At 48.0% G+C, this 72089-nt stretch overlaps 1 protein-coding gene across 1 annotated transcript; it reads right to left on the bottom strand.

Moving 5' to 3' along the window:
• Positions 1-15839: 15839 nt before the first annotated feature.
• Positions 15840-54530, bottom strand: rbm28 (RNA binding motif protein 28). The gene is made up of 19 exons (XM_078235735.1): positions 54348-54530; positions 50275-50418; positions 47466-47560; positions 44714-44789; positions 42746-42838; positions 42503-42574; positions 40237-40381; positions 38651-38787; positions 38421-38502; positions 37488-37597; positions 36694-36767; positions 34750-34885; positions 33616-33680; positions 28026-28181; positions 26443-26592; positions 24441-24515; positions 21394-21614; positions 17945-18062; positions 15840-17339 (listed from the first exon to the last, which is right to left on the bottom strand). The coding sequence occupies exons 1-19, from the start codon at positions 54502-54504 to the stop codon at positions 17208-17210; spliced, it is 2238 nt and encodes a 745-aa protein (XP_078091861.1). The 5' UTR covers positions 54505-54530; the 3' UTR covers positions 15840-17207.
• Between the last annotated feature and the right edge of the window lie 17559 nt (positions 54531-72089).

Raw genomic sequence — 72089 nt, 5'->3', positions numbered from 1 at the left:
AAACTTAATCAAAGTGGTGGGTATTGCTAAGAACCTAAAGAGAAGAGCTTAGGAGGGGAGTTCTAGAGTTCAGGGGAACTTTCCCTCTAAACTCCATGATTATTCGGTTTCGCAGCAATCTGGGATTTACCATGCAGGAGACAAATAGGTCACAAGCAAGGAATGGTCCCTTTAAGATGTGAGGCCATGGAGCAATCATAATGGACCGCACAGCAAAGGGAAATCAGAGGGAAAATTGATGTTGGCCCTTGGCAACTGAAGGCACAGCTTCCAATGGTTAAACTATTAAAATTGGATTGCGCCGAATTGGCAAAGCAGTTTTGGGGCTAGAGGAGGTTACAGAGTTTGGTCAGGGGTTTGGGGATGGGTATTCTAGGTAAATGCATATGCAAGATTGCTTTTACTGACAAACAGTTCAGGTTTGTGAGGAGTGCATGCAGTGAACTAAAACTTTTGCCTCAGGTTTCAGAGAGTAATCGGTTAAAACTCCCAGCAATTTAATTCTTCCTGTGTTTGCTGGCTTGCTGCCATTGAGTTGGTTTCAGTCAATCTGGTCAGAAACTATCAGCTGCCAGAGACAAGCATAACTGTAAAAATATTTGCCTGCGGGAGGAATATCCTACACGATTGGCCCTGCGTCACTTCTGTTTGATCTTCTGGATCATGGACTGGAGATTTCAGTCTATGAGTGGGGAGTATTAATCATCAATAAACCGTGAGCAGTGTCACAATACAAGTTACAGACCTGCTGCTGTACATTTTAGTCACTGCTTTTAAGCGTCTGCGCTACAAAACTGGCATCCCTTAACTGCACAACTTGATGTCAATGCGCAGTGACTTAGTGATGAGTTTCTAAAACATTGTAGTCTCCCTGCTAGCAGGGTGGGGGTTGGTGCTTACCATGGTATCCAAGGATACTGAAAAATATAGATTTGGAATGTGTTCAAGATGAGGGTTGTTATCCTTGAGCAAATGGAAATATTTTTGTGTTATTTGCATCTAACAATATCAAACACTCCCAGAACAGTTACAACACAGGTTAGACGCAGGGTAAAACTCGCTCTACACAGCCCCATCAACCCCTCCCGAGTGGTATAGCACAAACTAGATATAAAGCTCCCATTATACTGGCCCTTCAAACACTCCCAAAGAGCTACAGCATGGGTTAAGAACAGAGTAATGTTCGGCATGGGTTAGAGAGTGAGTGTTACTCCTTCAATGACACTCAAACCCAAGTTTATAACTCACCTTGTGCCTATTTGAAACTATCAATTTAACACTAATTTGTGGTGAATTGCAAGCATGTGATCAGTAACAAGTGACTCCATGATGGAATGCTCACGTGCAGATGCCAAGTTAGGACAGAATAAAACTCCATTATAACACCCACCAGCCTCAAATATTCAGCCCAAATTTGATGTCAAGCTTTACATTTAAAGTATAGACTCACTATAATACCAAAGACTGCTGGTGCTTGAAAGAGCAGGACAGTACAGTTCTCGGGGTCGAACTTGTGTGTAAGAGCCTGCAGGTTGTATGAACAAGGTGTAACAGAAATGTGAAAAGTTCTACAGTTCGAGCTACAGGGAAAGAAACTGAAAGCCAGAAGCTGCTGTGAGGGGTTGAACATGATAGGTCTAATAAGAAACTTGCATCTCAAGAGTCTTTAAAGGCTTGTTTTTTTTCTCAACATATTATTCATCAAATCACATAGGTGGTAGGATGTTGTGTCCCCAACTTGTCGATTTGACATTCCTCACTCTGTGGTGAGTTGGCATGCTGCACAAATGAGGTTGTGCGTGTTGCTCCTGGTGTTATAGTTGTGCTTGATATGGCGGCACGGTGGCACAGTGGTTAGCACTGCTGCCTCAAAGCGCTAGGTTCAATTCCTGCCTTGGATGACTGTCTGGAATTTTCACGTTCTTCCCATGTGTGCGTGAGTTTCCTTCAGGTGCTCCGGTTTCCTCCCACACTCCAAAAATGTGCAGGTTATCTAGATTGGCTATGCTAAATTGCCTCTTAATGTCCAAGATGTGTAGGTTAAGGGGATCAGCAGGTAAATATGTGGGGTTATAGGGATAGGGCCGGGGTGGGGGGGGTGGGGGTGGGGTGGGGGGGGGGTGGGGGGGTGGGGGGGGGTGGGGGGGTGGGGTGGGGGGGGGGTGGGGGTGGGGGGGGGGGGGGTGGGGGGGGGGGGGGGGGTGGGGGGGGTGGTGGGGGGGGGTGGGGGGGGGTGGTAGGGGGGGTGGGGGGGTGGGGGGGGTGGTGGGGGGGGGGTGGGGGGGGGTGGGGGGGGGTGGTGGGGGGGGGGGTGGGGGGGGGGGTGGGGGGGGGGGTGGGGTGGGGGGGGGGGGGTGGGGGGGGTGGGGGGGGGGGGTGGGGGGGGGGTGGGGTGGGGGGGGGGGTGGGGTGGGTGGGGGTGGGTGGGGGTGGGGGTGGGGGGGTGGGGGTGGGGGGGGGGGTGGGGGGGGGTGGGGGGGGGGGTGGGGGGGGGGGGGGGTGGGGGGGTGGGGGGGGTGGGGGGGGGGGGGGTGGGGGGGGGGGGGTGGGGGGGGGGTGGGGTGGGGGGGGGGTGGGGGGGGTGGGGGGGGGGTGGGGGGGGGGTGGGGTGGGGGGGGGGGTGGGGTGGGTGGGGGGGGGGTGGGGTGGGGGGGTGGGGGTGGGGGGGGGTGGTGGGGGGGGGTGGGGGGTGGGGGGGGTGGGGGGGGGGGGGGGGGGGGGGGTGGGGGGGGGGGTGGGGGGGGGGGGTGGGGGGGGTGGGGGGGGGGGGTGGGGGGGGGGGGGTGGGGGTGGGGGGGTGGGGGTGGGGGTGGGGGTGGGGGTGGGGGGGGGGGGGGGGGGGGGGGGGGGGGCCTAGGTAAGATCCTCTGTCAGAGAGTTGGTGCAGACTCGATGGACCAAATGGCCTCTTATGCACTGTAGTGATTCTATGATTCTCTATGCTTATGCTAATAACATTATTGAAGTTGTAACACTGGTGAGTTAGTGACGCTGTTGATGTTTCTCGCTAGTTAGTGATGTTGCTGGTATTGTCAGTGATCTTTTCTGCTTTCCCAATTCAGGTGTAGCTCGAATATGGACCGTGCTCCTCCTCAGATGCTCACTGGTTTCGGCCTCAATAATTTATGACCACGGAATCTCTACTTTTCTGTATTACAGGTTTTCATGATTGGATCTTGTTCATGTACAGTTAGCCCTTTCAATAGCTCAGGCAGGGATTTAGTATGCTTGTTGAAATGCTGATTTCCTTCTACCTGTGCATCAGTGAATTGTTGTCTTACTTCCTCCTGGTCACTTGTAGGGAATATTTTGATGCATCAAGTTGTCTTGTACTTCCTTCCATTCAACATATCTGCAGATGATTCCATGTTAATCTCGAGGGGTGTAGATGGGAATCATAACAAGGCAAGGTTTGTATTGTCCCTTGTCTCTCAGCATTTTGTGACGGCTCGCTTGACCATCTGAGAGTGTTTTTCGATAAGCCCATGTTCACTTGGCTAATGTGATAAGAACCAATATTGCTCAATGAATCCTTCTGAATTAGGTTCCATTGTTGCATATTATTCATTCCGGGAGTCCTTGTTCAGCAAACAAAGCACAAACTGCTCAGCTGACTGTTGTAGTTCTCAAATCTTTCATCTTTTGGATTAAATAAGACTTTTTTTGTTTAGTAGTCTAAAAATATGAGACACCATTCTTGATGGTGTATAAATAAATTGGCTCCCACACCCGTTTCTCTGTTTATTTAATTCATTCATAGGCCAGCATTTATTGCCCATCCCTAAGTACCCTTCAACTGCCTGGCCATTTCTGAGGACTTTTTAAAAAAAATTGCAGTGGGTCTGGAGTCACGTGTAGGCCAGATTTCCCTCCCTAAAATACATTAGTTAACCAGACAAGTTTTTATTACAATCAACAATGGTTTCATGGTCATCATTCAGACTTTTTCAATCCAGATTTTTATTGAGTTCAAATTTCACCATCTACCACGGTGGGATTTGAACACAGGTCCCCAGAGCATTGCCCAGGGTCTCTAGATTACTACTCCACTGATGATACCACTATGCCATTGCCTCCTCTTTCCTCTTCTGGCAGACATTGCACGTAGACATCATTCATTCGATGTCTAAATAGGGGGAGGAAATGATGTGGAGATGCTGGCGTTGGACTGGGGTGGGCACAGTAAGAAGTCTCACAACACCAGGTTAAAGTCCAACAGGTTTATTTGGTATCATGAGTTTTCAGAGCGCTGCTCCTTCAGGACTCACCTGATGAAGGAGTAGCGCTCTAAAAGCTCGTGCTACCGAATAAGCCTGTTGGACTTTAACCTGGTGTTGTGAGACTTCTTATTAGGGGGAGGGAAGAGATCATATGCAGTGAGATATGGGAAATGACAAGGATAGCAATTTGGGTAACTATTATCCGAGAACAGGGAGGCGATAGCCTAGTGGTACTATCGTTAGATTATTAATCCAGAAACTCAGCTAATATTCTGGGGGCCTGGGTTCAAATCCCGCCATGACAGATGGTGGAATTTGAATTCAATAAAAAATATCTGGAATTAAGAATCTACTGATGACCATGAAACCATTACTGATTGTCAGAAAACCCCATCTGGTTCACTAATGTCCTTTAGGGAAGGAAATCTGCCATCCTTACCTGGTCTGGTCTACATGTGACTCCAGAGCCACAGCAATATAGTTGACTCTCAACTGCCCTCGGGCTACTAGGAATGGGCAATAAATACTGGCCAGCCAGCAACACCCATGTCCCACAAATAAATTAAAAAGACAGGAAGGGACAGAGCATACACACTGTACATCAAATAAGGCCATAGAGTGGCAAAAAGACAGAGTTAAAGACTCTGTATTTGAATTTGTGCAACATTCGTAGCAAAATTGCTGAATTGATAGAAATAAGTGTGACATGATAGCCATTACAGAAATATGACCACAGCTGGGACCTGAATATTGAATATTTGGTTATGACAGGAAACTGGGAAAAAGTGGTGGGGTAGCTCTGTTAATTAAGGATGGTAATAAGCCCTTTGAGTGAGTGATGGTCTTAGCTTGAAAGTGCAAGAAGTAGAATCAGTTCAGGTAGAGGTAAGAATCAGGAAAGGTAAAAGGTAATTTCTTGGAATAGTTTTCATGCCTCCTAATAGTAATCACACTCTGGGACAGACTATACAGGAAGAAATAACTGGGGTAAGAAAGGTACTATAATAATTATGGATAACTTCGATCTTCATGTAGATTGAATGAATGAGATTGGTGAAGGTAGCCTGGAAAAGGAGTTGATAAGAGCATATTCAGGATAATTACTTTGTTCCAGAACCAAAAGTGAGCAGCTATTTTAGACTTGGTAATGTGTAATGAGACAGGATCATCAATAACCCATTGTAAAGGAGTCTCTATGTGACAATGACCATAACCTGATAGAATTTCATGTTCAGTTTAAAGGTGAGAAGTGTGGGTCAAAGATTCATGTTTTCAGCCTGAAGAAAGTAAATAACAAAGATATGAAATTGAGTTGGCTAAAGCAAACTGGGAAACTAGATTAAAAGGTAGGACAGTAGAGATGCAAGGCAGGCTTTTAAGGAGACATTTATTAATTATCAGCAAAGATTTATTCCAGTGAAAAAGAAAGGATATTTGAGAAGATGCAACATCTGTGGTTAATTAAGTTAAGGATTGTAATACATTGAAAGAAACACCGTACAATTTTGCGAAGGTTAGTGGTAGGTCAAGAAAATATGGAATTTTTTAAAAACCAAAGACTAGAAAAATAGTGAGAGAGAAAGATTAGAGTATGAGAGAAAGATAGCTAAAATATAGAAAGATGTTAAGAGTTTCTGCAAGTATTTAAAAAAGAAATGAGTAACTAAAATGAGTGTTGGTCCTCTGGTTGGTCCATTAATAATGGAAAACAAGGAAATGGCAGGGTTGTTGAACAAGCATTTTATGTCTGTCTTCACTGTCAAAGACTTAGGAAACTTCCCAAAGGTATTTGAAAATCAAAACGTGACAGGGAAGGAGGAATTTAAAGCAATCACCACCACCAAGGAAAAAGATGCTAGGAAAACTAATAGACCTAAAGGCTGACAAGTACACAGGGCCTGATGACCTCCATCCTAGGGTCTTAAAAGACATCCCTCGGAGATAGTAGAGGTTATAATCTCATAAACCTCCTTTGATTCCGGGAGGGTCCCAGCAGATTAGAAACTAGCAAATGTAACATCTTTGTTCAAGAAAGGAGGGAGACAGAAAGCAGGAAACCAAAGGCTTAGTTAGCCCAACATCTCTAAAAGGGAAATTTCTAGAATCCATTATTAACGAGGCTGCAGTAGGATACCTAGAAAATCATAATGGGATCAGCCAGAGTCAACATGGTTTTGTGAAAGAAAATCATGCTTAACTAATTAATCAGAGTTCTTTGAGGAAGTAACAAATGAGGAAGAGTAGAAAACCCGTATACTATTTAAATGGAGAGTGATTGCAGAATGCATGGTACCGAGGGATTAGAGTATCCTGGTACATGAATTACAAACGTTAGTATGCAGATACGGCAATGATTAGGGAGGCAAATGGAACATGAGCATTTATTGCAAAGGGATTGGAATATAAACGCAGGGAAATTTTACTGAAGCTGTACAGGACATTGCTGAGACCACACCTGGAGTACTGTGTAGTGTTGATTTCTATATTGGAAAAGGATATAAACGTCAATGCAGTTCAGAGAAGGTTCATTCAATTCATTCCTGTAATGAAGGGCTTATGAAGGAAGGTTAAACAGGTCGGGCCTGTACCCATTGAAGTTTAGAAGAATGAGGGGTGATCTTATTGAAACATAGACGATCCTGATGGGGCTTTATAGTGTGGATACATGGAGCATGTTTCCTCGTGGAAGAGACTAGAACTAGGGGGCACAGTTTAAAAAAAAGAGGATCCCTTTTAAGTTAGACATGAGGGCCGGAATTTTACCATCCCGCCTGCCACAGGAATCGGAGCGGGCGAGGGGCAGACAATGGGAAGGTCCATTGATCTTGGGTGGGATTTTATGGTTTCAGGACAATATATCTGTAAAATCCCGCGCGAGATGTGTTTTTCACTCTGGGGTCATTAGTCTGTGGAATTCTCGTCCCGTGAAGGCATTGGAGGCTGGGTCATTGAATTTATTCTAGGCCAAGTTGGAGGATTTTTGATAGACAAGGGTATCAAATGTTCTAGGCGGCAGACAAGAAAGTGTAGTTGAAAGCAGAATCTGGTCAGCTTGATCTTATCGAATGGCAGAACAGGCTTGAAGAGCCTGCTCCTATATTCCTTGTAGATGCCTATCCAATACACAAGTTGATCTCGCTCTGAGCTTACACTTCTCTATTCCAATGTGACCTTCATGTATTTTCTGGAGAAGTTCTCTCTGCATCATTTTGAGCATGATGATTCAGGATCCAGCTAGCAGAATACCATCTTCCAGTGAGACATCATCACAGATAGACCAATGTTACCATATTGATGGCTGTTTTCTATATCTTATCGGGCTATCCCTCGATCACTTGCTGTAGAGCATCTGTAACTCATGTTCTTTGCTGGTTACATATCTAATTTGATTCAGGTTCAGTGGTCTTACATTCACTAGGTGATAGACGTTGTACCCAAATCCTTTACCTCATGGCTTACTAAGATAAGTTGCAACTCGATTGTAGGACCACTTACATGAAACATAGTTAACATCTTTTGTGTGTCTGTCTGATTTGGGCTGTTCCTGGCTGTCAAATCTTAGTATCCCCCACATGCCAGTGGCATAATGTTAATGAGTTTCATAGAACATAGAAAGCCACAGCACAAACAGGCCCTTCGGCCCACAAGTTGCGCCGATCATATCCCTACCTCTAGGCCATAGAACATAGAAAGCCACTGCCGGCTTTCCTTGGGTACCCCTTTCCTTCAAATTTTCAGGCAAGAGTTTCTGGTATAGACTGAGTAGGATGATGTTACTGTGTGCTCCAGTATCAAGCCTCTGCTTCAGATTTACGATTGTGGGCTTGTTTCTCATCCTCTTCCTGATCTGAATGGTTGTATGAATTACGTTTGTCTGGGAACTGTTGCATCCAGCCATTGCCTGCAGTTGTATGGTTCCTATGCCTGTTATGTATTAACTTTCAGGATATTTTGATTTATTTTACTTCTCATTTGCCCTGTTGCTCTGTCTCTGATAACTTGTTTACCATTTTCTTTGTTCTGCACATCTTTTGTAATGATTTGCCTTTCCACAAGCTCAGCAGTTTGATCCATACGTGGAACATTTTCTTCTGTGAACACACGATCATTAACATCTCTTGCACATTTTTCTGCTTGCTGTGAATTCTATTGTTGCTGTTTCACTACAGTAGCCCTGCTGCCTTTCTCATTACTTAACTGAAAGCCAACCATTTGGGTAGGCAGCATCTCCATCTACTTGTGGCATCATCTGTTCCGGCACTTCTACAGACTGCGCTATTGAGCTTTCCCTTTCCAATCGATTCTTTTTGTACTTCAGGGTGCATAAAACCCCAAATGAGCTTCAACATCATCATCCCTACAAAAGTCATCTCCAAACTCCGTGCCTAGGGCTCGACTCCTCCCTCTGCAGCTGGATCCTAGACTTCCTAACCCACAGACCACAACGGTGAGAATGGTCGAGAGCTTCAAGTTTCTAGGTCTCCAGATCACTAACAACCTATCCTGGTCCCTCCATGCTGACGCTATAGTTAAGAAAGCCCACCAATGACTACTTTCTCAGGAGGCTAAGGAAATTTGCTACGACTCTCAACAACCTTTACAGATGCATCATTGAAAGCATCCTTTCTGGATGTATCACAGCTTGGTATGGCTCCTGCTCTGACCAAGACTGCAATAAACTACAAAGGGTTGCATATGAATGGTATGCTTTGTCTGTTTAGCGTGCAAGAAACAGTACCACTGTACCCAATTATTGTCCCATGCGACAATAATAATAAATCAAATCAAATCTAGCAGACTGTGTTCGTAGATTTACATTTTCTGACTGCAATTTTCCATGTTAAGAAATTGTCAACAGGCTCACCCAATTCCTGCCTCAGGTCTTGAAATTCATATCCACAGATCTGATCATTTGACTTTGGTTTCAAATTTTTCAAAAAATTTAGTCTGGGTTTCTGTTGTCTTCACTCAATTCAGGTCAAATCCCAATCTAATTCACCATTAAATTTGTTTTAATTTTTTTTTATACAGACACCCGCTTCCACACTGTTATGTCTCCTAGTTCCCATCAGTGCTAAATAATCACACTGTCGACTGAAAATACAAGAGCTTAAAAAATCTCTTCTGAAAATTCAAATATACCACGATGTACTGTTTCTCCTTTATCCACCTGGCTAGTTGTATCCTCAAAACAAAACAAAAGCACAAATTTGTGATACCCAATTTCCCTAATTAAAAACCACATTGACTTTATTTAATCTAAGTGCCCTGTTACCACTTCTTGAACAAATTAATTGCAGCATTTTATTCTCTATTGATGTAGGCTAACTGGCCTGTAGTTCCATTTTCTGTCCTCTCACGGCATGGTGGCACAGTGGTTGGCACTGCTGCCTCACAGTGCCAGGGACCTGGGTTCAATTCCTGGTTTGGGTCCCTGTTTGTGTGGAGTTTGCTCATTCTCCCCGTGTCTGCATGGGTTTCCTCCGGGTGCTCTGATTTCCTCACACAATCCAAAGATGTGCAGATTAGATGCATTGGCCATGCTAAATTCTCCCTCAGTGTGTCCAAACAGGCGCCGGACTGTGGCAACTAGGGGATTTTCACAGTAATTTCATTACAGTGTGAACGCAAGCCTACTTGTGACTAATAAATAAACTTTAGAACACACTTTTCCTAGGTAGCAGTGATACATTTGCTGCATTTCAATCCACCGGGACCAGTCTAGAATCTAGGGAATTTGGAAAGATCACAATCAGTGCATCCACTATCTCTGCAATCACCTTATTCCAGAACCCTAGAACGAAAATCCCTTCAATTCCAGAGGACTTGTCCATTTTTAGTCCAATTAATTCCTCCATCACTTTTATTAATGATCGATTACTATAACTTTCTTTGTCATTAGATTTCTTGTTTTCCCATTATTTTTGTTCCGTTTTGTGTCTTATATTGTGAAGACTGGCACAAAATATCAACCATTATTCCGGATTATAACTTATCCTTTCTCAGCCTCTAATGGATCCACACTTATTTTTGCAACTCACCCTTTCTACACTGAAAAAAGATTCATGGGATGTAGGCATTGCTGGCTGGGCCAGAGGGCATTTATGAGTCAACCACATTACTGTGGATCTGGAGCCACATGTAGGGCAGACAAGGCAAGGATGACAAATTTCCTTCAGATAAGTTTTATGACAATGGTCATCACTAGACTTTTAATTCCAATTTTTTTTACTGAATCGAGTCCTCGGAGCATTACCCTGGGTCTCTGGGTTACTAGTCCAGTGACAAAACCAATACACCATCATCTCCCTCCATACATACTGTAGAAGCGCTTACAATGTGTTTTTATATTTCTTGCTTGTTTACTCATGTTATTTTCTCCCTCAATGTTTTGGTCATCATTTGCTGGCTGCCTTTCAAAGTGGTGTTGACGTTAGCATAGTCACAGGGCAGCGAGAATGAGTGTCTCAAAATTCAGGCCAAAAAGTGACAACAAATAGGCTGGGTCCTCAAATTTTGAAGAAACTTTAGAAGAACACATTCAGTGGGAACACTCATTTCACAGGGTGTGGTTCCATTTGAGTTATGATTTAATAACAAAACAAATGTTATTGCAATTAATTAAAACTTAGTGGCTGTGTGGGAGCCCACAGTGGTGTAGGTAAGATTTAAAAGGCCACATCATTTATCTAATGTATTTGGAATGTATGAATAAAAGCGAAAGGAGGTGTCTCTTCCTGCGGTTAATGAATGGGGTGCACCACAAGATCCAGCTGCAGAGGGAGTGGCTCCAACTCACTGCCCCGTAGGGAATTGAGGCAACTTTCCACATCTTACTTTAATTACCTGTATTATTTTTACACGCAAACTCTCAGTACTATTCTCCTTAACCTGGGTCAGGCCTAGGCAAATGTTGTCCTGGTGTCTCAAGAAGCATGGTGCAACACAACCATTCTACTCATCAATTCCACCATCCAACCCACACAATCACATCGTCATTCAGAGGGTGGTGAGTGCCTGGATCAAGCTACCAGAGGTAGTAGTAGAGGCAGGTACAATTTTGTCTCTTAAAAAGCATTTAGACAGTTTCATGGGTAAGATGGGTATAGAGGGATATGGGCCAAATGTGGGCAATTGGGATTAGCTTAGTGGTAAAAACTGGGCGGCATGGACAAGTTGGGCCGAAGGCCTGTTTCCATGCTGTAAACCTCTGACTCTACAGCCCAGCCCAGTGCACACTCATGAACAAAAGTCCAATGCTCCTTCTTCCTCTAAAGGCAAATCCAGAATTGTGGTGCTTTCATGCAGCACATTATAGTGATATCCCAAAGCACGTTACAGCTGATAACTAAATCCGGGAAATGAGGCCACCAATTTCATGACCAAATCAGGTCCTTTTTTTCAAGGCAATGATTTAAGGCAGGTCCACCAGACCCACTCAGTTCCAGACATCATGACCACATTGGTCCAAAGAAGGGCAAAATAGACATGAAAGTGACTGCCCTTGACAAGACAGCATCTGAGTGCAGTGTTAAGGAATTGGAGAAAAATTGAAAGGAGTGGGAATGGGTAGGAAACTCTCCACTGGAATCATACCAAGCACAAAGGAAGATATTTGTTGGAGCCCAATCATCTCAGCACCAAGACATTGATGCAGGAGTTCCTCAGGGTAATGTCCTAGGCCCAATCCACTTCAGGTGCTTCACCATTGACCTTTCCTCAATCATAAGATCAGAAATGGGGATGTCCGCTGATGGTTGCTGTGTTCAGCTCCATTCATAGCACATTAGATTTAATGTGCTCGCATTAAGACAACCTACCTCACATTCAGGCATGAGTGGCAAGTGATATTTACACTCACAATAGCAGGCAATGACCATCTCAAACAAGAGAGAAGGTCTCTAATTTCCCCTTGACATTCAACAGCATTACCACTGTGGATTCGCCCAACCTCAATACCCTGGAGTCCGCTCTGATCAGAAACCTAACTGGACCAGCCACATAAATACTGTGGCCACAAGAGTTAGTCAGAGGTTTGAAATTCTGGGACTAGTAATGCATCTTCTGACCTTTCCACACAACTCAAAGCAAAATTTGGAGTATGGTGGAAAACTTTGTATTTTCTTGATTGAGTGCAACTTCAACATCTAAGAAGCATGACATAATCCAGAACAAAGCAAGCTGCTTGGCTGGCACCCAATCCACACCTTAAATATTCAGTCCCTCCACAACCTACATAGTCTTGCTGCAATGTGCACCACCTAACAAGATGCCTTGTAGCAACTCGCCAAGACTTTCTTCAACAGCACCTTCAAAACCTGTAACCTCTACCACCTAGGAGGGCAGCAGACACAATGGAACACCATCACCTGCAAGTTCCCCTCCAAATCATACACAATCCTGACTTGAACAATATCGCTGTTCCTCCATTGCTGCTGGGTCAAAATCCTGCGACGTAACAACACTAATTGTAACTACACCGGATCATAGAATTTGTGGGCGGCACGGTGGCACAGTGGTTAGCACTGCTACCTCACAGCTCCAGAGACCTGGGTTCGATTCCCGGCTTGGTCACCGTCTGTGTGGAGTTTGCGCGTTTTCCCCGTGTCTGCGTGGGTTTCCTCCGGGTGCTTCGGTTTCCTCCCACAGTCCAAAGATATGTGGGTTAGATTTGCGATGCTAAATTGCCCCTTAGTGTCAGGGGGACCAGCAGGGTAAATGCATGGAGTTATGGGGATAGGGACTGGGTGGGATCACAATCCCACTACGATGCAGACTCAATGGGCTGAATTAGGCCCATCGAGTCTGCACCGACCACAATGGACTGCAAATTTCAGGAAGGCAACTCACCCCATCTTCGCAAAAGTGAATAATGGATGAACAATAAATTGCGGCCTTGTCAGCAATGCCCACATCCCATGAACAAATAAATAACATCTGACCAAAAGACCAGGGAAACCTCCCTACTCTTCTTCATAATAGTGCCATGGGTTCTTTGACATTCACCCTAGTGGATAGACCAGACTTCAGTTTTAGCGTCTCACCCAAAAGACTGCACGTTTGGCAGTGCCGCACCCCTTCGGTACTGCATGTTAAGCATCAATTTAGATTTTATGTTCAAGTTTCGGAAGTGGGACTTAAACCCATAACCTTCTGACTCAGAAGTGAGGCTGACACCTATCCAAGATCATTTATGCTGATCCAATTTCCTACTCAGGGAATCCAAAGCAGATATTTAGCCAATGTTTTTGGCGCACCTTTAATTTATTGGCTTGGAGTCTGTTCTGGTAACTAACCTGCCATGCCAGAGGAAATCTTACGATCCTGCTTGAACTTTTTCAATTACAGATTCATGCCCTCATTCAGGTTAAATAGTTCTTACATGATCCATTAACTGCTGCATTTTAAGAGCCTGGGAGCACTTAGCTGGAGTTGAATAAGTATCCTGTAAGGTTTGGGAAGGACAGACCGAGGGACGAACCTTATCCGGAATCAGAAATGTTTCCAAGTGCTTCAAGTGGATATGTTTATTTTGAAGGTTCGATGGAGATAAAGCACCAGCTATTTCACTGCAGCAAACATCACAAAGTGAATGACCACCCAGTTGTTTCCTGTAGTGGTGCTTCAGAGGGGAATGTTGGCCAGGCCGCTGGGACAACTCTTAAAATATGGCATCGTGGATCTACCTGCATCATCTGTTGGGTCAGTTAGGGAACAGGATGACTGCCGTGAGGCAGGGAACTGGTGAATTATGTGGGTGGTATCAGTAACCTGCAGTTACCTCGAGATGGGGGAATACTTGCAGAATATTCCCTGATGTGAAACAGGATAGAGTAAGAATCCAGGTTAGAGCAGATTACTCAGTGTGTACAGATTAAAGGGATAGGGTGCACAAGGGGGAAGATTATATACAGCGCGTGCCATGAATAGGATGGAATACACAAGAACACACATTGTACACAGTATGTGCAGTTATTGGCGTAGATAGGATGTTTCCCCATCTGTGCTTTGTTCTCACAAAGAACAAAGAAAGTTACAGCACAGGAACAGGCCCTTTGGCCCTCCAAGCCTGCCCGACTTAACTAAAACCCCCGACCCTTCCAGGGACCAGATCCCTCCATTCCCATCCTATTCATATATTTGTTAAGACACTAAGTCACTAAAAGTCACTATTGTATCTGTTTCCGCTACCTTCCCCAGCAGTGAGTTCCAGACACCCACCACCCTCTGTGTAAAAAACTTGCCTCATACATCTCCTTTAAACCTTGCCCCTCACACCTTAAACCTGTGCCCCCTAGTAATTGACTCTTCCACCCTGGGAAAAAGTTCTGACTATCCACTCTGTCCATGCCTCTCAAAATCTTGTAGACTTCTATCAGGTCGCCCCTCAACCTCCGTCATTCCAGGAGAACAAACCAAGTTTTTCCAACCTCTCCTCATAGCTTATGCCCTCCAAACCAGGCAACATCATGGTAAATCTTTTCTAAACCCTCTCCAAAGCCTCCACGCGACTTCACCTTCTGCACCAATCTGCCATGAGGGACCTTGTCAAAGGCCTTACTGAAGTCCATGTAGACAACATCCACTGCCCTACCCTCATCAATCATCTTCATCACTTCCTCTCAAAACTCAATCAAGTTAGTGAGACACGACCTCCCCTTCACAAAACCATGTTGCCTCTCGCTAATGCGTCCACTTATTTCCAAGTGGGAATAAATCCTGTCTCGAAGAATCCTCTCCAATAATTTCCCTACCACTGATGTAAGGCTCACCGGCCTGTAATTATTCTTGCTACCCTTCTGAAACAAAGGAACAACATTGGCTATTCTCCAATCCTCTGGGACCTCCTCTGTAGCTAGTGAAAATACAAAGATTTCTCTCAAGGCCCCAGCAATTTCCTCCCTTGCTTCTCTCAGTATTCTGGGGTATATCCCATCAGGCCCTGGGGACTTGTCTACTTTAACGAACCTTAAAGGGTTCGACGTGTTGGGTATAAACTGTCAAGAGTCACATCAGCACAATCCGAATGTGTGCCTGTGACTAAGCGGTTTAAGATCAGGCCTATTCCACTTTAAACTGTTTATTTATTCGGAAGTCTAGTGAGGGAAGGGGAAAAATCTGAGTAACATCATTACACAGTGACAATTTGAGCCACTCAGCACCAGGGAAGCAAGAAAAATAAATAAAGGCACTTTCTGCCATAACCCAAGGAGTCATAGCCAGCGTCAAGCTTTACAATAACAAGGACTTGTTCATTTTACAGACTGGGACATGGTTTGAGAATTTATCTATTACACTGAGTGTTTCCAAAGGTCAGCTCTCAGAAAAATGAGATGGGAAAACCAGAAGGGATATGTCAAAGAGAAAAACGTAACAGTCAACGGGAGAGGGAAAGAGAGAGAGAGAAAATCAACATATGGAAGAAGAAAGGACACTGGACAAGCAGAGGGAGACTGGTATAATTGGTGCACAGCCACTTCCAGAAAGACAGCGGGGTAAAGAGTGCATTGAGCTTGGTGCAGAGAAAGGAAAATCTTCTTATATTCTGATAGCAACCCCTTCTCACTGTTGTGACAAATCTTATCTCTAGAATGAAGCAACGACAGACCAATCAAAATGTAGAAATGTACTAATAATTTGTATTGTAGAAAGAATGAAACTGTACATTTAAACCAGACTCACACTGCAACTTAGTGTAGCTGTAACGCACTCTCAGATTCACACACAACTGAGCTGGTGCAAAGTAGCTCTGGAGTTGGGATCTGATCTAACTCCAGGGAGTCTCACCACTTCATCCTGCGTTAGGCTGGTGCCTGACAGATTCACTCCAGGGGTGGTGCGAGGTGCAAGCCAGCACTAAAGGATAGTGCAAATGCTGCCCTAGACACAGCCTGGTAATGACGCTTTTGCGAGAAAGGCATTCACTCTTTACAAATCCACCCTCACACAGACAGGTACAGGTCACCAGTTGGTTGGGTTCAAGAACGTTCACCTCTGTTTGAATGGAAGTTAACTGCAATTCCACGGACTCTTTCACAATGAAATTAACTTCTTTACCTCCTTCTCTTCCTCCTCTCCGTCCCATCTCACTTTGCTCCTCTCATAGCCCTGTTACTGTTAGGAGGGGAAGTTAAATCAGAGCACCAGCATTCACAAATTGGGCCTTACAGGAGTGAAGGGGAACATGGATTTAAATTTCATATTGGGTTCCGGGATTCCTCAATCTGCATCTGAACAGCTGTAGGGAACAATAACAAACGCTGGGGAGCCAGAAATGACAGATCGTTACTGGAAGGGGGCTGTGGCTGTGCATTTAAAACTATCCCCTCCCCACATTGTGTTCACTTCAAAACAAACAACGTTGAAGGCAGCTATTTGTTACGGCGTTGAAGGGTTTACAGAGCTCGAACACCGAACCTCAACCCCCAGCAACTTCTGACTCGACAGTGGACGGGACAGGGGGTCAAGGATGCAAGAGCAGACAGCAGAAATACCAGCAACAAATACATGCACTCTACTTCCATCTATCCCCCCCCCCCACCCCTCAAACCTCCAGGTTGGGCTGTATTCTTCAGTAAAAACCCCCTCAAGCAGTGACAGCTCCCCTCGCACTGAGCTGAACCCTCTCTGTGAACTGTGAGGACGTCAAGCACAATGTTGCAGACCACCTCCTGACCTCTGCAGAATTCCACTAACACAGGGCTCCTAATGTTGGGGCAATGAAAGATCTCTTGTGCAGGACCTGCAATTCAAGCCATGGTCCAAGCTGGTCCTCCTGTCAGTCCGAGGTGGGGCCCAGGTTGGATCCACGGTCAGGCCAAGGCAGAGTCCAAGTCCGGCCCACGGTTGGTCTGAGCCGGTGCCCAGGTTGGTTCCGCAGTCAGTCCGAGGTGAGGCCGAGATTGGGCCCGCGGTTAGTTTAAAACGGGGCTCATGTTGGTTCTGCTGTCAGTCCGAGGTGGGGCCCCCAGGCCGCTCGCCCCCACTCTAATCCTGAAACCATTTGCTTTTCTTCATGGGGCAGGAGGCAGGAGCTGTGCCCAGAAGTTTCTTCTTGTACTGTTCGACCAGGGAGTTAAACCTCTTCTCTTCCTTGTTCCGTTTGTCAGCCTTTGGGCCCTTAGGGTTTGAAAGGAGAATTTTTATTTTATTTATAAAGGGTTGAAAATATTTGAAGGTCCTTAGAAATATTTTGTAAACAAGAAAGTTAACCTCCTGGTCAAGCCTATAATAGGCCTCAGCACCCCTGGGGTAGAGTGAGGAACCCAGCCAGAGACCATTCCCCATTCTCACCGAAAACGTATTCCTCTACCCTCCGAGTGCCTCTCCCCCACATCGACTGAAAGCCTGCACTCAGGCCAAGATATGGCAGCACGACCCAGGGAGGCTCCCCAACCCGGAACCCTCACCAATACCTGCCTCCTTTGCTGATGAGCGCAGAGAGAGCGAGTGCTGTAGGACATTTGATAGCGGAGGTTGTAATAGACAAGCCAGATTGTGGAAGTACCCAACATCCTCAAATGGAGAATGGTTCCACGTGGAGAGCAGAGAACTCCAGCTGATTTAAATCCCCTTCCTTTGCCCAGAGGCACTGAGAGCCGTACACAGCACGACATCAAAGATCACCTTATACAACACAGGCCATCAACCAACCCTGGGCTCTTCCCCCAGCACACACAACCTCCATTCCCTGCACCCCTCCCCAATCCCTTATGGTCCCTCACCTTTTTCTTGGGAAGTGCCTGCTTCACCGTGATGGCATTCTTCACTCTCTCTGCCCGGCTTGGCTGCCGCTTCACCTTCTTGGGCTGTGTTTGCGGCTGCTTCCCTTTATCCCGCTTTCTGGAACAAGAAACGATTCAGACATTTTAGGTTAATACCAATGAGTGCTGTGGGTTAATGATGCTGGACAGGATTCTTTAAATTAATTTTTACGGGACATGAGCGTCGCCGGCTGGGTCAGCATTAACGCCCACCCACGCCCACCCATACCCCACGCCCACCCACCCCCCACGCCCACCCACCCCCCACGCCCACCCACCCCCCACGCCCACCCACCCCCCACGCCCACCCACCCCCCACGCCCACCCATCCCCCACGCCCACCCATCCCCCACGCCCACCCATCCCCCACGCCCACCCATCCCCCACCCATCCCCCACGCCCACCCATCCCCCACGCCCACCCATCCCCCACCCATCCCCCACGCCCAACCATCCCCCACGCCCACCCATCCCCCACGCCCACCCATCCCCCACGCCCACCCATCCCCCACCCATCCCCAATGCCCACCCATCCCCCACGCCCACCCATCCCCCACGCCCACCCATCCCCCACGCCCACCCATCCCCGAGGGCACTTGAGAGTCAACCACATTGCGGTGGGTTTGGAGTCACATGTAGGCCAGACCAGGTAAGGACGGCAGATTTCCTTCCCTGAAGGACATGAGTGAACAGGACGGGTTTTCATGACAAATGGTTTTAATTCCAGATTTTTACTGAATTCATATTTCACCAGCTGCCCCCGATGGGATTTGAACCCAGGTCCCCAGATCTTGCCCTGGGTCTTTGGATTACTGATCCAGTGACAATACCACTGCCTCCCTGAGTGGGTTAATGATGCTGTTTATTGAAAGCTTTCTCTACCCCTCAGAGCTCCTGCCCTGTATCAGAATCCTCCCATACTGCCAAAACGATGAACATCAGCAACTTGCACTGCTCTGGGAGAGCAGCACCAAATTGTCCACAGATCCCTAGAGATCCCCTTGGCGCTGTGGGAGCACCCGAGTGGGGAACAGTAGGAGTTGAGGGCTATCCCAGCTGAGGGTAACTATCTTGGCACTGACCAGGGACCAGAGAGTCCACCCTCACCCGTTTTACCGATTGACTCCACCTCAACTTCAGCTGAAAAAGATTCTATCAAGGCCACAGAGATCCCTTTCTCTGGCTTCACCCCACATCCTCCAACAGAAAAGCACAACGTGCAGCTCAATTTTGGTGAAGGGTGAGATTTCCTCAAGTCATTCCCTACCCAGGTTGTCCCACAGCCGCACACCAATCCAATTCAGAGAAATGTGGGGCATGTGAGAGCATTTACTCCATTCAAGGAGGGGTGTCCAAAATCTGGGACATCAGCAAGATCCTGTTCAAATTGAGGGGGAAGAATTATACCTGGAGCACATTCCCTCAGAAGCTGTGGCTGCAATGCTATCAACTGCCACCAGAGGGGACCAACCTCACCAGTAATTCAGGCAAAGCACAGGCGAGATATTCCAGGAATTATTGATCTTCGCACAACAACATGCATTTATATAGCACCTTTAACATAGCGAACAGTCTAAAGAAACCTCACAGGAGCACAAGCAACTAAAATATGACAACGAGCCGCTTAATGTGACCAAGAGTTTGAGAGGGGAGAGGTTTTAAGGAGTATTTTAAAGGAAGAAAGAAGAGTGTAGATGCAGAGAATCCTACAATGGGAAAGGTGCTAAGGGTCTGGACAGCTGAAGGCATGGCTGTCCCTGCTAGAGCAAATAAAATGGATGATGCCCAAGAGGCCAGAATCAGAGGAGCTCAGCTATCCCAGAGGGTTGTAAGACTAAAGGAGGCTATAAAGATAATGGTGGGGAGAGGGAGGGGAGCGAGCTGGAGGGTCAGGAGCAGGGAAACAAGGTCCAAGACGAATTTGAAAACAAAGACAAGAAGTTCATGCCTCAATCCCCCGTTGTTTAACGGGGAGCCAGTGTCAGTAAGCACACAGCGATGGGCGAATAGATCTGGATGCAAGTTATAGCAAAAGAAATAGTGTGTAGGAGGAGTAAGAGTTTGTGCAAGGCGCAGAGGGGCTGCAAAGTAGGAGGTTGGCCAGGCGTGCACTGAAATAGTCAATCACAGATGCGTATCTCAGCAGGTGAGATGTTGAAAATGTCTGTTACACATTGGGATACTGTGCAGAGATGTTATTCCAGACGTTCAAGTCTGTTACTCAGTGATGTAAGTGAGACATTGGCTCAATTTCATGATGTGGAGATGCCGGCGTTGGACTGGGGTGAACACAGTAAGAGTTTTAACAACACCAGGTTAAAGTCCAACAGGTTTATTTGGTAGCAAAAGCCATTAGCTACCAATGGCATATGCTACCAAATAAACCTGTTGGACTTTAACCTGGTGTGGTCAAAACTCTTATTCAATTTCATTTCCCCAGGCGTCTAGACACTCCCTCGGCCTCACTAACACTGTCTGCTTCACTGTCCCTCTCCGAGAACCTACTTCACAAAGTGATTAGCCTTTGGGTGAAAAAGCTCCCCCAACTTCATATACACAACTTGCTAAATTTATCTGGTGTCCTTTGAACCTGTGATACCGACCTTCCTACACATCAGGTGTTACATGGGCCAATGCAGCCACGACCAGTGGAGAATTGTAACACTCAACTTGGGTTCAGCAAGTTCCCACAAACAGCAATTAGACAATCAGATAGATAACCTACGTTTTTGTGGTGTTGCTTGAAGGACAAATGCTTACGGAGAACTTTCCTTTTCCTGTTAAACTACTAATATGGGATCTTTTTAAACAGCTAACTTGATTAAATGCCTCAACCCACCTCTGCCAATGCATAGGGAGCGTCAGCCTGGAATATGTGATCACATCTGTGGACTGGGGCTTGAACCCACAGTCTCCTGGTTTAAGAGTGTACCGCCTATGAAATCAATACAACATCCCCAGGTCAACTTTGCCAGCTTCCTTCATGGCCTGGAAAACATTCAATTCAACCTCAAACCCATGTTTCACACCCGCCCACCCCACCATCAAACCGCAACAAGGAAAACTTCCCGAGCCTTTCCTCGAAGCCGAAACTCTCAAATCCCGGAATTGTCTTCGTGATTCACTTTCTGGATGGTAGCAACACCTTCCCTGTGGTGAGGTGACCAAATTATCACAACTGGTTAGAGAGTAAGAACACCCACGACACACAGGTTAAGATCTGGAGACGTACTTGCCTGCTGGGGTGGTAGAATGAGACGCCGGATTCTGGAGGAAACTGGACACGTGTTTGAAGACTAATTTACAGGGTTGTGAAACTAAATTTGGATCAAAGACTCAGCAGACAACAGGGCAAATGACTGCCTTCCGAGCTATAAGATTCCACGGGATATCCCCGGGATAAATCCTTACCGGATTTTGGGGCCTCGGTGCGATGGCAGAGGCAGCACCTTCTTCCGTTTCTTGCCGTTGGCCAGCTCCACCATCTCGACCTCGGGCTTGGTACAAAATCCAGACCACGGTTTGTGGTCCTGAGGGGTGGGTTTGGGATTGGTCTGCTGTTGGTTGCTTGGGCATGTACGGGGTTTCCCAGTCTGTCCCCGCGTGATCGCTCCTGCTTTAAGCTGCTGTGCCTGCCGTCAGAAGAAGCAGCAAAAAAGGATTTACAGACCTACCAAATTATTTCTTTTAACCATTCAAGTTTCAGTTGATTAGATCCACTGGAATTAGAGTTATCCTCAGAATTAAACTGGTTCGCAGCTGCTGTTCACTGAGCTACTACAGCTGTGTGGCAGCACCCTCCAGTGGCTCAAACAGGATATAGCAGCATTTACATTTCAAAAGGGAACTCCCTATTCAAACTGGACAATATGGCATCAGAACCCCAATGATTGAATCATAGAATCTCTAGTGCAGAAGGAGGCCATTTGGCCCATCGAGCCTGAACCGCCAACAATCCCACCCAGGCCCTATCCCCATAACCCCACATATTTACCCTCCTAATCCCCTTGACACTAGGGGACAATTTAACATAGCCAATCAGCCAAACCCGCATGTCTTTGGACTGAGGGGGTAAACCGGAGCACCTGGAGGAAACCCACGCAGACATGAGGAGAACATGCAAACTCCACACAGAAAGTGACCTGAGGCCAGAATTGAACCCCGATTCTTGGCACTGTGAGGCACCACAGTGCCACCCTTACCAGCATTCACACCGGCTGGGTTTTCCCATCCCGCTGCAGTGAACGGAGATTTGGCTGGCCGCTGAATTCTCCAACCTCGCTGCAGCGGGAGTGTGGCGTGAACGGCACATAAGATTGCATCCATGCATACAAGATGATGCTTGTATTTCAAAGTAAATTGTGAAGCGGACCTAAGGAGGCAACAAGGGGACATGGATAGGTTTAATGAGTAAGCAAAGATCTGGCAAATGGAGTATAATGTGGGCAACGGTGTAACTGTCTATTTTGGCAGGAAGAATAAAAAAGTTTATTGTCTAAGTGGTGAGAGGATGCAGAGGGATCTGGGTGTCCTAGTGTATGAATCACAAAAGACTAGCATACTGGTACAGCGAGTAATTCGGAAAGCTAATAGAATGTTATCATTGATTGTGAGGGGAATTAATTACAAAAGTAGGGAGGTTATGCTTCAGTTGTACAGGGTATTGGTGAGATCACATCTGGAGTATTGTGAGGGACCTGGGGGTCCTTGTGCACAAATCGCAAAAACTCAGTCTGCAGGTGCAGCAGGTGATCAAGGCGGCGAATGGAATGTTGGCCTTTATCGCGAGGGGGATAGAATATAAAAGCAGGGAGGTCTTGCTGCAACTGTACAAGGCACTGGTGAGGCCGCAACTGGAGTACTGTGTGCAGTTTTGGTCCCCTTATTTGCGAAAGGATATATTGGCCTTGGAGGAGTGCAGAGAAGGTTCACCAGGTTGATACCGGAGATATGGGGTGTAGCTTATGAGGAGAGATTGAACAGGTTGGGTCTGTACTCGTTGGAGTTTAGAAGGATGAGGGGTGATCTTATAGAGACATATAAGATAATGAAGGGGCTGGATAGGGTAGAGGTGGAGAGATTCTTTCCACTTAGAAGGGAAACCAGAACTAGAGGGCACAGCCTCAAAATAAGTGGGGGGCCGGTTCAGAACAGAGTTGAGGGGGAACTTCTTCTCTCAGAGGGTAGTGAATCTCTGGAATTCTCTGCCCATTGAAGTGGTGGGGGCTTCCTCGTTGAATATGTTTAAATCACGGGTAGATAGATTTCTGATCGATAAGGGAATTAAGGGATATGGGGAGCAGGCGGGTAAGTGGAACTGATTCGCTTCAGATCAGCCATGATCTTGTTGAATGGTGGAGCTGGCCCGCGGGGCTAGATGGCCTACTCCTGCTCCTATTTCTTATGTTCTTAAGGAAAGAGATGCAAATGTATTAGAAGCAGTTCACAGAAAGTTTACCAGATTAATATCTGGAATGGGCAGATTGCCTTTTGAGGAAAGGTTAGACAGGCTGGACATGCATCCACCGGAGCTTAGAAGAGTAAGAGATGACTTGACTGAAACCTATAAGATCCTGAGGGGTATTGACAGGATGGATGTGGAAAGGATGTTTCCTCTTGTCAGAGAATCCAGGACTAGGGGGGGGTCACCGTTTAAAAATAATTGGTCGTTCATTTAAGATGAGCAGAAATGTTTTCTCTCTGAGGGTGGTATCTGGAATGCTCTTCCTCAAAAGGCAGTGGAAGCAGAGTCTTTGGATATTTTTAAGGCAGAGCTGGATAGATTCCTAATGAACAAGGGGGTGAAAGGTTATTGGGGGTAGGCAAGGATGTGGGGTTGAAGTTACAATCAGATCAGCCATGATCTTATTGAATGGCGGAGCAGGCTCGAGGGGCTGAATGGCCTACGCCTGCTCCTAATCTGTGTGTTCATATGTGGTGGGTAAGAAAAAATTGCAGGGAAATGAAGGCTGCATTTACATAACACCGCATCACATTCTCAGTATATACCAAACCGCTTCATAACTCAAAACAGATTAACTGGCCATTTGTCCCACCGAATCAGCTGCAGGAGCCTTGATGCTTTGAAAGAGTTAGAAGCAGATTCAATAGTAACTTTCAAATGGGAATGAAATGGGATACCCCGTTAAAAAGGAAGATTTGCAGAGCAGCTGGGAAAAAACGGAGAGTGAGAGAGATTAACTGGATAGCTCTTCTAAAAAGCCAGCAGAAGTATGATGGGCCAAGCGACCGCCTTCTGCGTCCTAAGTTTCAATGATTAGCTAAACAGCACTGAAGAATTCGAGGTGGCCCCACCCTCCCCCACGTCTAATTAATTGACCATTAGTCTTCAAACTGAATAGCCACAATATCATCCCACGCCCTGCGAACTCACCCCCGAGACTAATGAGCCCTTTGTGTTGGAACTTCCCACCAAGCCCCAGGAGAAATTCCCTTACCCGATTGCGCTGCGCTCTCATTTCTTTGATTTTCAGCTTTCTCCGGTCTTCCAGTGAGAATTCCACGATTGGCCGCTGTGACAAGAGGGAAAAAAGTACAAAAGAACGAGATTAGATATCTCGTGCAGATACAACATAAATGCCGCACACCTTGAATCAGTCTCTGCAATGGGCCACTGAGGTGACTCCAGCCGCAATAAAGTGAGACCTGGTGCTGTTGATCATTAAGCAGTCCAATCCCACCAACGCTAAAGGTATTATCGTCACAACGGATCCTGGTTTCGCTGTGTTTAGGATGCTTTGTGTTGCTGGCACTGGGCAGGCAGAAAACTGGCGCAAGAAAAGCGAGAAAAATAGAATTCTATTTCATTTAGATTACTTTTCCCTCTTACGTTCCTTAACCTGTCTCTCCTAAAAGTGCCTACTTTGGTTACTGAGGCAGTACAGTACCTCTCTCTCAAGTGGGCACAATTTTACATGCAGCAATAGAGAATCAACAGGAAACCGCACACGCCAACCTTTTTCCCCATAACACTGCAAAAATGAGTCCTCTCCAAGTACATGTCCAATACTCTTCCTACGGAATCTGCTTCTACCATTTACAGCACCCCAGACCTTAACAACCCATTGTGCAAAAATATTTCTCATAACCCTGAGTTGTTTACCCAACTAAATCGATCAATTCTGGTTACTGACCCACTCACCAGAGGAAATGGTTTCTCCCCATGTGCTCTCTTGAAAAAAATGTGTGTTGACAGGATACTCAAGGGCATTGCAGCCAGGAACCACTGTATAGGATCAGGAGTAAGAACCTCATTTCTCACCAGGAATGCCCAGGCTGACAATCTCATGCAACAAGGATGGAGGACAGAATCCTGGATCATTCAGCTCTGCAGCTTGGTTTCGTGGGCAGTACACTTTGCAGGGGAAGTAGGATCGCACAGCTCAAGGCATTTTATTACTGTCCCACATCATCATCATGCACCATTCAAGATAAGGATGTACCTGAACACAGCAACGCCCCCCCCCCCGCCCCACACAAAAGGCATACCAGGAGGGGCCTAGCTGGGATTTTTTTCACCTCCTTCTGCTTTGGCTGGTGGATCTGGCAGTCAGGAATTTCAATGGGATTGGAGTACTTTCCACTTCAGTGATCCCGAATCAGGCAAAGCAACGCAAACTCTACTACGGCCAACACACGACGAAGACTCAGCATTGCTCCTTTTGGATCAGTACCATTCTGACGGAGGACACCAATTTACTGCCCAGCATCAATACAGTGCAGCATGTGTGTCGGAGGGAATGGGGGAATTGTTAGAGGATGCATTGGAAGCACATCCTAATAGCAATAATTAATAACTATGAGATAATCCAAGTTGCAAATCTGATGGGAACAGGGATCGAGACTAAGATTGCCCAAACTCATTTCATACAGTCGGGAGACAGAGATTTTAGGGGCGGCACGGTGGCATAGTAGTTAGCACCAGGGACCCTGGTTCGATTCCCGCTTGGGTCACTGTCTGTGTGGAGTTTGCACATGTGGGTTTCCTCCGGGTGCTCCAGTTTTCTCCCACAGTCCAAAGATGTGCGGGTTAGGTGGATTGGCCATGCTAACTTGCTGCTTACTATCAGGGAGCTAGCTAGGGTTGATGCATGGGGTTTGGGCCTGGGTGGGATTGTGGTCAGTGCAGTCTCGATGGGCCAAATGGCCTCTTTCTGCACTGTAGGATTCTATGATTCACCGTGTCTGACTAGGTTGTAGTTGGACATCGGTCCAGGAGCTGAGGTGCAAATAGCTAACCTGCTACATTACCCAAAAACCTGTGTGGACGCAACTTCTGATACTTCACTGGTTGGGAGAAAAAAAAGAGTAATGCCTCCCCAGACATAATGCTGCTTGGTACTGTCCCAGACCAGAGGGCACTGGTTTAAACCCTGTGCTCCCATGACCACCATGCAATCTGATTTGTTACACTGGCACACCACACATGACCTCACTCACCTTCTCTGGTCCAAAGATATCCGGGTTATTGTTCAGGAAGCGCAGAGCTGTCAGGGAGTGGCTATGTTCTGCGAACTCTACGAACCCATAGCCCAGAGAGCATCCAGCCTCTTTTGCCTTCGCTGTCTGCAAGTCCCGCATGATCCGACTCTAAAGGGAAAACACGGGGAAACAGTGGTGAGCTGGTTGCAGAACACAGCTTGTCCAGTGCGCAGCTATATCCGCCCTGTGTCCTCATTCAGATCATGACCCATTCATCAGTCACACCCTGTACTCACGGAACGAGATTGGCTCCTGGTCTGGTAACACCTCCATTTTAAAATTCTCATCCTGGTTTTCAAATCATCCAAGCCTCAGCCTTCCCTATCTCTGTAACCTACTCCAAACCACCAGCCCTCTGAACCCCTCCAATTCTGGTCCTTGCGAATCCTCAGTTTCCACCACTCCACTACTGGCAGCCATGCCTTCAGCTGCCAAAGCTGCAACCTTTGGAATTCCCTCTCAAAACCTCTCGGCTTCTTTCTTCTCATTTAAGAAGCTTCTTTGACCAAATTCTTTCACCAAACTTTTGGCTATCTGCCCCAACATCTTCCGTGTCAAAGTTAAATTTTGTTTCATAAAGCTCATGTTGGGACATTTTACATTAAGGGTGCTATATAAATTCTCCTTGACCCTATCTGTTCAAGCAACACCATCAACCTGGGCTAATTGAAAACAAAAACAACTGACTTTCATTATTGCAAACAGTGCATACAGATGAATATTTGTCATCTTTCAAAATAAATGTACTTCAAAAAAATACTTTACTAATGCAGAAGTCAGAATATCTGGAATGTGTCTCTAGATTCTGACTGCAACAACTTATCATCGAAACATAGAAACTAGAAGCAGGAGTTGGCCATTCGGCCCTTCGAGCCTGCTCCACCATTCATCTTGATCATGGCTGATCATCGAATTCAATATCCTGAACCCCCCCAATATCCCTTGATCCCTTTAGCCCCAAGAGCTGTATCTAAATTCTTCTTGAAATCGGACATTTTAGCCTCAACTACATTCTGTGGGATTGAATTCCACACATTCACCATCCTCTGGGTGAAGAAATTTCTCCTCACCTCAGTTTTAAAAGATTTACCCCTTATCCTCAAACTATGACCCCGAGTTCTGGACACCCCACCATTGGGAACATTCTTTTTGAATCTACCCTGTCCAACCTTCACATTTTCTCCTGACCACAAAAACCAGAAATTATAAACTCCAGATGACCTATTGCAGAATAGAAAATACATTTGGGGGCTTTTAAAAGCCACAGCTGCCATCCCAGCAGCAGAACAGTACATTCTACAGTAAGACCGCTCTTGCCCCTTTTAAACCAGGGACCATTACTTACTGTGAGCAGAATCACTGGAAGAGCTGGTAGCTTTCACAGAATGACTTAATGAGGTCTTTCCCTGCACTCGTTTCCTCGACAACATCCCCACAAGTGGCAAGACGTTGAAACGCAGTCACAGCTCCCCCAACACATTTTCCTTCCAGAATGGACGGGGGCGAAGCTCTCAACCAACATCCCTCCCACTCGCTCTTACCTCCTTCACCCGCACACCCTTGGAGCCGACGGCCTGCAAACAAAGCTTCCGCAGCTGCTGGTCAGTCAGAGACTTCGGAAGGTTGTGGACGCACAGCCGCGTGGGCGAGACGAAGATGTTTACATCCTTCAGCCTCAGACGCTTCAGTTCGTCAAACTAAACAGAACAAGAGCAATCACTGGATCAGAGTTCTGTACAGAACCTATAAGCAGTTCACTGAAGAATGGTTGGGGCGAGGAGGCGGGGGGGCGAGGAGGCGGGGGGGCGAGGAGGCGGGGGGGCGAGGAGGCGGGGGGGCGAGGAGGCGGGGGGGCGAGGAGGCGGGGGGGGCGAGGAGGCGGGGGGGGGCGAGGAGGCGGGGGGGGGCGAGGAGGCGGGGGGGCGAGGAGGCGAGGGGGCGAGGAGGCGGGGGGGCGAGGAGGCGGGGGGGCGAGGAGGCGGGGGGGGCGAGGAGGCGGGGGGGGCGAGGAGGCGGGGGGGGCGAGGAGGCGGGGGGGGCGAGGAGGCGGGGGGGGCGAGGAGGCGGGGGGGGCGAGGAGGCGGGGGGGGCGAGGAGGCGGGGGGGGCGAGGAGGCGGGGGGGGCGAGGAGGCGGGGGGGGCGAGGAGGCGGGGGGGGCGAGGAGGCGGGGGGGGCGAGGAGGCGGGGGGGGCGAGGAGGCGGGGGGGGCGAGGAGGCGGGGGGGGCGAGGAGGCGGGGGGGGCGAGGAGGCGGGGGGGGCGAGGAGGCGGGGGGGGCGAGGAGGCGGGGGGGGCGAGGAGGCGGGGGGGGCGAGGAGGCGGGGGGGGCGAGGAGGCGGGGGGGGCGAGGAGGCGGGGGGGGCGAGGAGGCGGGGGGGGCGAGGAGGCGGGGGGGGCGAGGAGGCGGGGGGGCGAGGAGGCGGGGGGGGCGAGGAGGCGGGGGGGGCGAGGAGGCGGGGGGGGCGAGGAGGCGGGGGGGGCGAGGAGGCGGGGGGGGCGAGGAGGCGGGGGGGGCGAGGAGGCGGGGGGGGCGAGGAGGCGGGGGGGGCGAGGAGGCGGGGGGGCGAGGAGGCGGGGGGGGCGAGGAGGCGGGGGGGGCGAGGAGGCGGGGGGGCGAGGAGGCGGGGGGGGCGAGGAGGCGGGGGGGCGAGGAGGCGGGGGGGGCGAGGAGGCGGGGGGGCGAGGAGGCGGGGGGGCGAGGAGGCGGGGGGGCGAGGAGGCGGGGGGGCGAGGAGGCGGGGGGGCGAGGAGGCGGGGGGGCGAGGAGGCGGGGGGGCGAGGAGGCGGGGGGGCGAGGAGGCGGGGGGGCGAGGAGGCGGGGGGGCGAGGAGGCGGGGGGGCGAGGAGGCGGGGGGGCGAGGAGGCGGGGGGGCGAGGAGGCGGGGGGGCGAGGAGGCGGGGGGGCGAGGAGGCGGGGGGCGAGGAGGCGGGGGGCGAGGAGGCGGGGGGGCGAGGGCGAGGAGGCGGGGGGGCGAGGGCGAGGAGGCGGGGGGGCGAGGGCGAGGAGGCGGGGGGGCGAGGGCGAGGAGGCGGGGGGGCGAGGGCGAGGAGGCGGGGGGGCGAGGGCGAGGAGGCGGGGGGGCGAGGGCGAGGAGGCGGGGGGGCGAGGGCGAGGAGGCGGGGGGGCGAGGGCGAGGAGGCGGGGGGGCGAGGGCGAGGAGGCGGGGGGGCGAGGGCGAGGAGGCGGGGGGGCGAGGGCGAGGAGGCGGGGGGGCGAGGGCGAGGAGGCGGGGGGGCGAGGGCGAGGAGGCGGGGGGGCGAGGGCGAGGAGGCGGGGGGGCGAGGGCGAGGAGGCGGGGGGGCGAGGGCGAGGAGGCGGGGGGGCGAGGGCGAGGAGGCGGGGGGGCGAGGGCGAGGAGGCGGGGGGGCGAGGGCGAGGAGGCGGGGGGGCGAGGGCGAGGAGGCGGGGGGCGAGGGCGAGGAGGCGGGGGGGCGAGGGCGAGGAGGCGGGGGGGCGAGGGCGAGGAGGCAGGGGGGCGAGGGCAAGGAGGCGGGGGGGCGAGGGCGAGGAGGCGGGGGGGCGAGGGCGAGGAGGCGGGGGGGCGAGGGCGAGGAGGCGGGGGGGCGTGGAGGCGGGGGGGCGAGGGCGAGGAGGCGGGGGGGCGAGGGCGAGGAGGCGGGGGGGCGAGGGCGAGGAGGCGGGGGGGCGAGGGCGAGGAGGCGGGGGGGCGAGGGCGAGGAGGCGGGGGGGCGAGGGCGAGGAGGCGGGGGGGCGAGGGCGAGGAGGCGGGGGGGCGAGGGCGAGGGCGAGGAGGCGGGGGGGCGAGGGCGAGGAGGCGGGGGGGCGAGGGCGAGGAGGCGGGGGGCGAGGAGGCGGGGGGCGAGGGCGAGGAGGCGGGGGGCGAGGGCGAGGAGGCGGGGGGGCGAGGGCGAGGAGGCGGGGGGGCGAGGGCGAGGAGGCGGGGGGGCGAGGGCGAGGAGGCGGGGGGGCGAGGGCGAGGGCGAGGAGGCGGGGGGGCGAGGGCGAGGAGGCGGGGGGGAGGGCGGGGGGGCGAGGGCGAGGAGGCGGGGGGGAGGGCGAGGAGGCGGGGGGGGAGGACGGAGGCGGGGGGGAGGGCGGAGGCGGGGGGGGAGGGCGGAGGCGGGGGGGGGAGGGCGGAGGCGGGGGGGGAGGCGGGGGGGAGGCGGGGGGGGAGGCGGGGGGGGAGGCGGGGGGGGAGGCGGGGGGGGAGGCGGGGGGGGAGGCGGGGGGGAGGCGGGGGGGGGAGGCGGGGGGCGAGGGCGAGGAGGCGGGGGGGCGAGGGCGAGGAGGCGGGGGGGCGAGGAGGCGGGGGGGCGAGGGCGAGGAGGCGGGGGGGCGAGGGCGAGGAGGCGGGGGGGCGAGGGCGAGGAGGCGGGGGGGCGAGGGCGAGGAGGCGGGGGGGCGAGGGCGAGGAGGCGGGGGGGCGAGGGCGAGGAGGCGGGGGGGCGAGGGCGAGGAGGCGGGGGGCGAGGGCGGGGGGGCGAGGGCGAGGAGGCGGGGGGGAGGGCGAGGAGGCGGGGGGGGGAGGGCGGAGGCGGGGGGGGAGGGCGGAGGCGGGGGGGGAGGGCGGAGGCGGGGGGGAGGCGGGGGGGAGGCGGGGGGGAGGCGGGGGGGGAGGCGGGGGGGGGAGGGCGGAGGCGGGGGGGGGATGGCGGAGGCGGGGGGGGAGGCGGGGGGGGGGAGGCGGGGGGGGAGGCGGGGGAGGAGGCGGGGGGGGAGGCGGGGGGGGAGGCGGGGGGGGAGGCGGGGGGGGAGGCGGGGGGGAGGCGGGGGGGGAGGCGGGGGGGGAGGGCGAAGGCGCGGGGGGAGGGCGAAGGCGCGGGGGGAGGGCGACGGCGCGGGGGGAGGGCGACGGCGCGGGGGGAGGGCGACGGCGCGGGGGGAGGGCGACGGCGCGGGGGGAGGGCGACGGCGCGGGGGGAGGGCGAAGGCGCGGGGGGAGGGCGAAGGCGCGGGGGGAGGGCGAAGGCGCGGGGGGAGGGCGAAGGCGCGGGGGGAGGGCGAAGGCGCGGGGGGAGGGCGAAGGCGCGGGGGGAGGGCGACGGCGCGGGGGGAGGGCGACGGCGCGGGGGGAGGGCGACGGCGCGGGGGGAGGGCGACGGCGCGGGGGGAGGGCGACGGCGCGGGGGGAGGGCGACGGCGCGGGGGGAGGGCGACGGCGCGGGGGGAGGGCGACGGCGCGGGGGGAGGGCGACGGCGCGGGGGGAGGGCGACGGCGCGGGGGGAGGGCGACGGCGCGGGGGGAGGGCGACGGCGCGGGGGGAGGGCGACGGCGCGGGGGGAGGGCGACGGCGCGGGGGGAGGGCGACGGCGCGGGGGGAGGGCGACGGCGCGGGGGGAGGGCGAAGGCGCGGGGGGAGGGCGAAGGCGCGGGGGGAGGGCGAAGGCGCGGGGGGAGGGCGAAGGCGCGGGGGGAGGGCGAAGGCGCGGGGGGAGGGCGAAGGCGCGGGGGGAGGGCGAAGGCGCGGGGGGAGGGCGAAGGCGCGGGGGGAGGGCGAAGGCGCGGGGGGAGGGCGAAGGCGCGGGGGGAGGGCGAAGGCGCGGGGGGAGGGCGAAGGCGCGGGGGGAGGGCGAAGGCGCGGGGGGAGGGCGAAGGCGCGGGGGGAGGGCGAAGGCGCGGGGGGAGGGCGAAGGCGCGGGGGGAGGGCGAAGGCGCGGGGGGAGGGCGAAGGCGCGGGGGGAGGGCGAAGGCGCGGGGGGAGGGCGAAGGCGCGGGGGGAGGGCGAAGGCGCGGGGGGAGGGCGAAGGCGCGGGGGGAGGGCGAAGGCGCGGGGGGAGGGCGAAGGCGCGGGGGGAGGGCGAAGGCGCGGGGGGAGGGCGAAGGCGCGGGGGGAGGGCGAAGGCGCGGGGGGAGGGCGAAGGCGCGGGGGGAGGGCGAAGGCGCGGGGGGAGGGCGAAGGCGCGGGGGGAGGGCGAAGGCGCGGGGGGAGGGCGAAGGCGCGGGGGGAGGGCGAAGGCGCGGGGGGAGGGCGAAGGCGCGGGGGGAGGGCGAAGGCGCGGGGGGAGGGCGAAGGCGCGGGGGGAGGGCGAAGGCGCGGGGGGAGGGCGAAGGCGCGGGGGGAGGGCGAAGGCGCGGGGGGAGGGCGAAGGCGCGGGGGGAGGGCGAAGGCGCGGGGGGAGGGCGAAGGCGCGGGGGGAGGGCGAAGGTGCGGGGGGAGGGCGAAGGTGCGGGGGGAGGGCGAAGGTGCGGGGGGAGGGCGAAGGTGCAGGGGGTGGGGGGAGTGCGAGGGCGAGGGGCGGAGGGCGAGGTCGCGGTGGGCGGCGCGGAGGGCTCGGGCGCAGGGGGCGGGGCGGGTTGGAGGGTGAGGGCGCGGAGGGCGAAGGCGCGGGGGGCGAGGGCGCGGGTCGGAACGCGAGGACGCAGAGGGCGGGGCGGAGCGCGTGGAGGCACGGGGCGGGGCGCGAGGAATCAGGGGGCGGGGCGGAGCGCGAGGACACGGGTGGCGGCGCGGTTGGCGAGGGCGCGGGTTGCGGAGGGCGAGGGCGCGGGGCAGAGGACGAGGGGGTGGGGCGGAGGGGGAGGGCGCAGGGGCGGGCTGGAGGGCGAAGGCGCTGGGGGGCGGGGGGAGGGCGCGGGGGGCAAGGCGGAGGGCGAGGGCGCTGGGGGGGGTGGGGCGGGGGGGACGTGGGCGCGGGGCGGAGGGCGAGGGCGTGGACCGGAGGGCAAGGGCGCGGGGGGCGGAGCGGAGAGTCCGTCAGGGCACAGTGCACAAGGGGAGCTCACTTCATTCAGTAAATATCTATCCAGCTCCCTCTTGAATTTGCTGACCCTTTCACCTGCCTTGGGTAATCTACTCCAAACACTCAGTGTGTGAAATGAGCTGCTTGTTCACCATTCCGAGGTATGGCTATGCTGCTGCCTATCAGCATCGAAGAGGACGCGGGGGGCGGGGCAGAGGGCGAGGACGCGGGGGTCCCACGCTGAAACAAGACACTTAGCACTTCAAATTGCTGCTTTGGCCTGTTCTAAACCACGCATATTGCTGAGGCTTCCACTGGCTGGGGAGTTCAACCACAAAGTAAAACCATTCTTTCCACATCTCCAGCAAGTATCAGCAGAAGGGAGCAAACAGGAGAGAGAAAAACAGACAATGGACAACAGCTTTAAAAGAAATAGAGATAAATGCTTTAGGTCCGTTTGTATTCCGAAGGATGGCTGGATAACTCACCCGCGTTCTCTTGGTAACGTCTGAGGCACTCATGCCCTCTGCCGATTTCATCCCAGCTCGGATCACTGCAGGGAATGGGAAAAGGATAAGCTTCTGAAATCCAGTCCCATCATTGGCGAGCCAGACATAGTAAGCACAGGCCAGAGATCCAGCATCCCACACTGGAGATCTCTTCTCCAACATCACTTCTCTAAAAGCTTCAGTACTTCACGTGACTGTAATGCCCAACAATAACCCCTTGTGGTCAAGCATTCCACATTCAATACCCTTTACATAAAAATTCCACCTAACCCCGAACATCCCAATTATTTACAGCGCTGATCATAGATTGCAGTTTTGATTTGCAGGATAGGAAAACTGCAATCAAAACTTAGAGGAATCTAGTCCTTAAATCGAGAAAGAGTGGATTGTATTAAATTAGCAGCTTTCATAACCGCAGGGTGTCTCAAGAGCTCACAACCAATGAAATACTTTATTTTAATGTAAGAAATGTGGCAGCCAATTTGCGCAGAGCAAGATCCCACAAACTGCATGAGATAATGGCCAGATAGTCTGATTCATTAATTTTATTTTTAAAGTCTATTTATTCATTCGTCACAAGTAGGCTTACATTAACACTGCAACGAAGTTACTGTGAAAATCCCCACACTCCGGCGCCTATTTGGCTACACTGAGGGAGAATTTAGCATGGCCAATGCACCTAACCAACACGTCTTTCAGATTGTGAGAGGAAACCAGAGCACCCAGAGGAAGCCCACACAGATACGGGGAGAACGTGCAGAGAGTGACCCAAGCCGAGAATCGAACCTGTTGATTGAGAGAAAACTAATCCCAAGACACTGGGATTAGTTTTCTTGCCTTGTTCCAATTAGTGCCAGGGGATCGTTTCCATCCACCTGAAAGGGCAGAAGGGCCCTCGTTTACTATCTCGTTCAATACACAGCACCCCTCTATTCTCTCAGTATTGCATTGCCTACATGATGTGCTCAAGTCTCTGGGGTGGGATTTGATCATTGGCACTCAGATTCAAGAGATGAAAGTGTTACCCACTGAGCCACAGAGAAGTACCTGATTAATACACAGAGCTGCAAAGAACAGAATCCTCCTGACCAAATCCCTGCCCAAAATACTTACAACCCTCTCGAGCCAGGTACAGATTCCGTGTTCCAGACGGTTTGTCCGACTTCTTCTGGGCAAGTTTCTGGGCCTCTTCTCGAGTGACTGCCAAGGTCACAGTCAGCTTCCGCCCGTCCAGCCAGAGGCCTCCCTTCTAGAAGTTAATGCGTGTGGTTTATGTTAGGACATCCGTGGGCAAAACCATAGAAAGCCAACAATAAACAACAATTCTGACTTTCATGGTACGCACCACCTGTAGCACAGCAAGATCTCTCAAATATTTGACAATGGGGGGGGGGGATATATTTTTTATTTCATTCATTTGTGGGGCATGGGTGTCGCTGGCTGGCCAGCATTTATTTCCCATCCCTAGTTGCTCGAGGGCAGTTGAGAGTCAACCACATTGCTGTGGCTCTGGAGTCACATGTAGGTCAGACCAGGATAAGGATGGCAAATTTCCTTCCCTAAAGGACATTAGTGAACCAGATGGGTTTTCCCAACAATCGACAATGGTTTCATGGTCATCAGTAGATTCTTAATTCCAGATTTTTTTTTTAAATTGAATTCAAATTCCACCATCGGCAGTGGCGGGATTCAAATCAGGGAAGCAGTGGTGTAATGGCAATGTCACTGGACTAGTAATCCAGGATACCAAGCTAATGGGTTCAAATCCCATCATGGCAAGTGGTGGAATTTGAATTCAATTAAAAAGCTAGTCTCAGTAATGGAGACCTTGAAATCATTGTCAATTGTCACAAAAATCCCTCTGTTTTGTAAAAACTATCTGATTCACTAATACACATAGTCTTTATCTGGTCTGAATTACATGCGACTCCAGACCCACTGCCCTCAAATAAATTCTTCCGTACTAACATCTGGGGGTTTGTGTCAAAATTGAAAGAGATGACCAACTGAGTCATCAAGCAACAACCTGACATCATCATACCGACAGAATCATAACCCAGACACCATCATCACCGTCCCTGGGTACGTTCCCACCACACTGGCACAACAGAAAAACAGATCCACCAGAGGTGGCAGCAGAACAGTAGTTCTAAACAGGGAAGGAGGTCTCCTGGAAGTCCTCCACATCCCCATGAAAGCTCATGACATTAGGTCACACATGGGCAAGGAAGTCTCCTGCTGATTGCCAAATTACCCACCCCTCAGCTGATGAATCATTTCTCCATGTTAAACACCAATTGGAAGGAGCATGGAAGGTGGCAAAGATGGGTGGGGGACTTCAATGTCTATCAGCAAGAATGACTTGGTAGCACCACTATTGGCTTGAGCTGGCAGAGTCCTAAAGGACATAGCAGCGAGACTGCATCTGCAACAGGTGAAGAAAGAATCAACAAAAGGGAAAAACATACTTGACCCCCTCCTCACCAACCTGTCTGCCACAGATACTTCTGTCCATGACAGCATCGGTAGGAGTGCCCACTGCACAGTCCTTATGGAGACAAACTACAGTCCTCATATTGAGGATACCTTCCATTATAATGTGTGGCACTACCAGTGTGCTAAATGGGAAAGATTTCAAACAGATCTAGTAACTCAAAACTGGGCAATCATGAGGCGCTGCGGGCCATCAGCAGCAGCAGAATTGCACTCAACCACAACCTGTCACCTCATGGCCTTGATGTCAGGGACAGTCAAATGGTCTTCCCTCTTCCTCAGCATCTAACAAAAGCTGGAGGATGACCAGAGTCTGCAGTGCAGGGTACCATCAGCGGGTGAAAACAGCCGCCATAAATCAAGCAGTAGATGCAAGTTTTCATTTTAAAAAGCCTGTATTGGGCAGGAGGAAAGAAAGACCAAGGGGGAGATCCCTAATTTTAAGGTCCGAGGAAGGAAAGAGCTAAACTTAGAGATAGTGCAATGAGTTTTAATTTCGGGTAGGAGGCAGAGAGGGGTTGGTCTGATGAATGTGCAATACTTCTAAAAACTGGAGATCCTTACCTCACTCTGGCTCTCTGCCGCCTCCACACACTGCTTTGCTGATTCCTTCGTCATAAACTGGACAAAGGCACAACCTGCAACAGGTGGAATCAAGAGGGTGAGACATAAAAGGTCAAACAGCAGACATCAGCTTCTCTTCCCCCAACTAGGGAACCATAAACATACATAATGGGTGCTCAGTACAGGCTGTGTTCTGCATATGGCCATAAACCTATCTTCCAGTTGTTTGGTTCCTGGAGGAATCCACAGATTTTGGAAGAAAAGCCTGATACTTTCAGTGTCCAACATTGATGGACAAGAGCAAAGGAAGCTACCAGTCACGGTGAAGTGGGTAGCAACCACACCAGAGTCAGGTCAAAGGTTTCAGTCCCAGTCTAGAGAGTAGATAAGCTAGACCAATATTCCAGTGCAGTAGTAAAGGAATGCTGCACTCTCACTGGTGCCATCTCTGAGAGGAGATATTAGTGCACAGGCATCAAAAACCTCAACATCCTTTGTGTGGAACCTGGAGAGGCCATTTAATTGAGGTGAGTCATACTTTTTTCACATAGCAGCAGGATTGAGGAGACAGCGATCAGGATCAGGAACCTTGGCTAATTATTCCCTCCTTAACCCAGGTTCACTGAGGCCAAAAGCAGCAGCTCCCCACCTGAAATCAACTTAACACTGCAGAGCTGTGCTTGAAACTCCAAGACTCTTCTGGTATCTACTTCTCTACAAACTGGATGGTCTGTTGTACACTTATGTCTGCAATCACAAACAGGTCACGTAGAGCTCCATGCTCCTTGCCTCACCTTTGGAGTGCTCTGTATCATGGTGCATGACAATACGAACATACTTCAGGTCTCCAAACTCCTCTAACATCTCCCCTAGTGTATCTTCCTCGGTGGAAAAGGACAGGTTCCTGCAGGAGAAATTGAAGAAAGCAGGATATCAGATTAATCAGGAGCACACATGGAAAAACCATCTGGTAACAAACAAACAAAAGCCTAAGTAAATCAATGAGCACAGAAGCAATTTAACCCAGAGAGTAGTACAGGTGCGGGGATGCAGCTTGACAAAGACATATGCATCGATACATGACCAGAAACTCTAGCTGGGTAAACCAGTCGAGAGATAAGAGAACCAGGAACTCATTCCCTCTTTCTACTAATGAACTGTGGACTGACAGCTAGACACATTCCTGAGGGACATGGAGAATGAAATGTGGGCACGGTGCTTGAAAGGATTGGAATCGGACATGTGAGACAAGCGCATTCCGTAAAGGAATGCCAGAGACTGAGGCACGGGCTTGGTTCCTAAGGGATTAACACACACTTTGAGCAAGCAGAGTCATTTACCACAAGGGATCAGAAAGGGTGGGGTGTCAGTCCTCCTGAGGGACAAGAGGACCACAGAACAGCTCGAGCTGAAGTGACATCTTCTGCCTCAGAGTCCAGTTGCCCACTCGCCCCTCCCCCAGGGAACTAGGCGTACGGGCACCACTCCCATGCCAGATGGGATCAGATGCATAAACATTCCTTGGTTACCAAGTTGTTTTGTTTTGGACTTTCTGCAGTTGGTCAAGAACTTGCAACCAGGCCAGCAACTCAAAAAAGGCACTTGAACACTTGCTTTACAGCATCTCATCAGTAGAGAAAATTAGAAGTCTATAGAATACAATTGCTTTTAAATTGCCTACAACCTCCCCCATCCACCACCTCCTTAGAAAACATTTCTGGCCTGACCTGATGAAGATTGTCCGCCCTTCCTGAACATCCACTGGGTGATTGGACTTTCTCGACTTCTTTTTCCTCGCAGGCTTTTCATCTGGAGGAGAAAGATGAACTGTTTGAAGACGTCAAGCCCCTCAGCGTGCAAATTCTGGACAATGTCCTTGCCTTCCACTATCTGCAAAGGTGCCAGATCCCACCAACTTTTAGAAAATGCTTGTGTGAGGCTTTAACTTATCACTCACCTTCCTCATCTTCCGACTCCAGATCACTATCCCCCGAACCTTCTTCACTCGACACATCTTCATCATCATCATCATCATCAATTTCATCATTGGAATCTTCTGTCACACCCTCCTCCTCCTCCTCCCTCATCTGAGATCTGAAATGCAAGGTATTCCAGTGAGATTTAATTCTGAGCACCCCAGACCAATATGGAATCAGTCTGAGATTTGCATCTGGAATCTGTTATCTAATTCCTGGGCGGTGGAAAGCTGAGTTCATCTCAATTCAAGCAACCTAATGACACTCATTAGTTGGGCCGAATGGCCTGCTTGCATGTTGAAGACCACGGATAAAGCATGGTTCAGTGGATGAAACTGATCCAAGAATGAGTGACCTTAGTCATTATAGCAAAATAACAATACTCACCTTGGGCTCTAAAGGTGTTGGATTCAAGTCCCTACTCCAGAGACCTGAGCACATAAATTATGGTGAGAAATTATTTGAATTAGATTGTCACTTAGATGAGGGAATACAAGCCACAAGCCAAGTCCATGCAGCCTGTCTCAACCTTCTGGTCAATCTGCATCCTTAATTCTGGAATCATGGAATTTAAAGCACAGAAACAGGCCATTCACCCAACCAATACACCTCTCCTCCCACTCTACTTTATCCAACCCTATTAACATATCCTCCTCTGACTTTCTCTCTCATGTGCAGGTCTGGCTTTTCCTTGAATGCAACTGCATCATTCTTTGTGGCAGCAAATTCCACATTCTGAATAAAAACATCCATCTCTGCTGAGTTCAAGTGGACCGGAGGAAACTTTTCTTTTTAAAACAAGTTGTTGTGATCTGAAAATCATTGCCTCAAAGGGTGGTAGAAGCAGATTCAACAGTAACCTTCAAAAGAGAACTGGATAAGTACTTGCAAAAATGGAGCAATGGTGAAAGAGCAGGTGAATGGGATTAATTAGATAGTTCTACGTCCATGCTGTATGTCACACTGTTTCTCCTGGAGACACACTGCTCTGAATCTACTGTATTTGTATGGTTCTAGATCCTTCAACTTGCACAACAGAAATGTCCTGGGAGTATATAAGGGAGCATAGTCAAGCATGGATATTGTGGTTAGTCATTCCTACAGCTCTTAATCTGGCAGTGTCTAATGCCATTTGACCAATCAACGTGCCACTCGGTTTACTGAACAGGGCCTAACCCAGTGACCCAGTCGGTAACATCAACCTGTGTGGCACTTAGCCAAAAGGTCCTCAAATTTGATTCACAGTTTGCAGATTCCAGATTCAGCTGGGCCGCAATATGTTTGCAACAACCAGACCCCAGTGCCTCTGGGCTCAGACCAGACTCCTGCTGTACATTGCTACTTGGAAAAAGTGTATGGTAGTCCAATAGGGTGCATGTGACTGTCATGGCCCCCTACAAGTTCACTGTGACTCAATGCCTTTTGTTTACAATCACACAAGGTGACACACAGCACAAGTTAAAACCTTTAGAAAGGAGAGCTCATCGCTCCCCTCTTGCACCCAGCAGGAACATCTCTCAAACAGCTCAGGGTCCTTAGCACGAGGATTAACACTATGTTCCATTACCCCTTTTTGGATGCTGCTTTTTGCTGTACAGTCGGTTTCGATTCTTCAGTGGATTCTTTTTCTTCCTGGTCCTCAGAGTCCTCGTCATCCTCTTCCTCACCCTCTTCATCATCTGCAACTGGCTCGGTTTCCTTATCCTTAGCTCCTGCCATTAATGATCACAAACAGCATTGAGAATTCCAGCTGGGACACACATTAGCCAAAACCCATACCCTGTCTCACACCAAGTCCCATTCACCCATCACCGCCGTTATTCATTGATGGACACTGGCTCAATATTAAAATCTCATCCAGCTTTCAAATCCCTCCATCACCTTCCCCATCTCTGTAACCTCCTGCAGCCTTGAAACCTCCCGGATCTCTACCCTCCCGTTCTGGTTTCCTGTCTATTCCCAATTTTCTTCATGCCACCATTGGCCCTAAGCTCTGGAATTCGCTCCCTAAATTTCTCCATTTCCCTCCCTTCCTTTCAGATGCTCCTTAAAACCTATCCCAGTGACCAGGTTCCCAACCTAATTGCTGCTACTGTGGTTCGGTGTCAAATTTTATCTGACCATGCTCCGCTGGGGCATCTTGGGACTTTTACTTTGCTAAAAGGTGCTATATAAATGTAAGTTGATTTTGTAGTACAGATAGGCAACCCACTGCAAGGAAAGCTGCCAAGAATAGAACAGTCCAGGGAAATCCCTTCCTACACCTCCACCAAAGTAATCAAATTGAAACTCCCAGGAATAGAGTCATAGAGGTTTACAGCATGGAAACAGGCTCTTCGGCCCAACTTGTCCTTTTTTAAAAAAACCCATAAGCTAATCCCAATTGCCTGCATTTGGCCCATATCCCTCTATACCCATCGTACCCATGTAACTATCTAAATGCTTTTTAAAAGATAAAATTGTACCCGCCTCTACCACTATCTCTGGCAGCTTGTTCCAGGCACTCACCACCCTCTGTGTGAAAAAATTGCCCCTCTGGACACTTTTGTATCTCTCCCCTCTCACCTTAAAACTATGCCCTTTAGTTTTAGACTCCCCTACCTTTGGGAAAAGATATTGACTATCTACCTTGTCTATACCCCTCAATATTTTATAGACCTCTATAAGGTCACCCCTCAGCCGCCTATGCTCCAGAGAAAAAAGTCCCAGTCTATCCAGCCTCTCCTTATAACTCAATCCATCAAGTCCCGGTAGCATCCTAGTAAATCTTTTCTGCACTCTTTCTAGTTTAATAATATCCTTTCTATAATAGGGTGACCAGAATTGCACACAGTATTCCAAGTGTGGCCTTACCAATGTCTTGTAAAACTTCAACAAGACGTCCCAACTCCTGTATTCAGTGTTCTGACCGATGAAACCAAGCATGCCGAATGCCTTCTTCACCACTCTTTCCACCTGTGACTCCACTTTCAAGGAGCTATGAACATGTACCCCTAGATCTCTTTGTTCTGTAACTCTCCCCAACGCCCTACCATTAACTGAGTAAGTCCTGCCCTGGTTCAATCTACTAAAATGCATCACCTCGCATTTGTCTAAATTAAACTCCATCTGCCATTCGTCAGCCCATTGGCCCAATTGATCAAGATCCCGTTGCAATTGGAGACAACTTTCTTCATTGTCCACTATGCCACCAATCGTGGTGTCATCTGCAAACTTACTAACCATGCCCCCTATATTCTCATCCAAATCATTAATATAAATGACAAATAACAGTGGACCCAGCACTGGTCCCTGAGGCACACCACTGGTCACAGGCCTCCAGTTTGAAAAACAACTCTCTACAACCACCCTCTGGCTTCTGTCAAGAAGCCAATTTTGTATCCATTTAGATACCTCACCCTGGGTCCTGTGAGATTTAACTTGATGCAACAACCTACCATGTGGTACCTTGTCAAAGGCCTTGCTAAAGTCCATGTAGACAACATCAACTGTACTGCCCTCATCTACCTTCTTGGTTACCCCTTCAAAAAACTCAATTAAATTTGTGAGACATGATTTTCCACTCACAAGGCCATGCTGACTGTCCCTAATCAGTCCTTGCATCTCTAAATGCCTGTAGATCCTATCTCTCAAAATACCTTCCAACAATTTACCCACCACAGATGTGAGACTCACTGGCCTGTAGTTCCCAGGCTTTTCCCTGTAGCCCTTTTTAAACAAAGGCACAACATTTGCCACTCTCCAATCTTCAGGCACCGCACCCGTGACTATCGATGATGCAAATATCTCGGCCAGGGGACCCGCAATAACCTGTAGTAAGCTGTTCAGGTTACCTGCGCCCTTGGGATTCGCTGTTGCTGTGTACTTGTCCTTCGCCACTGCCCAGTCCACTGCCACAGGACGACCTGAATGAATAACAAGGACATCAGAAACAATCAGCTCCCCTCGATAGCTCCTCCTATCCCCTCCCGACCCCGCACTGCACAAGCTCCCAGCGACAAGACCCCCAATGCTACTCACACATCACATCCTCCCATTCCCACCTTTACCCAGTGGCTCTTGAATTCTCTCATTACCCTTAATCTCCTTCAGGTTCATTCCCTTCAAGGCTTTCCCAGCCTCCAGAAGGTTCCGGAGTTGAACAAACGCAAATCCTCGCATCTTCCCATCTGAGTGAGAGAGAAAAGGAAACATGCAAAACATTCAGAAAAAAGAAACCAGGACGACAAACACTGTATAAAGCAAAATACCTTGTTAATGGAGAGAAAGAATCTGGTGCCTCATCTCTGTGCTTACCAAGCTGTGGCCATCGCACTTCAAATACAAAGAAAACCATACATTTGGAAGAGAGGAATTCACTTAGCCACTTCATACAGGAGTCAGAATGGCTGGGGCCCCCACGTCCGGCCCATTGGTGTGAGCAAGATGGGTCCCAGAACATGAGAAAGAGGCAGCTATTTATTGGTTCAATGTCCCACCTTTGCATTCAGAACTGGCGTGATGGCAGAGTCAAAGCATGGCTGCTGTCAGTCACAGAATCTTCACACCTTTAGGGCTCATTCCGATTTTCACGCATCTTGAAAATTGGAGATCAGAGCTATTGCAAAAGGCAGCCTCGTGCATGTTTACAAATAGTGGTCATGGGGATACGATGTTACACCCTAACCACTGCTCCAAACCAACACCACAGTGTCATTTTCACCTCTGCACGCCTGACGGTTCCTGATCCATCAGCCGAGGCCAGTACAAGCTGCCTGGTGATTCTGGAGACATTTTTCTGACAGTCACTTGTGAATTTTCCACCTCAACAATAGCTTATATAGTTACTGCTGCAGGTTCTGTCCTCACACTGCTCCACAATATTGAAACATACATCTTCCTGTTAATCTGCTACTGCAAGCCTTTTGAGAAGCTGCCACACCATCCTATTACCCAACTCCATGTTGGTGAGCTGCCTGTTTGCCCTGCCCACCACCTGCCAGCTTCGCACCCACATCAAGTTTGCCAGCCAATTATTCCAACCCCAGTTTACCATAGAGACTCAACAGTTTACCCTCCTACCATCTGCCAGTTTATACCGCCAGGTTCAGCAGTTTACCCTGTTTACCACCCTGCCAGCTTATGTGCCGCCTCACGAACCACCAATAAAACCACGTGGGCCCCTCCCATCAGTTTATCCCACGTGGGAGGAGGGAACCCCCAGAATGTCTGTAACCTCAGATTAAACCTCAGGAATTATTCCTCCAAAGAAAAGGCAGGGATTTCAAGACGGGATTGCACAGGAAGTGCAATTAAATTCTGGCTATCCTAATGGTAGTTTATTTACCAGTGTCACACGTAGGCTTACATTAACATTGCAATGAAGTTACTGTGAAATATTCTGGCGCCTGTTCGGGTACACTGAGGGTGAATTTAGCATGGCCAATGCACCTAACCAGCACGTCTTTCGGGCTGTGGGAGGAAACCGGAGCACCCGGAGGAAATCTAGGCAGATGTGCGGGGAGAACGTGCAGATTCCACACAGACAGTGATCCAAGCCAGGGATTGATGTGAGGCAGCAGTGTTAACCACTGTGCCATCATGGCGCCTCTTTATCCACTGTTTATTTAACTGAAACTAGACTTTGTATATGTAAAGGGCACTGATCTCCCACAGCAGCAGAATACTACATTGAATACTACAATATAAAATTATGGAATGATGAGCACAGAATGAGGTTATCTGGTTCATCAGGCCTGTGTTATTCACAAAGAGCTATCAATTGGTCCCATTTCCTCCATCTCTTTTAGAATTTTCCATCCTTATGCTAAATTTAAAAATTCACTCCTTTTTGTTCCCCAAAGCAATATTATTTTGGGCAAGTTGTCTGCTTTTTTTTGTAACTTCTCTCGTGTTTCTCCTGGTTTACTGGCCTGTACAACTAACTGGAAAGCGGCACAACCCCAACAAATATCTCAGTCCAGTCTCGATTGGACGCTTGGCCCCAAAACTAAGAGATCAGTGTTGACCCTCCTGAAGCAGACAGTTCCCCACATGACACCAACCTTCTTTTGTCGGGATTTGAACCTCCAGCACGGTCCCAAATCGTGAAAAAATAGTCTTCAAGTCATCTTCTGAACACTGAAAAGAGAGCGACAGAGCAACAGTTACAGTTGAGGACAATGGCCAAACTTGAGAGGAGGGAAGCATTTGGTCAGGGGCACTTGGAGACATTAAGATGATCAATCCAATAATATATTCAATGCTCCTTCTGAACAAATGTGGGAATTATCACATTCCACCAAAAATCTCACGTGCAAAATCTCTGTTCTTGCTGAAGGGGAGTAAAGTGAAAGACATGTGAAGTTACTTTAAACAAGTTGGCTATTACACCCAGTGAAAACACTCACTGAGGAGGAGTGTTGTGAGCAGCAGCCTCTCTCCTGGCCATGGCTGGAGCTCCTCAGTTTCAGTAAAGGCTTCCCAGTCTGTCAGTTCCACTGTAGACGCACTCCCTGTTGTGCACTCACTTTGGTGACCTTGTCGAGCTGCTGACAGCTGCAAATTACCTACAGCCTATTCCGGCCTCTATTTATGTTATCACCCTCATGTCCAAACTTCCTTTCCTTTTCAAAACCCTTGAACCAGTTGTCATCTCCCAAATCTTGCCCAGCTTCCCGCACTCCTTGTTTGAATCACTCTGTCAGGTTCAGCACTAAAACAAGCTTAAACGCCACATGGGCAGCATGGTGACACAGCGGTCAGCATTGCTGCCTCACAGCGCTCGGGACCCGGGTTCCATTTCCGGCTTGGGTCACTGTGTGTGTGGAGTCTGCACATTGTCCCCCGTGTCTGCGTGGGTTTCTTCCGGGTGCTCCGGTTTCCTCCCACAGTCCAAAAGACATGCTGGTTAGGTGCATTGGCCATGCTAAATTCTCCCTCAGTGTATCCGAATAGGTGTCGGAGTGTGGCGGCTAGGGAATTTTCATTGCTGTGTTAATGTAAGCCTACTTGTGACACTAATAAATAATTTTTTTTTGGTAACTGTGATCATGTTGCATTATCCCTGCTCATCCTCACTGCAGTCTTTGGTAAAGTTGACCACACACCATTCCCCTCCGCCACATCCATGCTGCCAGACATCCAAGTCCTGGAAGAAAAACAATTGCTTTCACCTTAAACATTAGGGAAACTGAAACCATCACCTTTACTGTTCGTCAAAAGCGCCGTACCCATGCCACTGATTTCATTCACCCCTCCCAAACTATTGTCTCAGGTCAAACCAAATTGTTCACAACTTTGCAGATTGATTTAACTTTGTGCTAAACTTACAATCCCATATCCTTCGCATCACAGAGACCACCTACTCCATCTCCAGAGTGCAGGAAAGTTAAAGTAAAGTTTATTTATTAGTCACAAGTAAGGCTCACATTAACACTACAATGAAGTTACTGTGAAATTCCCCTAGTCGCCACAGTCCAGTGCCTGTATGGGTCAATGCACCCAACCAGCACGTCTTTCAGAATGTGGGAGGAAACCAGAGCACCCGGAGAGACCGGAGTGACAGGGAGTAGGGGTCACAGAAGTGGAGAGTGCAAACCTGCTCGCAGCTATTGCCCCATAAAGGCTGTGATCATGCAGTTTCTGTTGCCTCTTTGAAGTCGAACACAACTCAAAGAATAGATTACAATGTAGATGCTACCTGACCTGCTGAGTGGTTTCATTTACTTATTTTTAAATACATTATTTCATGGCATTGCTGGCAACTTCCCTTGAGAAGGTGGTGGTGAGCCACCTTCTTGAACCTCTGCAGTCCTTACGGGGTCGATACATCCCATAGTGCTGTTAGGGAATGAGTTCCAGGATGTCGATCCAACATCACCCAAGGAACAGCAATGGATCTGCAAGTCAGAATGGTGTGGGACTTGGAGAGGAACTTGCAGGTGGTGGTGCTGCCATTAGCCTGCTGCCCTTGTTCGTCAAGGTGGTAGACTTTGCAGGTTTGAGAAATGCTGTCAAAGGAGGCAAGGTGAATCACAGAATCCCTACAGTGCAGAAAGAGCCATTCGGCCCATCGAGTCTGCACCAACCACAATCCCACCCAGGCCCTCTATCCCCATAACCCCACACATTTACCCCAGCTAGTCCCCCTGACACTAAGGGGCAATTTAGCATGGCCAATCCACCTAACCTGCACATCTTTGTTCAGTGGGAGGAAACCAGAGCACCCGGAGGAAACCCACGCAGACATGGGAAGAACGCGCAAACTCCACACAGACATTGACTCGAGCCGAGAATCGAATCCGGGTCCTTGGCGCTGTAAGGCAGCAGTGCTAACCACTGTGCCACCGTGCCAGGTGCATTGCTGGACTGCATCTTGTGCATGGTACACACTGCCACCACTGTCCGTTATTGGTGGAGGGGCTGCATTTTTAATGTGGTGGATAGACTATCAGACGGGTTGCTTTACCCTCGATGGTGTCTGAGCTGGAGTGTTGTTGGAGCTGCACTCATCCATGCATGTGGAGAGAGTGTTCAATCACACTCTCGACTTAAGTCTTGTAGATAGTGTACAGATTTTGGGGAGTCAGGAGATACTGTTGCAGAATTTCTCTTCTGGTTCACTAATATCCTTTAGAGAAGGAAATTTGCCTTCTTACCTGGTCTGGCCTACATGTGATTCTAAATCCACAGCAATGTGGTTGACTCTTAAATGCCCTCAGGGATGGGCAATAAATGCTGGCCACATCCCATGAACGAATAAAAAAAAAACTGATATTGAGACCATGAGTTAATCTGTGGATGACTACTCAGTACCTTAAAGCTCAAGTTTCGAACAATCAATCTTGCTTTCCTCTGCGATTTCTTCATTGTTTGCTGTTTAACTTTCACTTTAGGAGCTTCCTTGGGGGCTGCAAAATAAATACAGAATTATTAACTGCTCCTGAATTCAGGAAGAAAGGGTTTATGAAGGAATGTGTTTGCCACCAGACTATGAAAGATGGGCAATGCCCCATGTTCTCTATTCTTTACTACCACTAGTCACGTAACACCCCAGGGCAGCTACAAAGTTAGATTAGATACATAATAAAGCTCCCTCCTTAAGTCAACAATGCACCTTAACCCCACCAGAAGGAATTCTCTTTACACTTCTCTTCATTGCTATGTTAGTAAGTGAAACCCAATATGTGTCAAGTCTGGGAGCAGTGTTGTGCAATGAACTCATTTTCTATAAGTGCTGGTTGTAGGCTGACCTCAAGCTCACACAGCACACTCAGTCAATGGAACACGAGATTCTCACTCCTACATTGAGGGCTAGATATGAATCTAGCCAATGAAGGTCAAATAATATTGTTCAAACAAACTTCAAAATTTGAAAGTCCATTTGCTGAGAAGTTGAAATTAAAGTAGTTTCACATTAAGATAAGCAGTGAAGTTCCATGTAGGAAATTTCCTTTCTAAATTATTATTACTGTAATGTTGAATGAAATTTTCCCAAATGAAGACATCTCATAGAAATCACAGAAACCCTACAGTACAGAAAGAGGCCATTCGGCCCATCGAGTCTGCAGCGACCACAATCCCACCCAGGCCCTACCCCCATATCCTACCCACTAATCCCTCTAACCTACGCATCTCAGGACACTAAGGGGCAATTTTTTTTTAGCATGACCAATCAACCTAACCCGCACATCTTTGGACTGTGGGAGGAAACTGGAGCACCCGGAGGAAACCCACGCAAACACGAGGAGAATGTGCAAACTCTACACAGACAGTGACCCAAGCCGGGAATCGAACCCAGGTCCCTGGAGCTGTGAAACAGCAGTGCTAACCACTGTGCTACCGTGCCGCCCATCTGAAGCCATGGTTCCAAGCTGCAAGTTCTGTGGATTTGCAGTTTCCTATATTGGACTGCACAAGCAGCAGTGCCCTGTTTAGCTGGCATCTGCATCCAGAAGAACCTCATCTGAAGTAATTGGAGCTCTGACTGGATCACTGCTAGTTGCAAAGTTGGACTTCACTGAACCGAGCTCCAAGATGCCAGAGTAACTGGATTAACTGAAGACCTCCTGGCCCCTGTGGGTCACTGTCTACTCTTGTCAGCAGTGATGGAAAGGTCCAGAGGGAAGACCAGGCAGATCCATGAACTCAGCACAGTTAGGGTATAAGGAAGGGACTGATGCTATACAAAGTTCATGGTGAAGAACTAGCTTACAATGTATATCCTATTCCCCTGCACTAAGCTAAAGGTGCTGATTCTTGCTGGAATATAGTTCTTAAAGTGTCAGCTGATACCACGTCAGCAATTGTCACAGACTATTCAACCATGAGAACACAACAATTGAGCTTAATCCTGTTCACTCCTCGTGCACCCTGGCACAAGCACACGCACTCTAAAGCAAGGTAGTAAGGAGAATCAATAAATAATCATCAGGTGCAGGAACAATCATTTTGCTCCCTCCCTCTAGCCCAGGTGCTAGTGAGGACAATGGGAACAGTCCAAGTACTTCTCAGCTGAGGTCAGCGAATGAAGCACAGCCCATGAATCAGTCCTTGGGCTTACAGGTCTGTATGGTTCCACGGGAGATTGAAAAACCATCATCCAAAAGCCAATATCACTAATCGCATGCTCACTGTATCTAGACTGGAAAACTGAACACCTCCCTTTCACGCACTTCCAGAATGGCACAGGTTGAATGCAAAGTAAAGCTTCCTTTACCCAAGTCCAACAAATGCTGCAGCACCCATCACAAATGCAGAAAGACTGGCTCAGATCTGACAGGTACACCCATCTCTGCACTGTTGTATTCTCTCTGATTCTAATTTCACAAAGAGCACTAGGACTAACCTAGAATGACATTTTCCCATTTCCCTGAGACCTGAATACAGTTCAGTGCCATGTTACAGGCTGATGTGCTGTGGGTCCATGCTATCTAGAAAATGGATTGAGACTGACAAATACATTTCATGTAGGCTCCTTACAGGCAACAGACAGGGAAGACAGGCAAGAAACTACAAAGGGTTGTCAACATAGCCCAGTCCATCACACAAACCAGCCTCCCATCCATTGACTCTGTCTACACTTCCCACTGCCTTGGAAAAACAACCAGCATAATCAAGGACCCCACGCACCCCTGACATTCTCTCTTCCACCTTCTTCCGTCAGGAAAAAGATACAAAAGTCTGAGGTCACGTACCAACCAACTCAAGAACAGCTTCTTCCCTGCTGCCATCAGGTTTTGAATGGATCTACCTTATATTAAGTTGATCTTTCTATACACCCTAGTTATGACTGTAACACTACAGCCTGCACTCTCTCCTTTCGCTCTCCCGTGTACTTTATGTACGGTATGCTTTGTCTGTATAGCATGCAAGAAACAATACTTTTCACTGTATACCAATACATGTGACAACAATAAATCAAATCAAATAATCAAGGACTGTCAAACTGAATTGTCCTAGTCAGATTTGAACCCAAGCCCTACAAGTGAAAAGTCAATGTCTGACCCACTGCCTCACAGGTTACCTGCAGCTTGGATTTACAATTTTTTTCCTAACTGAGCAGCAACTCAAATAAAGGGACAGATAGGGGGGCTATCTCTGCTCAGGCTACTGGAGCACTCACCCTCTTTCTTTCCCAAGAGTTTCTTCTTGGCGAGAGAAGCAGCGAGTTTCTGGCCATCGTAGAATTTCACTTCTTTCAGAGCTTTCTGTGCATCTTCTGGGAGAGAAAACGTCACGTACCCAAAACCACGACAAGTCTGACTCCCTGGGGGGAAAGAAAGGAGACGTTATGTCACTGCTCTTCATCAGGAACTCTGCTCAAATGACTAATCGCAAAGTTACACGCACACATACAGCAGCAGTACGATATAGTGGGAGTTGGCTGCTCCACCAGCATTCTGTGCAGGTCCTCACTCAACAACACTGCAAATTGTCAGTGGTCAGTTTTCGTTACATTGGCTGGAATTTCACCACCATGCCCGCCCGAGGCTCGCAGAACGGAATTCTCCGTTGGCCTCTTGTGGGATTTTACGAGCCTCACCCAAGCGAGGTCGTAAAATGCCAGCCATTGTGTTAGCTTGGCACTCACTTGTCAGAAGGTTATGGGCTCAATCCCCATTCAGGATGTACGCACGTCATGCTGGCTGCCAACCCACTGCAGTATTGAGGGAGTGCTGCATTGTTACAAATGTTGTCTTTTGTATGAAACGCTGACTGGAAAATTGTTGGGGGGTGGGGGGGCGGTGGTTAATGGCAAGTTCATGGCACTCACCATTAACAGAGAGTTTAAACCCACCTTCCAAACCCACAACCTTACCATCTAAAAGATTAAGAACAGCAGGTGCATGGGAACATCACTACCCGCAAGTTTCTTTCCAAGTCACACACCATCCTGACTCTGAACAATATTGCCGTTCTTTTTCTGTCACTGAATCAAAAACTGGCCTCGTTAACAATCCCATGAAAGAATAAAAAGTAAGCTGTGGCAAAGAAGAGATATGCCTCAGGTTTCAGTCATCAAAAAATTACTGGAGGATTTGTGGCACTCCATTGAAAATGATAAAGGCCCCAAAAAAATCACCATCTCACCTCTCCATTGTTGTCATGTGATTTCTGGATTTGCATGGTTAATGCAAGTTAATCCCATCACAGAAATCAATGCTGTAAGAACCCTGTTATTGATGCAATTTGTGATCCTGATGCAAAATTCAACCTTGTAGACCCAAGTGGGCAATAAATGAAACTGTGAAGTATCGCTCCAGCAGGCAGAAAATTGTTCCCAGAGATGCTTCACATTTCAAATTTCCTTACTTTTCCTTTCCGTTTTTCCCCTCACAATCCACTCTTTCTTTCCCTCTCCTTATTTCTCATTTCCTTCATCGGTCACTTTGTTTTTTTCCTGTATCATTAATTTTCCTTTGTTAAGGATATAGACAATCGGACACAACATTCATGAGGCCCCAGATGTGACTCTAACATCACACCATTATCAATTCCCATTTTCTTCAATTTGCTACACATTTATTGCACAATCTGAAAAGCGGAGGTAAAAAAATCCAATTCACATCAGATGTACAATTCCAGCAATTAATAAACCCAGCCCCCATCTGCCTATTCAAATAAATCTTAAAAGATTAATATTATTTTAACATTCATCCCTTCATCAAAAACACCAAAACAGATTAACTGATCAACCATTTCATTGTTGTTTGTAAGGAGAACATGTGGGTTGTTTTTGCAATTGTCCAAGCTATTGAAGACAAAAGATTTGTTGTGGGTAAGCCCATTACCCTTATGCACTGACAATGAAACTCAGAAAGGGGCAGCCAATCGAGATGTAGAAGGATGAGGGCGTGGTCAGGTGAAGCATCAAAACCAGTAGAGATAAATTGGGCTGAATAGCCGTAAATCATCTGTGCAATGATTCATTAACAGGGTATGGCAAATGTCAGCTTGATAACACAGCACATGTTAAATATCAGGTTGATAATACTGGGGAGAACCAGACTGAATATCGAAAGCTCAGAGAAGTGAAAGACAAAGAGAAAATAAAAGAGACTGGCAACTAACATAAAAAGGAATTCAAAAGTCTTCTATAGGCACACAAATTTTGAAAGGGTAGCAAGAGGAGTGAAGGGATAATGAAGGGCCAAAAAGATAATCCACTTAGAGGCAGTGGACATAGCTGAGCTAGTAAATGAGTACTTTGCATCTGTCGTTATCAAGGAAGATGATGCTGCCTAAGTTGTAGAGAAAGAGGTGCTTGAGACACTAGATGGGCTAACAGTTGATTAAAGAGACTGTATTAGAAAAGCTGACTATATTTCAAATTGGTGAGTCAGCAGGACTAGAAGGGGTACATCTGTGGATGCTAAGGGAAGAGTAGAAATTGTGGAGGCCATAATCTCCCAATTTGTTTTAAAATATGGGTGGTGCCAGAGAAAGGCAAATTTTATACTCTTTTCTGAACAAGGGTTTATAGCCAGTTGGTTTAATCTCAGTGGCGGGTAAACCTTTAGAAATGATAATTCAAGACAAAATTAATGGTCAATTGGATAAGCGGAGATTAATTAAGGAAAGCCAGCACAGATTTGCTAAAGGCAAATCATGTTCCGTTTTTGATTACATGACAGCGAATTAATGAGCCTAACGCAGCTGCTGTGGCCTTCCAAAGACAGGTGATAAAGTGTCACATAAAAGGCTTGCCAGCAAATTTGAAACCCATGAAATCAAAAGAACAGCATGGATACAAAGCTAACAGTAGTGGTAAATAGTTGTTTCTCAGAAGGTATAAAATGGTGTTTGAGGTTGGTATTATGTCCACTACTTTTCTTGATATGCATTAGTGATCTAGATTTGGTTGCAAAATTTGCTAATGAGACAAAACTCAAAAGTATTATGAATGACTAAAACTAAAAACTTCAACAGAAACAGACAGATTGCTAGATTGGGTGAACACATGATTAATTTTTATGCTGAGAAATGTTGTGATACATTTTGATAGGATGATCGAGTAGAGGCAAAATAAAAGGTACCATTCTAAAGGGAGTGCAAGACTAAGGAGACTTAGGAGTACAAACTGAAGGCAGGTTGAATAAGTGGTTTAAAAAGGTATATGGGATCCTGGGCTTTATAGTCCTGGGCATATAGTACAAAAAAGGAAGTTGTGATAAACCTTTATAAAATACCGGGTTTAATCCCAATTGGAATATTCTGTCCAATTTTGGGAAGAAATGTGAAGGGTTTAGAGAAGGTGCAGAAAAGATTCACGAATGGTCCCAGTGCTGAAGAACTTCAATTATGTGGACAGATGGGAGAAGTTGTGATTGTGCTCCTTTGAGAAAAGAATGTGCTGAGGAGATTCAAGAGATGTTTAAAATCATGCGGAATCTAGATAAAGTCGAGAAAGAGATGATGTGTTGTTGAGGACAGGGGGACACCAATTGAAATGAGCGATACTGCTGCCTCATAATACTGTGGACCCAGGTTTGATGTCCGGTTTGGGCCACTGTCTGTGAAGTTTGCACATTCTCCTCATGTCTGCGTGGGTTTCCTCCCACAGTCCAAAGATGTATGGGATAGGTTAAATGGCTTTGATAAATTGCCCCTTAGGATCAGTATTAGCATGGTAAATACGTGGGGTTATGGGGATAATGGCTGGATGAGATTGTGGTCAGTGCAGACTTGATGGGCCGAATGGCCTCCTTCTGCACTATAGGAATTCTATGTAAAATGATTGGCAAAAAATCCAGTGACATGAAGACCAACATTTTTTCCTGCTGATCGTGGTGAGGATGGAGTGTGATGGAGGTCAATTCAATCGTGGCTTAGGCCCGGAGTGTTTGTGGGGAGGTGGGACTAGCTAAATTGCATTTGTCGAGTGCTGGTATAGAAACGAATGGTCTCCTTTTCTGTGCTGTGGTTATTCCATGAGCCTGGTTAAAGTGACCAGCAGAGGCCAATTTCGCCTCCCCAGTGATTCAGGAAACGATGAAAGTTTCGGCAGCAGTGAGCTGGAAGAAGCGGCCCTGGTCTGCGGGGCTCGTGTGGGGGGGGGGGGGGGGAAGCGCAGGGCAAGCCGGCGCAGGGAGGTTCAGCCTGGAGCAGCGGTCGATAGAACATCCTCCGGTGCAGGAGTCGGAAACGCATCGTCTGTGAGCAGCGTGTCGCCCCTCCAGCACGTGTGCCCCTCACCTTTCTCTTTCACCACGAAGCAGTGTTTGACCGGCCCCACCTCGCTGTAAATATCCTCCAGCCGCTCGGACACTGCAGTCGCGGGGAGATTCCTCACGAACACGGTGGTTAAACGGCCCCGAACCGTTGGCAGCTCCTCTCCCGTGGGCGCGGCCATCTTGACAGTTCAATGTGCGGCTGTCCAACTGCTCCGACCGGAACAAAACAGTCCGGTGGGAGAGAAACGTTCCTACCTCCACTTTTCATATTCCCTCTCCCATTTATTATTCGATTGAAGAATTCTCATTATGTGATTCTCACATTTCTACTTATATTGACAAGTCAATGATCTGTTTTGGGGCCACTGCTGTTTGTCATTTTTTATAAATGACCTGGATGAGGGGTAGAAGGATGGGTTAGTAAATTTGCGGATGACACTAAAGTCGGTGGAGTTGTGGACAGTGCGGAAGGATGTTGCAGGTTACAGAGGGACGTAGATAAGCTGCAGTGCTGGGCTGAGAGGTGGCAAATGGAGTTTAATGCGGAAAAGTGTGAGGTGATTCACTTTGGAAGGTGTAACAGGATTACAGAGTACTGGGCTAATGGTAAGATACTTGGTTGTGTGGATGAACAGAGAGATCTCGGTGTCCATGTGCATAGATCCCTGAAAGTTGGCACCCAGGTTGATAGGGTTGTTAAGAAGGCGTACGGAGTGTTAGCTTTTATTAGTAGAGGGATTGAGTTTTGGAGCCAGGAGGTCATGTTGCAGCTGTACAAAACTCTGGTGCGGCTGCACTTGGAGTATTGTGTACAGTTCTGGTCGCCGCATTATAGGAAGGATGTGGATGCATTGGAAAGGGTGCAGATTTACTAGAATGTTGCCTGGTATGGTGGGAAGGTCTTATGAGGAAAGGCTGAGGAACTTGAGGTTGTTTTCGTTAGAGAGAAGAAGGTTAAGAGGTGACTTAATAGAGGCATACAAGATGATCAGAGGATTAGATAGGGTGGATAATGAGAGCCTTTTTTCCTCAGATGGCGATAGCTAGCACGAGGGGACATAGCTTTAAATTGAGGGGTTATAGATATAGGACAGATGTCAGAGGTAGGTTCTTCACTCGGAGAGTGGTAAGGCCGTGGAATGCCCTGCCTGCAGCAGTAGTGGACTTGCCAACATTAAGGGCATTTAAATGGTCATTGGATCAACATATGGATGATATTGGAATAGTGTAGGTTAGATGGGCTTTAGATTGGTTTCACTGGTCGGCGCAACATAGAGGGCCAAATGGCCTGTACTGCGCTGTAATGTCCTATGTTCTATTTCACGTAACTTTTCCTGCATCGCATTGTAACACTTCAAGTGCAATCTCTGGATTATTTGTACTGCTAGAATGTGGGCTTCACTCTTGTAGGACTATATATTTATTGACCATTCCTAATTGCCCTTGCGAAAGTGGTGCACTCTCCATTTTTAACTGCTACAGACCCTGTGGTGAGTGAAACAGCCACATTGCTGTTGGGGATGCAGTTTCAGGATGTTGACCGTGCAAGATTGAAGAAATGGTGATATATTTCCAAGTGCATGGCTTGGAGCAGAACTTGCAGATGGTAGTGTTCCCATGCATCAGCTGCCTTTGTCCTTCTGCCTGGTAGAGTCAGATTTAGAAAGTTCTGTCGAAAGAGTATTGACAAGTTGCTGCTGTGCATCTTGTGGATAGTACAGACTGAAGGTTGGTAACTCGGGCTGGACATATTGTAGATGTTATCACATGACTGCCTACCTTCAGCTGCCCCTCCCCCAGGCCGATCCACCACAGCATGTTTCTTTCAAGCCATGTTACCATGGATCAAATCAGCGATTTGAATGAGAATGTACAAGACATGATCAGTAAGTTTGCAGATGACACTAAAATAGCTGGTAATGTAGAGTGTGAGAAAGGTTGTCAAAAATTGCCGTAGGATCTTGATCAGCTGGGGAAGTGGGCAGAGAAATGGCAAATGGAGTTCAATACAGAGATGTTGCATTTTGTAAAGTCAAATCAAAGTAAGACTTTCACAGTGAATGGTAGAACCTTGGGGAGTATCGTGCAACAGAGGGACCTTGGAGTTCAGGTGCACGGTTCTCTAAAGGTGGAGTCACAAGTAGATAGGGCAGTGAAGAAGGCTTTTGGCATGCTGGCTTTCATCAGTTAGGGCATTGAGTATAGAAGTTGGGAAGTTATGTTGCAGTTGTACAGGATGTTGATGAGGCCACATGGAGTATTGTGTTCAGTTTTTGCCACCTTGCTATAAGAAAGAGGTTATTAAACTGGAGTGCAGAAGAGTACAAGGATGTTGCCAGGACTCAAGGGACTGAGTTATAGGGAGAGATTGGACAGGCTAGGACTTTTTTCTTTGGAGCGTAGGAGACTGAGGGGTGATCTTATAGAGGTGTATAAGATCATGAGAGGCATAGATAGGGTGAATACACTCAGTCTTTTTCCCAGGGTTGGGGAAATCGAGAACTAGAGGGCATAGGTTTAATTTAAGAGGGGAAGGAATTAATGGGAACCTGAGGAGCAACTTTCTTTTTAAAAAGAGTGTGGTACGTATGTGGAATGAGCTGCCGGAGGAAATGGTTGAGGCAGGGACATAGACAACATTTAAAAGTCATTTGGACAGATACATTGGCAACAACACCTCCTCAACACCGGTGCCCCACAAGGCTGTGTGCGCAGCCCCCTACTATACTCTTTATACACCAATGACTGTGTGGCCAAATTCCCCTCCAATTCGATTTTCAATTTTGCTGATGACACCATCGTAATGGCTCGGATCTCAGACAATAATGAGACAGAGAATCTGGTGAACTGCTGTGGCAACAATAATCTCTCCCTCAATGTCAACAAAACGAAGGAGATTGTCATCGACTTCAGGAAACATAAAAGAGAACATGCTCCTGTCTACATCAACGGGGATGAAGTAGAAAGGGTCGAGAGCTTCAGGTTTTTAGGTGTCCAGATCACCAACAACCTGTCCTGGTCCCCACATGTCGATACTATAGTTAAGAAAGCCCACCAACACCTCTACTTTCTCAGAAGACTAAGGAAATTTGGCATGTCAGCTACGACTCTCAGCAACGTTTATAGATGCACCATAGAAAGCATTCTTTCTGGTTGTATCACAGTTTGATATGGCTCCTGCTCAGCCCAAGACCGCAAAGAAGAACAAAAGGTCGTGAATGTAGCCCAATCCATCACGCAAACCAGCCTCCCATCCATTGACTCTGTCTACACTTCCCACTGCCTCAGCAAAGCAGCCAGCATAATTAAGGACCCCACGCACCCCGGACATTCTCTCTTCCACCTTCTTCCGTTGGGAAAAAGATAGAAAAGTCTGAGGTCATGTACCAACCGACTAAAGAACAGCTTCTTCCCTGCTGCTGTCAGACTTTTGAATGGACTTATCTTGCATTAAGTTGATCTTTCTCTGCACCCTAGCTATGACTGTAACACTACATTCTGCACTCTCTTGTTTCCTTCTCTATGAACGGTATGCTTTGTATAGCGCGCAAGAAACAATACTTTTCACTATGTTAATACATGTGACAATAATACATCAAATCAAACATTGATTGGAAAGGTTGAGGGGGATATGGGCCAAATGTAGGCAAATGGGGTAAGCTTAGATGGGCATTTTGGTCGGTATGAACCAGTTTGGGCCGAAGGGCCTGTCTCCGTGCCGTTGGTTCTATGAAACCAGACTGCATTCCATGACAGACAGTCAGGATGGATGACCCCGTCGATCGCCCGCTGCCTGGACCTGTTGAAGGCTTGCCTCGCCAGGCCCAGGAGCAGGTTCACGAGGAGGTCATCCTCCCGACCTGCCCCTCTCCGCACCAGGTGCCCGTAGATTAGGAGCGTGGGACTGAAGTGCAAACAAAACATCAACAAAAGGTTTTTAAGGAAACTGAAAAGGTTGTGCAGCCTATAACACATAACATAGACATGGCTCACGGACTACTCCTTAATCAGGGAGTTCATATTCCAATAGGCCAACCTCAATGGCTGATTGAAGTCATTACACAAGCTATGCAAAAACAAATATCCTCAGCTGTAAGCCAGCGCCAAATGACATGAAGCACATTTGGTTTGGTGTGACCATGAAGCCAGAGCAGGCAAGGTAGCACTGAGCTGTATGGTGTGGGCTTGGCCACAATTACTGCTCCCACCGTGCACACCTGACTGAAACACACTTTGGAGAAACTTGATAACTATGGGTTATAAGTTGATAACTTGAAACTATGGGTGTGGGGAAGTTTAAAACTTCCCCACACCCATAGCAAGCCTTCTTCACAGTTGCCTTTTGTGGAAACAAATGTGATTGAGTCTCATAGATATGAGAAACTTGAGGGAAAAGATAACTTACCAGTTGGTGTAATGAACCATAAAACCACTTTAATTTATTTTCTTAAAATCCCCCAGATTGCTTTCAATCATCACTGGGAGGTGGATGCTGATTCCAGTAGATGCCCAGCCAATCTGGGAGGGCTGGCAAACTTGTAACACAAAGGCACGATTTGGTACCAAATGAGTTGAGGCTCATTTGGCACCAGTTATGCAAAACTCTTGATATATTACTGGAAGATCACCCATGGGACTGCTCACAAAAGATGCTAAAGTTTAATAGGAATTATGTATGGCATGTACAAGAAGCACATGCTACAGGGAAGTTAATATTGATACAAAAAGGGAAGAGTAAACAGAACCGAAGGCACTCCCTTTAGATTTAACTTTCCCTTATAATTGTTGGTAGAGAGAAAAACATTAGACACACAAAAAAGTAAAGAAAGCTTCTATTATTCACCTTTTCAGTGTCAGTCATGGCTCAATGGGTCACAGTCTCACCTCTGTCTCAGCGTTATACGTTCAAGTGCCAATCTAGAGGCTTGAGCATATAATCCAGTGTAACACTGAATGGAGAAGGGAGAGTGTTGCACTACCAGAGGTGTATTTTCGGTGATACATTAATTTCATTTGTCCTCAATGTGACGATACTGCTATTGATATGTTCTATGTTCCTGTAGAATGTTTAAAGTTCATACTTTTTTACAGGCAGTTGCTATATCTGGTAGAAATGCAGCTCAGATACTGGGAAAGAAGGATAATTATTTTAGCCATGTAGTGTTTACTTAGGAGAGGGCTAATGGACTCTTGTTTACAAAAGAAAAGGTCCTCTGAGTTTTGTTTATTGAAATAATGGAAGCTTGGAGTTTTGTTTTTAGGTATGCAGGGTCATGTGGCTAAGGGGAGGAGCTAGATTTGGAGCAGAGAAACAGCTTTCAGTTTAGTGCTGGCTGGGGTTTTTGAAGTCAGGTTTTCCACAAGCTGCTGCTCACTGCAAAGTCTCTCTACCAGCTTAAAAACTTTGTACACTCAGTTTGTGGCAAGTATGCCTGTATTTGCTAACTGTATTTAAAGTGACATTTGAGTCAAAGAGGAATGTTGTTTATTTGGAACTGAAATAGTGATGTTAGAAATTAGAGTTGTTTATTTTCATGTTTAATATTGTTAAGAGTTAAGCTGCTTCATTTTGTTAGTATTATATTAAACTGTTATGAATAAAGTTTGTTTTGATAAGAGTTCCTTAATTTGTCAGTTGAATTACTCCTGGAGCAAAACATCCTTTCCTCACATTGATGCCAAAATATTAAAATTGTTAGGGTCTAGTCTGGCTTCATATTATACCTTGCGGTTTTGGTCCAGGACTCTAACATTCTCAAGTTAAATGTCCCATGGCATTATTCCAAGAGGAGTAGGAGAGTTCTCTCCAGTTTTCTGACCATTATTTGCCCTCAGACAACATCACTAAAACAGGTTATTTGGCCCTACTATTTGCGGAACCTTGCTGCGTGCAAAGTACCTGCCTTGTATTTCTTTACATTACAACTGTGCACTTTGGACTACTTCAATTGCCATGAAATGCCCAGGACTTAAAAGCCAATATATAATTCCAAGTTATTACCCTCTTTAGCAGAAAGGATTGGGGACGATTGAGATTGGGGAAGCTAATACAATCCAAAATATCAAATATCCCATCTGATATTATTGGACAAGTCAGATCCCAGAATGGAACCCAGCTAGATAGATTCTAACTTTTATTGTTTGCTTAGAGAAGTAGATTATCAGTCACAGGATTCCCAATTACTAAAGAATAGAACATTTGTTAAACAAGAAAAGATGAACCATAATGCACCACTCCTTCATCCCAGTTATACCTTTAGTTATATACAGATTTGTAAGGATAACACACAGGTTACAAAAATATACCTTGTATTCGCAGACAGTTCATGTAAATCGATAGGCAAACTGTGGTCGGACACACCACACTCTGAAACCAAGCACAACTTCCATGGATTTTTCATCAAACCCCTCCAGATGCTTATCACACTGTGAGCCATAAGACATAGGAGCAGAATTAGGCCACTCGGCCCATTGAGTCTGCTCCGCCATTTGATTATGGCTGATTTTATTTTCTCATTCCCATTCTTCTGCCTTTTCCCCATAACCCTTATCAATCAAGAACCTATCTATCTAATTGGTCTCACTGGATCTCTGGCGTTCACACAAATATTTCCAAACTCCACTCTCAAAGAAAACACTTGGAATCTTCTCCCACACAAGATTCTTTTGAAAGCTTTCACCAAGGATCCAACTTCTCCTTTCGTAAAACTTTGCCCTGGATCGTCAAGTGCATTCAAGCTTCCACGCAATCTCTCAGGTACCCAGCCAGGCTGCGTTAAGGTGTCACCAACATTAGGACTACCACAGGTGTCTGGCAGCTTGCTAGCTGATGTCTCCAGGTCTGCACCTCCCAGCCCGGTGCCCGGTCTTCAACTGGGAGCCTCTGTCTGACCTGTCGGAAGCTGTTTCCCAGGTCGGAGGTGACGATCACGAGGGGTCACGGGCTCAAGCTGAGAGGGGCGAAGTATAACTCAGACATCAGAGGGACGTTTTTTACACAGAGGGTGGTGGGGGCCTGGAATGCGCTGCCAAGTAGGGTGGTGGAGGCAGGCACGCTGACATCGTTTAAGACTTACCTGGATAGTCACATGAGCAGCCTGGGAATGGAGGGATACAAACGATTGGTCTAGTTGGACCAAGGAGCGGCACAGGCTTGGAGGGCCGAAGGGCCTGTTTCCTGTGTTGTACTGTTCTTTGTTCTTTTCTTTAACTTCACTGAACTGTACCTTGTTCAGATTCTGGTTCTTTGTCCCTTTGACCTCAATGTTCCTGGGACTTTCCTCTTTTTCATTCTTTGGTTTCTGGAACTTTCTGTTCTTTCGCTTCTGGGACTTGATTTCATGCCCCTGTGTATTGTCCTGCCTGTGCTGGCAACTTCTGTGGAAAGCTTCTTGCATCTGAGTAACCTGGTTTTAAGCTGAAAACTCAGGTACTTCTGTTTTTCAGTCTGGACCTCTGTTTGCTAACAGCTTAATTTTTTTTTAAAGCTTATAATTGTTTTTACATCATAAAACATTAATTTTAATCCAGACCATGTTTTAAGTGAAACTTAAAATTGCAGACTTGCAGGTACCTTTGCCGGTTTAACGTGTTGCTAAATTAAAGATATTTACCCTTTCTTAGCACAGAAATACAAATTAAGCTTAAACTTAAACCTTAGTTTGAACAAAACAAATATAAATTACTTAAACTATCTCTATTTCCTAACAATATTAACAATGGACAAATGTAGCACGATGGATGAGTGTCTCACAGCATCAGGGACCCGGGTTCAGTTACCGGCTTGGGTCACTGTCTGTGCACATTCTAAGTAAGAGTTTTAACAACACCAGGTTATAGTCCAACAGGTTTATTTGGTAGCAAATGCCACGAGCTTTCGGAGCCCTGCTCCTTTGTCAGATGGAGTGGATATCTGCTCATAAACAAGGCATACAGAGACACAAAATCAATTTACAGAATGCTGACTAGAATGCGAATCTTTGCAGCTAATCAAGTCTTAAAGATACAGACAATGTGAGTGGAGGGAGCATTAGACACAGGTTAAAGGTGCACATTCTCCCAGTGTCTATGTGGGTTTCCTCTGGGTGCTCCGGTTTCCTCCCACAGTTCAAAACACATGCTGGTTAGGTGCATTGGCCATACTAAATTCTCCCTCAGTGTACCCGAACAGACGCCGGAGTGTGGCGACTAGGGGATTTTCACCGTAACTTCATTGCAGTGTTAATGTAAACCTATTTGTGACACTATTAAAATAAACTTAAAAACGGAAAGTAATCACATTTATAAGGCATAAAGATGGCTTAAAATAATAGAAATAAAGATTTTCTTTGTGGCGTTTAAGGCATGAAAAATATACAGTGATTCAGTGACCAAGTGATGGAGATTGAGTGCTCAATGACATGTGACCAGAAGGAAATTAATGTAATGGGGAATTAAAGTAGATCAAGCTGTAGGAAACCATTATCTGAAGTAGGCTCTATGTTTCAGGTTTTTCACCCTGCTTCAGGTCTGTGATCTCACTGTAAAAGTGATGCACTCCCTGACAACAATTATGACACCTCCATCTGCTGTTGTCTCATTAATTAAGTCAATCTGGGTCCCACGTACTGACATGCAGTTGGTCCCAGTTGGATGTAACCTGACCCAATCAGAAGGTCTTTGATTCCTGGTATCTGCAATCCTTTCAAGTGCGAGCCTCGGCTGTCAATTACAGGAGTGACGGCGGAGCTGAAATGGAACCCTTCATGCAAAATCAGTCCGACAGGCGCACGGCAGAAGAGTAGTAACTTGGAAAGAAAATTGGCTTGAGAATCAAGAAGGGAGGAGTGAAGATGAATCAGTCGACACAATACAGACGTGATTTCCTCACGGGTATAACACAAGCCGTTGATTCTGGCACTGGACCTGCAAGACCCAGTCCTGCACAGCTTGGGGTGGAAGGTGGATCTCTACACAAGCTCCTGCGGTCCCGGGAATACAACCTCTTTGCTCAGTCTGCCGTCTTTGAAAGTGATTTTATTCAGGTACAAACATCTAAACAAGGACCCGTGTGAACCTGGTTACACAAAACACTTGAAAGGTCTTTGACGATATGCCTCCAACCTGAAAAAGTAACTCCATTTCTCTTTCCACCGATGCTGTCAAATCCGCTGAATATTTCCAGCACTCTGTTTATATTTCAGATTTCCAGCATCTTTCCAGTTTTTTCCTCTTGTGCATGAAGCAGGTGTGAGTCACAGCTGAGTGGGAAGCATTTTTATCTCAGATTGTCTAAATACTAAGTAGGAGTGGCTGGGAATCTATTGTGCCCATTGCACAGATTCTTGTCATTTTTGTGAAACAGAGGGCGGGATTTTCTGGCCACGCTCGCCCCGGAAAATCCTGCCCGAGGTCAACAGATCTTTGAATGGTTCCCCCCGCTCCCCCCCCCCCCGATACAATTCCAGTGGCGGGCGGGACGGTAAAATTCCACCCCCCTGCCCCCACCCCCAAGAATGTCTTCCATTTCAGGCATCCTGAATCAGCATCAATAATAAGTTGGATTAACAAATCTCTCTCGCCATACTCCAACATCAAGCACTCATCTCTTCAACTACTCTGTCCAATCTAACAGCATGAGTTAGATACATGGTGAAGCTCCAAATTCACTGTCCTATCAAACATTCCCAGGCAGGTACAGCATGGGTTCAGTGTACAGCTCATTTTACACTGTCCCATTAAACACTTCCAGGCAATTACAGTACAATTGGATACAAAATAAAACTCCTTTCACGTTGAATCATAGAATCCCTACAGTATAGAAAGAGGCCATTCGGCCCATTGAGTCTGCACCGACCACAATCCCACCCAGGCCCTACCCCCATATCCCTACATATTTACCCACTAATCCCTCTAGCCTACGCATCTCAGGACACTAAGGGCAATTTTAGCACAGCCAATCAACCCGCACATCTTTGGACTGTGGGAGGAAACCGGAGCACCCAGAGGAAACCCACGCAGACACGAGGAGAATGTGCAAACTCCACACAGACAGTGACCCAAGCTGGGAATCGAACCCAGGTCCCTGGAGCTGTGAAGCAGCAGTGCTAACCACCGTGCTACCATGCCACCATTGTTGCAGCAAAAGCTCCTGGGACAGGTACACATGGGTTTGGTGCAATGTAAAACTCAATCCACAACACAAATACTCCCCAGTCAGGCACATGGATTTTCAAAAGTCATTTGCTGATGTCCCACTCTAAAAAAACTTGTAGCAAAGATAATGATAGAGGAATATGGAATTTGGTTTCAAGAATAATAGATCACTTGAGGGCAGATAGCAAAGGGTAGAAGTAAGAGCAAGTTTGAAAACTGATGCTCCATAGTGATCAGTATTGGGTACGATTGAATTTACCATAGAACTGCTCTGGAAAAGTATTGAGCCTTCTGATGGGACCATTTTGAGGGAAATTACACAAAGATTGTGAATGACTGCAGGTGAGCATAAATGGACTAGCTGTATGGGCAGACAAGTGGCAGATTACAATATATAAAACATTGCAAATACATGGTAAAGGCTTAAATGATTAGAGGGATCTTAATGTGCAAAGATGGTAGTGCAAGTATACAAGGCCATGAAAAAAGTCAAATGGAATCCTGGTTTTGTACCCACGGGCAGAGAAGGAGCTAATTTTGAATATCCAAACAACATTTATAAGGCCAAAGTTAGAATGCTCTGTCGAGTTTGGGAAGCCCAAACATGCCAAAGATTGGAAAAGATGCAGCAGAGAGTTCACTTGGATGTATACAGGGAAGAAGAATTCTCTTTAAATGCTGCCATTATAGAGTATACTGATTTCATAGACGGTAGTGTGTTTGAGACAATAGCTAGTTTGGAAGCTAATGAACAAGCTTTGATATTTCACGGGCCATAAATAATAGACACCATGTTGGCTTGCCTCAGTAGCTAATAAATATCTGATACCCAATGTCCAGGAAAGTCTCAGCAGATCTGGCTGGCCTTCCTTTTCTGGATGTGGACTTGGAGATAAAGCAAGAGATATGGGCCATTAAGAAGAGGAATCTAAGACAGAATGTTGCAAGGCAATTAGATATGCCTGACATGGGAAATATATTGTAAATATTAAGAGAATTACAATTGTATAGAGGCACCCAGGAGTGGAACATACTGAGTGGAGACAAGTCGAATTTTATGGCACTATCAGTAATTTTCAAGTTGAAATGTTTTGTGATGTGCTTTTACAAATTTTATGAATAAAATACATTTTTGGAAAAAACAGAAAAAGGCTGCAAGAAGGTTGGCGTATGGGAGACAATAGTCAGAACTGATCATGTTTGACAGGTAAGGTATTGTGCTAATGTGAGGAGGGAGAGTTTGGTCTTTACTTTGGATTATTGCATGAATATTCTGTTGTTACACCACGCCACTCCCATCCAGATTATGCAATTAGACAAGTATTTATTGGAAAGCATTGAGTCAACTCCTACAAATATAAGATGCTCAGACCATTTGCAGGAGTGACTGATGCCACTGAACCTGGGATGATGTCTACAGAAGATCCCAGTGTGTAAGAGACATACAGTGACGTTCAAAACCAACATATACATAGATATTTGCCCTATATAATCTCAATCTTTCCCAAAAAAATAATTTGGCTTCTCGGATTATGCATTTCATTTGCTATTTTACCTCAAATATTTCAAAATAACCACAGCTGCTAATCAAAATAGTTATTTCTTTACTTTCCAAACTCTCTCTTGGTTTAAGGATAACACACGCTAGATCACAGGGTTAGTCTGGAAGAGGAAGGCCATTAGCAGCCTTAGTTCATCCATCCAGAATAGTTCTAGACTTGCCCCATGTAACATCCAATTGGTTCGTAAATAATTCAAGCAGAAGTAACCAATACAATTTGCTGTGATATAATAAACAGAGGAGCATTATACCCATTCGCAGATTATATTACTATAAATGCTGGTTGCTGTTCCATTGCTTTTTACTAATTGACAAATAAAAAGTGAGCATCTTTTTCCACAAATGTTTCACCTACTGCAACAGCTAGAATTGTTCCCAAGTTGAAATGTTTTGTGCTGTACACAACCCTTGCTATGCCAGATACCCTTGTACTACACCTTCCCAATAGTCTTTATCTAATGTATCTACATTACAATCATTCAATCCCTTCTCTGCCACCCTATTCCCCCCTACCCCACTGAAGTCTCTGACTTCATCGACAGTTTGGAGGCTTGACAATTCTTCAAGATCTTATTCTGTCACAATGAGAGAGGACTCTATTGATTTGGACTACCTTTGTTGATTTTGAGTTTGAGTTTTTGATTTTGATTTGATTTATTATTGTCACATGTATTAACATTCAGTGAAAAGTATTGTTTCTTGCGCGCTATACAGACAAAACATACCGTTCATAGAGAAGGAAACAAGAGAGTGCAGAATGTAGTGTTACAGTCATAGCTAGGGTGTAGAGAAAGATCAACTTAATGCAAGGTAAGTCCATTCAAAAGTCTGACAGCAGCAGGGAAGAAGCTGTTCTTGAGTCAGTTGGTACATGACCTCAGACTTTTCTATCTTTTTCCCGAAGGAAGAAGGTGGAAGAAAGAAAATGTCCGGAGTGTGTGGGGTCCTTAATTATGCTGGCTGCTTTGCCGAGGCAGCGGGAAGTGTAGACAAAGTCAATGGATGGGAGGCTGGTTTGCATGATGGATTGGGCTACATTCATGACCTTTTGTAGTTCCTTGCGGTCTTGGGCGGAGCAGGAGACATACCAAGCTATCATACAACCAAAAAGAATGCTTTCTATGGTGCATCTGTAAGAGTTGGTGAGAGTCGTAGCTGACGTGCCAAATTTCCTTAGTCTTCTGAGAAAGGTAGAGGTGTTGGTGGGCTTTCTTAAACTATAGTGTTGGCATGGGGGGACCAGGACAGGTTGTTGGTAATCTGGACACGTAAAAACTTGAAGCTCTCGACTCTTTCTACTTCGTCCCCATTGATGTAGACGGGCATATTTTCCTTTGTTTCCTGAAGTCGCTGACAATCTCCTTGGTTTTGTTGATATTGAGGGAGGGATTATTGTTGCCGCACCAGTTTCTCTACCTCATTCCTGTACTCTGTCTCATCGTTCTTTGAGATCCGACCCACTATGGTGGTGTCGTCAGCAAACTTGAAAATCGAATTGGAGAGGAATTTGGCCGCACAGTCATAGGTGTATAAGAAGTATAGTAGGGGGCTGAGAACACAGCCTTGTGGGGCACCAGTGTTGAGGATGATCGTGGAGGAGCAGTTGTTGCCTATCCTTACTGATTGGGGTTGTAGACCAGAAATTTACCAAAATATGTCAGAGCGTCACGCTCTGACTGAAAATTGGCGTGTATCTCTCCAGAAACAAGCCAAGTTTTCATATCAGATTTTCTGGCACTTAGTGCACAGAAAATCTGGGGTTGTGGTTAGCACCGTCACTCTGGTGGGGCAAGGCCGGTTCCACAGAAATCAGGGCGCCATCTTAAAAGGGCCTCCTGATCTGTGCTAAAAACATACTTCCCCCTTCATCCACTCCCTCCCACCCACACACATTGCGGCAATCCCTCACAACCACGGCAATATCGGGTGCACTCCTCTTCCCCCATCACCACAGCAGTATCATGGGCAATCTCCACCTCCTGCTTCACCACGGCAGTATCAGGGGCACTCTCTGCCACTGACCCCCAAACATCCTCCCCCTTCACAGGCATAAGCCCAACCCTCTTCCCCCCCCCCCCCACAAAAGGACAGCCCATGCCATGGCTCTTCCCAGAAGGCCCACCCCTGGCACTGCCCCAACCCATGCCAAGAGTGTCAACCTGTGCCAGGAGGCAGTGCCAGGGCACTGCCCAGGCATTTCCTTCTTTCCCGGATGGGGTTATACTTACCTTGGCACCCCCAATGGGCTCCCCTCACCTGATTGCAGTTCTTATATAGCTGTTGTAAACCATGAATATTCAGTGAGGGGGATCATATGGGATCAAAGGATTCTCAGCCTTTTACCTCAGATCAAATATCAGATCAAGCCCAGCATGGGGTGCAATACCTTACCTTGTCAGCTTAGATCTTGTTTCTTTCTCTTGTGGGGATCCTGAATTGGATTCAACTGGATTTTGAATTTGATTTTTGGAACAAGCAATGAATCGATTTGTGTTTGCCTGGTCCACTCTGAGTATTGACTTTGTAACTTTAAGAATAGAGTAAATTTTAAAAAAAACAATAAACAACAATATTTAAATTCCCACTGTGGTGTAAATTGGGAAATGAGATCTCGCAGGCCGACTCTCGTCGGATTTTGCACCCACGTCACCGCTTGCACTCGAAGCAAATGCAAAATCTTCCCCATAGTCTGTTTCTGGCATTTGGGCTGTCTTCTTCTGATATGTCTTTTCTTGTTTTCGGAGTTGAACCTCACTTTGTCTGCTCTATTCAGGGGCGAACACAGTAAGAGTTTTAACAACACCAGGTTAAAGTCCAACAGGTTTATTTGGTAGCAAATACCATTAGTTTTCGGAGCGCTGCTCCTTCGTCAGATGGAATGGAAATGTGCTCTCAATTCAGGGGCAACCAGCTTGTCCAGTTCTTTCCAAAGAGATTGTTTGTTCCATTCATTCATGGTACAAACCCAGTTTTTCTTTTTCCATGTGGTCCACCGTCCTCTTTCTGGGAGCTGTTTGGATCGTCCCCATCGGTGGGCTCACCTTGAAGTTTGGTTTTTATCGTGGTAGTGAGTTCTTTCCAATGTCTCACTGAGATGTGCTTTGGTGAGTTGATGGTCATTAGTTCCTTGCTCCACCATCGACTTGCAGCTTTGCACATTGGCTGGAGGTTGTAGTTTCTGTGTTGTGGTGTTTACACATAGTGTGACAGCAACAACTGGAACCTGGGGTCAGGATTCATTCTGCTATTGCTGGTCATTTTCCTGTGTGTCTTCCACTCGAAGTACAGTGATAATTATCTGCAGGTTTGGCTGGTCTGACCGAAGAGGAGTTTCTGCCGCCAGTACAGAGACTGCACAAACCGATCTCAGTGAGGATAATTCAGAGCTGAAGTCTCAGTCAACGTCTCTTTGCTGGTGGGCCTCTGGGAACTTGCAGTTCAGTGTGGTTGATGACACTGTCTTGACATCTTCTGCCATTATAAGAAGGTTAAGCACAACATAAGCATCTCTGCTCAAGATTGGTTTTGGATGATGTTCATGACTTTGAATATCTGCTTGTCATCATACCTTAGTGGTTCTAGTATCATGCCTATGACTGGAAGTCAGATTCTTCCAGGCCCCTAAAGTGGTACGTCTGTTGTTTGTAGTCAGAGTGTCTCAGCCACAGTTTCATAGAATCCCTACAGTGCAGAAGGAGGCTATTCAGCCCATTGAGTCTGCACCGACCACAATCCCACCCAGCCCCTATCCCCGTAGCCCTACGTATTTACCCCGCTAATCTCCCTGACACTAAGTGGCAATTTAGCATGGCCAATCAACCTGACCCGTACGTCTTTGGACTGTGGGAGGAAACCCACGCAGACCAGGGAGAACGTGCAAACTCCACACAGACAGTGACCGAAGCCAGGAATTGAACCCTGGTGCTGTGAGACAGCAGTGCTAACCCCTGTGCCACCCTGCTGCCCTAATTTATCACAGTGGACCATAAAACTAGCTCCTGTGTCCAATTTGAAGTTGGTGAGGTGACCATTTATTGAGTTGTCTGTACTCCAAAAACAGAATCTAGGATCCTTGATCTCTCCCTAGAAGCAGGTTGGTTCTCTTCCTGGTGTGGTACCTCAATCTGATGGATTGCCTTGGCATCCTCTTCCTGTCTGGGTGTCTTAGCTTTGCACAGCTTTCTGAAGTGTCCCAGGTGGTTGCAGTTAAAACATTGCAGTGAGATTGCTGGCCAATGCTCTCCCCTCTGAGATCATTTGGCTCCACAGTACTGACATGGTCACCCGCCCTCTTGTGGTATGTTTGGGTATTGCCTTCCTTGGCTTGGAGTCTCTCTTCCCCTTTGTTGCTTCACTAGCTGAGCAGTTGGGGCTGCTCTGTATCATGGCTGGCTTTCGCCACATAAAATGGATTGGTACTATTTCAGACTGAACATGTAAACAGTCTTTTCTAGAGTCTGATCTTCCTTGGTTGTGGTATGTCAGTTACTCCAACAACATTTCTACCTCTTATGAGTTCAGACTTAAGGTCACCATAGTCACAGCCTTCTGCCAATCTGTGTAATTTGTTTGGTTCTCCAGGCTTTTTGGTGACGTTTGTCCAATTTCACCCTCGCTAAAATTTTGCTGCCTCTTAGATTAAAATATGTATCAAATGAATTTAGAACTTCATTAAATTTACCTGAGGATCCGTTTGTTCCTTGCCTCGCAATATCATCATCAGCTACCAAACTTATTGAATAAATTAGTGTATTTGCTTGTTCGGCCCTTGCCTTTTAACTAATCCTGAAGTCATCTTTTATTTCAAGAATCTCTTCTAACACTTTTGATTTTAGTCTGGCCCTTGGATCAGACCAAGTTGGTCTGGTAATATTAAAAGTTTATTTATTAGTGTCACAAGTAGGCTAACGTTAACACTGCAATGAAGTTACTGTGAAAACCCCCTAGTCGTCACACTCCGGCGCCTATTCGGGTACACTGAGAATTTAGCATGTCAATGCACCCTAACCTGCACATTGATGTTGATTTGTTGTCCATGATTACTTTAAAGTTCAAGGAAGTACAGCTTTAAATGCTGTGTAGATCGCACCGCAGTAACCATTTTTTTCAATCTTCCCGAGTCTTATGTTTTGGCAGGCTCCTGTGACATTGGCAGTCCCGACCTCTTTGTCTTTAGTTTCTTGCAGCAATTTATTCAATAAACTATTCTGGGCCTTCCCTGTGATATCAGAGGATTTTCAGGCATTTTACATTTGATTCCTGTCTTTTGCTGAGGTTTCTAAAACTCGGATTTTTTTTTTTGTTTTGTTTCTTATGAGCTTGGCTACCATGTGTGGTGTCTACTCTGAACCTGGGCTGGCTGTGGTGCTTTCAGAAACAGGTTGTTCTGACTTTTTACAGCCCTGAGGCTTTTTGATCTAGTCCTGGTTTAGGACGGAATTTTTTTGCATACCCTGCTAAGCTATTTGACTTTGGGATCTGCGGGCATTGACAATTGACTGCCACAAGATCTTGTGAAGTCCTCAGCTGCACAGTGGTGTTTTTCCTTCTGCCTTTCTATTTCCAATTCTACGTGGAGCTTTTTTCAGGCAACCTCCCTTTGTGTCTTCACTTCAGGTGCTTTTAGTCGGGTCAGAATGCTACTCTTTTAATTTTCTAGCTTTTGAATTTCTGCTCCAGTTTCTCTGAGGTTCTGGGTTTTTCCATTAGCTGTGCATGTTGTATGTTCAGTAGGTCTCACGAAGAGGTTCTGATTCTTGTATGATTGAACCTTAACTGTTTATTGATAACACACAACTATGTACATATATACAAGGTAAGCCCAAGCAGTGAGATTACTTCTACACAGGTCTTTGTCCAGCGCACAACTGAATCTAGTCTCATGTCATGTGCCTCTTCACATTGTGGGGCAGTATTGTTTCCCATTCATATATTAACCCTTGCTATGCCAGATATCCTATGCTACACATAAATCCCCTGGACCAGAGGGGGAGACAATGTTTAGTCCTATACAAGTGCATTTTACATTTCTATCGAAAAGAACAGTTTGTATGTTTCAATGTCCTTCAA

Source organism: Mustelus asterias, chromosome 19 (assembly GCF_964213995.1).
Source record: "Mustelus asterias chromosome 19, sMusAst1.hap1.1, whole genome shotgun sequence".
Classification (NCBI taxonomy): domain Eukaryota; kingdom Metazoa; phylum Chordata; class Chondrichthyes; order Carcharhiniformes; family Triakidae; genus Mustelus; species Mustelus asterias.
The sequence above is the reverse complement of the archived record's forward strand: the minus strand, read 5'-3'. Positions and strand labels throughout refer to the sequence as shown.

Bases quoted from the DNA above. Each gene is read 5' to 3' on its own strand.
- rbm28 (XM_078235735.1), bottom strand. From the start codon at position 54,504: ATGGCCGCGCCCACGGGAGAGGAGCTGCCAACGGTTCGGGGCCGTTTA. The intron at 36,768-37,487 runs GTGAGGCAAGGA...CACCTGTTGCAG, and splicing joins TGATACAGAGCACTCCAAAG to GTTGTGCCTTTGTCCAGTTT. The intron at 26,593-28,025 runs GTAAGAGCGAGT...TTTTCCCTTTAG, and splicing joins AGGGTGTGCGGGTGAAGGAG to AGTCGGATCATGCGGGACTT.